Consider the following 72089-nt stretch of genomic DNA (forward strand, 5'->3'; position numbering starts at 1 on the left):
AAATTAGACTTGAGCTGCGTCTAATTACAGAGAGGGAGAAAGAAAGAAATGAGAGAAAGGCGATAAAGAAGGCTTTGGGTATGCTAAGGCATGATCTTAGGGGCACGTTGAAGGCAATACAAAGTTGAATCATCATTGGATAAGTTTCATTTCCCCTCTCCTTCCCCATTATGTAAATTTTTATGATTTTAGGGCAATGTGGGATTTGATTCATATTTCCTTAACTTTGACTAAACCTATTGTCTTAGTTAAGGTATTGGGAAATTAAATCAAGTTTCTAAACCTAGGTTTATGGATTGTGTAGTAATTTAGAATTGTTGGTTACGGTTGGGACAAACACTAAGAAAAATTAAGAGTTTTGAAACAATGTGAGTAAATGATTAGTGATATTAGTGTGTTTGGGTGTTAAATGAGATTAATGGAGTGTATTGAAAGAGTTGGTGTTGATAAAATGAGATTTTAGGTATGATAGGTTCTCAAAATTTAGTGATTTTGGGTTTAATTAGAGTAATAATTGACAGTTATTGCTTAATCATATAGATTAAGTATTGTTCGAGTGTTGCTACACATGTAGATTGTGTGGAGCAAATATTAGACCATGATAGCCCTTTTTGTGACAAAAGGGTTGAGGTAATGAAATAATTTACTCTATTTGATTAACTGCTTAACTATTTGTGAGTAAATATGTAATTTACATAAGTGTGTTTTGAAAGCATTGCATATTGCAAAAGAAATATTTTGTGCATTTGAAATGATTTAAAAATAATTTATTTGTGAAAGGTTCTTACATGAGTAATTTGTGGTTTTAATACAAGTATGGGATAATTATGAGAAGTAAGTGTGATCATAATAGGGGGTAGGAGTTTACCTATAGAAGGAAATAGTTAAAGTTCATATTGTTGGAAATTGTACTCTAGAGCCAATCATTATACTATACATATTGTTATTTAATGAATTTATTTTTTGTTATCATAACAATTGCATGTTCAATATGATGACTGTATCCTTACACAAACTGTAGTGATTGTTCTAAATGTCTCTAGTCGATCATCTATCAGGGATCATACATGAAACAAGACTAGTATGACTTTAATTAATTATAGAGATATTAATCAAAGTCATAAGCACTTGAAAGAGTATAAGGTACTAGACCAACCCGCTATGAGAAAGCTGCATGGTACAAGTTATAAGCTTATCTCTATAAGATAAGCTAAAATATGTCTAGATTCAATGAATGTAATATAGGGTGAATAAATTATATATATATATATATATATATTAATATTTATTTGATAAATATTTATATATATTTATATGAAATATAAAATTCAAAATACATCAAGATTTTAGACTACCAAATTTAGATGATACATCCTATAATAATAGAAATGTAGAATCAAGTAGAATATTAGAAGAACGAGGAGATACAAGAATGTTAGAACAAGATGAACATTTATCAAATTATGAAACAGATTTTGTAATATCAAATAAAATAGATTGTAATAATGTAACTTTTCAAGCTACATTTACTATACCAAAAAATAATGAATTTATACCAACACCATTAGCACAATATGAAAGTAAACAAATATCTAATTTAGAAATATGGTTAAATTTAGACTGTAATTTAGAGAATAATAAAATAATAGATGAATGGGCAAAAGCAACATTAATAGCATTAATATGAAAAAATGTAAATATATAAACTGCAATTATGTTAATAGAAGCAACTTTTATTAGAAATGTACAAAAATGGTGGATGAATAAATCTCATGAATTTAGAGAAAATTTTAGAAAACTAGATAGAACTTATGGAAATAGAAAGGAATATTATGCTATGATTATACAAAAATATGAAAGAGCTTTAGTAAATAAATTTGTAAGAATAACACCAGATATAAATGAAATAAGTAAAAAGAAAGATGCTATAAAATATTACATGAAATAGAATTATATTCATTAGAACCAGAATATTTAAATGCTTTTATATATGAATATAAAAAATATTATTATGAAATAGGATTAGAAGACTTAAAAGAAGAAAGGTTCTATTTAGATTTATTTTATAAAAAATTACCAAAATTATTATCAGACACAATATTAGAGGATTATTATAATACTTATTAAATAACTTCACAAGGAGAAGAAATAATAGATGATATAAGACAAGGTCCAATAAATATTTTAAATAAAGTAGATACCATGGAAAGAAGAGAATTATTTTTAAAAAAATATATAACTGATAAATGTAAAATTGTATGGAGAAATATGAAATATTATAAAACTAATAAAATAATATTAAGATGTGGAGAAATAATAAAAGGACACAAATGGGGATGTAAACTAGAAAAATATGAAAGAAAAAGAAAGAAAAGAAAATTAAAAATAAAATTTAGAAAATATCCAAAAGATAAATGTTATAAAAAATATAGTAAATATAAACCAAGAAAATTCTTTAAAAGAAAAGGAAAAAGGAGAACAAATTATAATAAAAAACCTAAGAAATGTAAATGTTATAATTGTGGAGAATTAGGATATATATCACCAAATTGTCCAAGTAAAAAAGATAAGAAAATTATGAAAATAATGGAAGAAGCGTATAAAGAAAATTTAGAACCTATAGGATATGATGAAGAATTATCTGAAATAGAAAATAAATTAAATAATTTAGATACAGAAATTTTTAAATTAAAAATAATTAGTGAAACTGAAACTAAAAGTAATGAATCTGAAGAAGAAGAAATGAGTTATATATATATATATGATGAATAGGTTAGAAGATGAACCTGAGAGTAATAATCAAAATAAATATGAAGAAGTTGTAAGTACAGAAGAAGGAATAGTTTAAAAAAGAATAACTTTTAATCAAAAACAATATGAGAAAATAAGAGACTCAAAGTTAAACTTAAAATCTAAAGAATTAAAAAATGAAAGTTTATGAATAAAGTAGGAAAATTTGTAAAATCTAAAAAACAAGAAAAAAATATGCATGTGTAGTATTAGAAAAGAAACACCTTATAGAATCAACATTAACAGAAGGAGTGTTAAGAATACCATTAATAAGTAAAGCATTAATAGACGCTAAAATTAATAAATTATCATTTAAAGATGAAGTAACAGAAATATATATTGCTGGAGTACAATTATTAGTAAAAGCTTATTTTCAAGGAGGAAGAAACTCACCAATAGAATTATTAATAACTGATGGAAAAATAATAAGCAGTGTTGAAGATAGTATTTTAGAAATATTAACTAAAAATCTAATATATCAAAAATTAAAATTTATAGTAAATACTAACTTTTGTATTTCAAGAGTAGATAAAAATATGAATAAAACCTTGTTAATATATTATAAATTAGGAGAAATAAAATTATTACCAGGATTAAGAACAATAAGCATAACTGCAATGATAGGACTAGTATTTACAAATGAACATAAAATTTATAAAAGAAATAAATAAATTTAACACTTGACAAATATTTCATGCATGTATTACAAAAAATTGAATTAGATCCTACTAGAATAACAATATCTGAACAATTAAAATTAGAATTAGATAATACAATAGGATATTATGAAAATAAAAATAATTCAAGAAGACTAATAACCGATGATAATATAGGACAAAGAGCATTAAGAATAAGTACACCAATATTAAATATAAATATAAATTAACCTCATACTAGAAGAAGTTTTAGTTTTGAACCAAGACCCTCTACTAGTACAAGTCCAATAAGAGGAATGTATAGACAAGAAAGATTGTTAAAATCTAGAACTGAAAGACCAATAACTTCAAACTTAGAATCATTAAGACTTGAAACACCAATAGAAAATGATAATTGCATATTAATAGAAGCTAAACAAGAAGCAAATTGGATAGAAGTAATGTCTTTAGTAGACCCAAGAGAACAAAAAAGTACAATACAAATAAATTTGACAAATAATAATTTAAAAGTAACAAATGAAGGAAATAGAATAATTTCATCTATAAGGATAAATAATAGAGATGTTATCACTATAAAATTTTGGGTAATAGACAATAATAATGATCAATGTAAAATAATTTTAGGAAATGATTTCTTAGAACAAGTAAAATCATGGAGAATACAAAAAAAAAAGAATTATGATAAATATTAATCATCAAATAATAGTAATCCAAAAGATAAAATTAATACGACAAAGCTATATTATATATTGATAAAATTTAATTATCAAAAATATAGATCTAAAATATCATGCTTTAGTGGATACAGGAGCTAATATATCAGTAGCAAAAGCAAATGTATTACCAGATGAATTATGGAAAAAGAAAAATAAAATATTATCAATGTAAGGAGTAGGACAGGAAATTAATTGTATAGAATTAGAAGTAAGAGATATTATGGTACAAATAGGAGAATATGAATTGAAAATTAGAAAATTAAATCAATATAATGATAATTCATGTGATGTGATATTAGGAATAGATTTTATTGAACAATATTATCCTTTACATATGTTTGAGAAAGCAATAATATTAACAACATCTTGTAAACACCAAGCATGGGGAGTACGAGTAACTAAACCTTACAGTAGAAGAGATGAAAAATTTCAAAAGAAAACAGAAGAATATGAAGTGCAATTTCTACCAAATAAAAACCTTTATATAATAATGAAGTTATAAATTCAATAAAAATGTTAAATACTACAAAAAAAATTAAAATAATTGAACAAAGATTATTAGAAAATTATAGTGATAATCCTTTAGTTCATTGAGAAAAATCTAAACCATTAGCAAAAAATAGAATTAAGAGATTATAGTAAAAAAATAAATTGTAAACCTTACCCATGGACAAAAAATGATAAAAAAGAATTCATAATACATATTAATGAAATGAAACAATATGATTTAATAAGAGAAAGCAGATCTGAATATTCATCACCTGCTATGATTGTAGTAAAACATAGTGAAGAAAAAAGAGGAAAATCAAGATTAGTCATAAACTGTAAAAAATTAAATGAATTAGCAATAAGAAATAAATATCCAATCCTAAAAATAGATTTGTTGTTTAATTTAATAAGAGGAAAAAATATATTCAGTAAGTTTGACTGTGGTCATCAGGATTTTCAGGCAACAACCTATCAGCCTACCAGGCCTGCACATACACCCGCCGTACGGGTAATATGACACCAACAGGGGCAGAAACCCTCACTTTGCCTTCAACCTTCATGAAGTAAAGTTCCCTTAGGTGCGATGCCTCATTATGGAGTGGTCCACAGGCTTGCATATATATATATATATTATATTATATTATATAATATATATATATTTTCAAAACATATATGTATATATATATATATATTCATATATATATATATATATAAAATATAATATGTATATGTAATATATATTATATTATGTTATGTTATGTTAGTTTTAAATTTAATTTTTTATGATAGATTAAATTTAATAACTAACATGATAGAAGAGAATATCATGTCAGTTTTATAATTTAAATTTGTAAGATAAATTTGAATTAAATGTGATATCATGAATTAAATTTATGAGATAAATTTAATTAAATTTTCGTGGGCTTTTAAGTGAAAGACAAAAACCCTAATCATTATACTATATATAGATAGGGACTTCCTTTATGAAGGATGAGAGAGTTAGAAAAGTTCTAATGGTAAAAATGCTTTGAGAGCCATGAAATATTCTATAGAAAGAAAAAAATAATGTTCAAAGAAGAATGAACACTAGGAGCATTAACACACTATTTGAATTAGAGAGCTTTCCGTGTGAATATCAATAGAAGGAGCAGATCTATGTTATCAACTCCTTAGATCTAAACTCTTAAAGAGAACGTGCCCCAAGTTTAAAGAATTAAAAGGTAACTCTTCTATCCACCTTGATTTAAATGAGTTCGTTCGGCCTACATCAAGATAGGGACTTTAAAATTTTAATCTTTCAATGTACATCCCTATCCAACAGTGGTACCAAAGCTAGGTCAAATTTTCATTTAAGTTGGGTTTTGGTTGATTACGTTCTTAAATCTTCATGTGATGAACTTCTTTAGATGAACATTGCTTTAAGATTTTTGAAATTAATATGTGATATTTTTAAAATTTATATATATTTTTCATGTGATGTTTTCAAAACATATATATATATAAGCTCATTTTATATATATTTGAATTTATATGAATTTAAATAAATTAATATGATTAATATTTAGCTATGTGATGTGTGTCCCCAATATGACTAATGTTCGTCCATATGATATGCATTCTCAATGTCATTATTTTTCATTCGTGTTCTCATATGGTTTAGGTTGGATTGTCAATATCATTTATGAATCCAAAGGTTTGAGGAAGCAACTTATTCAAAGAGAATAAGCTTTTCTAAAGCTTCGAGGGACGCTGCCCCCTGTACCCCCTGCACCCCCCCAAGGGGCTAACTCTACATAACGCAACCTAATTCACAATTTATAGCCTTTCATTATATATGAATTGTTTATTTGTTGTGTTTTTCTTTGCCCTAAAGTTGTTTGGGTATGGTGACACATATAGCTCTAGTTTTACAAGGGTTGTAAATTTTAAATATGGCCTGCGTGTCATACCTTTCCCTATAAACTATGAATGTACATTCTCTTCTTATCTCAATCCTCTCGTATGTATAAATGAAGTTTCTTGATATAATTTATCTTCTTAGAGAGGTGCTCTCATTGGCTTGAGATGGACATAGGTTAGGTGAGCCATATTGTGTCAAGTTTGATTATGTTTTTGATTAGATCATAATATGCATGATTTTGTATGAGATACAATTGCTTTTACTTTATACAATTATTAAATTTATAAATCAAACCCTTTAATCAAAATCTTAAGTCATAATGCCGTCAATTAATGAATACTTGTCAAAATCTAGATTACTCAAATGTAGGATCCACCAAAGTGGATACATTTGGGTTATCTTGGTAAGACAAGCGTGAGTAATAGTGCTACTCACAAAGATTTATTATTGTCTAACTTAATTGAGATTATCAAAATAGTTTTAGATCTCAAGGTATTAGATGGGATTGAACATGCCAGATCATATGATGATTGAATCCCATAAAGAGCTACGAATTACATGTGATGTAATTGGTAAATGAGTTACCTACCTAAATAACGTAATTTTAAGCATCATGTCAAAGCGGACTTAAATTTAAGTGAAATATGGGTCTTAGCCCACTAATCAAATTTGAGGGTTGTTAGTTTTAGTAGGAGATATAAAATTAACTTTGTATATTTTATTGTAGAATCATGTCGACTAGTAACACTACTACACTATCGTTGCGATCAGTCCTTGAAAAGGACAAACTCAATAGGACGAACTTTCTTGACTAGTTTAGGAACTTGAGAATTATTCTCAAGTAGGAAAGAAAGGCTTATGTTCTGGATGAACCCATTCCTGAGGAGCCTACAGCCAATACTCCAAGAGCTCTAAGGGATGCTTACACAGAGCACACCAATCACTCAGTGAACGTAGGATGCCTAATGCTAGCTACTATGGTTCTAGAACTTCAAAGAGATTTGGAACACAAGGAGGCTTATGAGATGATTGTACATCTTAAGGAAATATTATAGCAACAGGCAAGGCAAGAGAGATATGAGACCACAAAGGCCTTACACTCCTGCAAGATGGCTAAGGGTACATTAGTTAGTATTCATGTTTTAAAAATAAAGAGTTATATTAATCACCTTGAGAGGCTCGAATTTCCCCTAAGCCAGGAGTTACCTACAGATTTAATCTTGAACTCACTCCTAGGACCAGTTTATTATGAACTATAACATGAATGACATAGAGAAATCTATTTCTGAACTACATGGGATGCTTAAAACTGTTGAGAAAAACATTAAGAAAAAGCCTAGCACTTTTTTGATGGTTCAGAAAGGAAAGAGTATGAAAAAAAAGGCAAAGGCATGGGTAAGGGAAAGGGTAAGGCTCATATAGTAAGACTAAAGAGTCAAACAAGCTCGAAACCAAGCCTCCAGCCAAGAAGGCAAAGCCTCCAATGGAAGAAGTTTGTTTCTTTTACAATGAACCGGGTCATTGAAAGAGAAACTGCAAGCTTTACCTGAAACATCTAAAAAAAGAAGAAGGATAGCGGGGCTATTCCTTCAGGTATTTATATTACAGATATTCACCTTTCTACTTCTTTTGCATGGATATGAGATATTGCATGTGGTTCTCACATTTATACAAATGCGCTGGGTTTTAGAGATAGTAAAAAGTTTATGAAGGGTGAAGTGGACAGATGAGTTGGAAACTGTAACATCCTGAAATTTTATGACTCGAATTTATAAAAAATATATATAAATAAAATATGTATAATTAAATTAAATTAAAATTAAGAATAGAATGATAAAGGTCCTGAGTTCAAATTTTACTAAGCAAAAGTTAGGTTTTATTTTATTTTTAACTATAGAAAAATTATCAAAGTTGACCTAGGCTTTTGTGCTATAATTAAGAAATGTTGGGCCCTTCTTTGTAATTTTTTCCAAAGTTTTTAGATCAATTTTTAATAGCCATTTCACGTAGAATTGAAACAAAGAAAGCCAAGAAACAAATAAAGAAAATGAGAGAGTGAGAGGAAGAAGAGAGGAGGAAGAGAGGGAGTTAGGCTTGGATCTAGGAGGCTTTACGACTATTGTGAGCTTAGCTACACAATAGATAAACTTTCTACTTCAATCTTCTTCCTTCCCTCTTAGTTTTCTTCAATTTTTAGAAGAGAAAATCTCTAAAATTTAATCCAAAATGCTTTATTCTTGTAAGCTTTAGTTTCCTCGGGTCTTCGAGAGGTTGTTTTGAGTTTCTATATGATGCCCTAATGTTTTGAGTAAGCATTTAGATGAAAAATGAAGCTTTAGGGCAAAAGTCAAACCTTAAGAAGTTGGGTTTTGCTCCTCAATGGTTTAAGCCTATTGATTTAGTTATAATTTTTCTATTTGAGCCCAATAAGATTTAAATTAAGGTTTAGTTTTCATTATTAGGGCTAATGGTGAAAGTTAGAGACACTAAGTGAAGGTTTTTAATTGATTAAAAATTATATGAATTGAAAATTGGCCTAATGATGGCTAATAAATGGTTTTGGTGGTTAAGTGATACTATGTGAATGATTGGTTTAATATATAGACCATTAGGATGGGTTATGGCTCATTGATCCAAGTAGTGTGGTATGAGTTATACTCTTCATTAATGCTATTTGCCATGAAAAGTGATATAGATCACTCATATGTTGTAGAGAATTGTTGGTGGAACTTACTGAGAAGTTAAGGAACAAGCCAAGTCCTATTTTGTACAAGAGGACCCCTTTTGGTACTAAAGGGTTGAGGTAACAGAGAAATTTATATTTCTTATTACTTTGTTTAGCTATTTTTGAATAAATATTACTAGCTATGATGCATTACATGTTTTAAAAGATTAAATGTGTTTTATAAGGGGTTATAGGGTACTACTTTGATTATAATACAAATATGTTTTCTAATTATTTAACAACAATGTTTTTGTGAAAACGAGATATGTTTGAATGTATTGTAATCATAAAGAATAGAAGTTACACTTAAGAAAGTGTAACTAAATTAGATACCTTAGATAGGCTAAGGAACCGTTTAAGAAAAATTTATAAATGTTGTCGCACCCAGAAAAAAAGTTACACTTAGGACGGCACGTGAGTGGAGGTCCCGACCTTCGTGGCGGGAATCGGAAAAAACGAGGAGTCGCCACCAAGATTTTGAGGTAAATCTCGGGAAACCGTTTAAAAGGAGAATAAGGGTGGTTAGCGAAATCAAAGAATGGGTTTGGGAGTCAATTGAGTGTGGGGAAGGTGTTAGGCACCTCACAACACCTGTTCGTCAGAACAGTTACCTAAAGTTTACTGTGCTCTATTAATATGGTTTCATAATTATTTTAATTATCCCTTTTATATTCATGTGTTTGATAAAAATGATAAGAATTAGATGAGAAATATTTATTTATTTACGAGGGAGAACTTGACTCAGAATTTGACTCTGAGGCCTACGTACCCTGTGATGGGGATTAAAGCCCACGTAGTTCGGGCTTGAAAGTTTGTTGGTGAAAATATTTTTTTTTTGAAGAGAAATTAATTAGAAATAATTCACTATTTTGCAAATAAAATAATTTCTAAAATTTTGATATGTGTGTTTTAAATTGCAAAAAGTAATTTAATTTTAATTATTTTTCCAATTTTTAAATTTTGAGTTAAAGAAAATAAAAGGGTTTAAAATTTTTTTGTTATATTTTATGATTGGAAATTTAATTGCAGTACCTGCAAAACCTTATTGATTCATACAGTAATGCAATTACTCTAAATATCTGCGGAGATTTTGAAATCTCACATAATAGAAGAGTTTGGAAATTTAATTTATTTATTTATATTCTTAAGTATATTTTTAAGTGTTAATAATAATTTTTAGCGTGTATATACATGTTTTGAAGAATTTTAATCATCATACCTGCAAGGCCTTATTGGCTTATACGGTAATATGATTATCTTAAATATCTACAGAGATTCTGAAATCTCACACGATAAAGGAATTAAATTTAAATACATTTTTAATGTGATCATTTTAATATATAATTTATATATATTAAAAACTTAATCATTATATCTGTAGAGTCTTATTGACTCATATGATAATATGATGATCTTAGGAGTCTACGGAGACTCAAATCTCACATAACTAAAAGATATAATCGGTAAATGTGGTTACAATTTAAATGCATTAATTTGGTTAATTAATTTTTAAATTGTGTATTATATGATTATTTGCAAAAATCATTTATTTATTATAAAAATTGAAAATCACTATATTTGTGAGGATTTATTATCCCACACGATGATGTGATTAATTTAAGTCTCTATGAAGATTCTTGAAATCTCACATGAGACTTAAATAATTTATTAATTTGGATTATAAAAGAAGGGTTAATTTTAATATAAATATTTTGCTCTCATATCTGCGAAACTTTATTGATTTACATGATATGAGATCATTTTATATGCCTGCAGAAATTCTTAAAATTTCTCACGACAAATAAGTAACAAATAAATATATACTCTCTTATTTTTTGTTGGATTTCAATTATGAAGTTCAAAGTACCAAAAAATGAAACTCTCTTCTAGCAATATAATGAGCATACAAATAAAGAAGGAATATTATAAACAAACAAAGGCCTTTGTTGGTATAAGGGTCAAAGCCATGCCGCCGCCGCCCATTTATATCCCCTTTCATACTACAACATATTTAAAATTCAATTCCAAAATTTAGCCTAATGATCACACAAAACATTTTTTTTATCATTTGAGGAAAAGCTATAATGAGAATATGCCTATAATTATTCCAAAATTTAGCAACCAAAATCTGCACAATAGTGTAGATAACAAAACATTTACCGTTTTGAATCAGAAGAACTCTGTCTCTCTGTCTCTTCCTGGTTTCCTTCCTTCTCTCGGTTTCTATGTTTTTTAAAAGGCTTGGGCTATCCTCCTTCTTTCTCAAACATCTATATTTCTTCTCCCTCAGTTTTTAATTTTTCTTCTGCTTATAGATGACAGTCTCTGTTTTTTGTTTCGGGCTCTCTCTTCACCGTTCGTCTCCTCAGCTTGCTAGAATAGCTCCTTCTCTTTCAGTCTCTATTTCACGTCCTTCAGTCCTCTCCTTCTCAATTTCTCTCCTTTTCTCTAGCCAGAACAGCTCCTTCTCCCTCTCAGCTCCTTCTCCCTCTCAGCTTCTCCTTCTCTTTCAATTGAATGATTGGGATAATTTGAGAGAGATTTTCTTTTTCAAGATTTTACCTTTGTTTTTTTATTTTGTTAAATTATTATATATTTTTAAATATAATCCTAAAAAAGGATTAAATTTTATTTTTATTTTTATATTTTTTAGTTATTTTAGAAGAAATAAGATCCTAACCCACAAAAGATTATCTAAGTTAAAAAGGAATTAAACCTATTAATTAAAGATTTTTTTTGTTGAAAATATAGTCCTAAAAAGGATTAAATTTTATTTTTTTATTTTTATATTTTTTAGTCGAGTTTATTTTTATTTTTTAAAAAAAATGCCCAGACAAAATACAGTGTTCACAAATGTTATACTACCTTAGAGTGTTGAAATAGTCAATACTCAAGAAAGGTAGACAAGAGTAAAAGGCATGACCTCAGTGGAAGTTCACCAATGAGAAGGTGTGGGCTTGTAATATTCTATGGGACACTGTTAGTGCTCAATGTTGCCTTACGTATTGTGGGCTCAGTGTACTAAAGTAGTTAGTGTATTGAGTGTTCGACACCTCTCAGTGAGGGAGGGAATCCAACGTATAAAGTGTGAGGTTGACTGCCTAGGCCAAGGTAGCCCTCACATGGAGAGTAAGTCAGGCTGGCTCTGGGAGGGAGTTAGCTTTGACTACTCAGGATTCACGTCGAAGGGGTATAAGCTATTCAGTAGATGAGATCATGCCTTAAATTATGTTTTGTGCCTGTGGAGGTACAAGTGGGTATAGGGTTTACCTATAAGTTAAAGAGTGCTAGGGGGCATTTTGTTAGTCATGAAAAGCCATAACGGCCAATGTCATGCATTCATGAATTTTAAATGGCTAAATTATATACTATGTTGAATTTATTATTCGTTTATTCGATTATAGCTTACTTTGTAATAATCAATGTAGATTTCTTTGTTACTGAGACTATGGTTGTCTCATCCCTTTCTTTTCAATATTTCTAGGTCCAGGTGAAGGAACCAGTGGAGGATGGGGAAAGGAGCAAAGCTAGGGGTTATTTGTGAATTGTAAAGAACTGCAACCCCTTTCTTTTGAGCAAATCTATTGTAATGTATTTAGGATTAAGGTGCCAATAGGATGTGATTATGTAAATATGTGTATGAATATGTGTGGGTTGTATGGTTTGTATATGAATTTTTGTCTGCTTGTAGACTTACAGCTAAGGAACTTGGTTATGGTGTGTGGTTTTGATGGATTTATTTAGTAGACCAAGTTTCTAGTACAAGAAGATATTTATTTTGATGTGTGTGTATGTGTGTGATTTTACAAGCAAATGCAAAGTGGTTGCATTGTAAATAATGTGCTATGGGCAAACATACACTTTGGATACAGAGAGTGGGTGCATGGGTCTCACGGAGATTTTTGAGCCAAGTGAAAATATTTAGCTTGTGTATTCATATGTGTATATGATATTTAAAATGGTTTTTAGCCACTCTTATGTGATTTGTGAATTTTAAGGACTTAGGATCTACTTTGAGAAATGGCACCCGAGTGGTTAAATTTTGGTATACAGGTTTCACTATCATTTAAATGTTCTATCAAGTATTTTTAGTCCTATTTGACGTGTCCAAAGTGTTCCCACATATTTGTGACCATTAGAGTGAGATTTGAACAATTTTGAAAATGATTTTTTATCAAAAAATTACACTTTTGCATCTAAATGTCTAAATCTTAATCTGACCATTAGATTTCTCTAAAATTTGGGTCACAAGTAAAACTTTTTATAAGCTTCGTGTGGGCTTTAGAATCACATCTATCGAACACTAGACAGAGAAACGACACATTCTGAAATTTGGTCTAAAGGAGTTGTCATGACAGTAAAAGTGCTATTATGATAGCAACAGTGTTAATGTTGCAACAAACACGAATTTCAATATATCTATTGGATCTTTTCAAAATTTGGTATGTTAATAGTACTCTTTAAAAGTGACAAGTGGACTTTAGAATCGCTCCGATCGGTGGTTAGATGATGAAATGGTGCACTCCAAAAGTTATTTTGGAGATGCTATTATGACAATTAAAAAGCTGTTATGATAGCAAAAATGACCAAACTTGTAACATATGTAATTTTTAATCCAACCTTTAGATCTTTTTGAAACTTAGTGTACTACTAGTAATCATTAAAAATGACGTGTAAACTTTAAAATCACTTATATCGGAGGTCAAATGGCAGAACAGCGCCTCTTGGAAGTTAGCCCAGGAGGGCTGTTATGACAGCAATTTAATGCTATCATGATAGCATCTTTTTATCTCACTTTCGTCCAACTTGCTTCCGTGCGCTATAGGTAGAACCTATAAATTTTTTTTAAAGGTTTTAAATGTTTATTTTGAGATGGTGTATCTGTTTAGTGATTTGAATGATTTATTTCCTAAGTTGGTTAGAGGATCAACTTCTTAACCACACTTAGTTTATTTAAATTATGTGATTTTTGAATAACATTCGAGATGAGTGTTAAAAAAACAGAGTAAGAGTTGCTACGTTAGCTGTAGGCACTTATGAATTACTTTTTCCCAGTGAGCTTTTGTTAGTTTTGAACAATTGCTATTATGTTCTTACTTTGAGTAGCAACATTGCTTCTCTTTCTTATTTAGATAAGGAAGATTTTACTTTCGTTACTAGGAATGATAAATATTCTATTTATCAAAGTGACATTTTTTATACTAATGATGATTTGCATTTTGGTCATTATCTTTTAAATTTGGAACATCCTAGTAATGAAAACATCTATAACATAACTACTAAAAGGATCAAATCGAACGATTTGAATCCAACCTACCTATGGCATTGTCGTCTCGACCATATAATGAGAAATGCATTTCTAAGCTCCATCAAGATGGACTTCTTAACTCGTTTGATTTTGAATCTTATAACACTTGTGAATCTTGTTTATTAGGAAAGATGACAAAAACACCTTTTACTAGGCATAATGAAAGGTCTAATGACTTATTAGGACTCATATATATAGATGTATGTGGACTAATGAGTACAACTGCTAGAGAGGGTTATCTGTACTTCATTACCTTTATTAATGACTACAGTAGATATGGATACATTTACCTAATAAAACACAAATCTGAATCTTTTGAAATAACCAAAATATTCTAAAATGAAGAACAAAACCAACTTAATAAGACTATTAAAACTCTTTGATCTGATCGAGGAGGTGAATATTTAAGCCAAGAATTCATTGATCATCTTAGAAGTTGTGGGATAGTCTCACAATTAACTCCTCTAGCAACACCATAATGGAATGATGTTTTTAAGTAGAGAAATCGGACATTATTAGATATGGTTTGATTTATGATGAGTCTTCCACCATCCTTTTGGGGCCATGCACTAGAAACAGCTGCGTTTACACTAAATCGTGTTCCATCTAAGCCAATTGAGAAGACACCATATGAGGTATGGATTGGAAAGAAACATAGCTTGTCTTTTCTCAAGATTTGGGGAAGTGAGATTTATGTTAAGAAACAAGCCTTAGACAAGTTAGCACCCAAATCCACAAAGTCCTTTTTTGTAGGGTATCCTAAAAAAATAAAAGGATACTATGTCTACAATCCTACCGATAACAAAGTGTTTGTAATTTAAAATGGTATGTTTCTAGAAAGACAATTTATCTCTAAAAGAACTAGTGGGAGCAAGATACATCTTAAAGAAATTCAAGAACCACAAAATAGCACAAAGTCACAGATAGAAAATTGAGAAGACTTATAAGAAGTAAATGAGCCTACTCAAATAATACGAGGCCCATAAAGGTCTAATAGGACACAACATTATCCTCAGAGATATGGATTTCTGATTAATGAATGTCATGATGTGTTGCTCATTGAACACAATGAATCAACTACCTACCAAGAAGCCATAGTAGGACCAAATTCTAAGAAATGGCTAAATGTCATGAAGTCTGAAATGTAATGCGTGTATGATAATAAGGTATGGACCTTAATCGATCTGCCTAAAGGAATAAAAACCATCAAGTATAGGTGGATTTTTAAGAAGAAAACTTATTTAGATGGCATAGTAAATGTCTTCAAGGCACGATTGGTTGCAAAAGGATTCACCCAAACTCATGGTGTAAACTATGATGAAACCTTTTCACCAGTTGCAATGGACAAATCAATCAAAATCCTCCTTGCCATTACAGCATATTATGACTATGAAATATGGCAGATGAATATTAAAATAGTGTTCCTTAATGGACATCTACTTAAGGAAGTGTATATGACACAACTTGAAGGTTTTGTGCATCCAAAGGACTCTAGAAAGGTGTGCAAGCTTCAAAGATCCATTTATGGATTGAAGCGAGCATCTCAGAGATGGAATCAACATTTTGATGAAGTAATCAAAGAGTTTAAATTTATTCAAAACATTGATGAACCTTGTGTTTATAAAAGGGTTAATGGCAACACAGTTATATTTCTAATACTATATGTAGATGATATCCTACTCATTGGGAATAACATTCCTACCTTGCATAATGTCAAATCTTGGTTAGGAAAATCTTTCTCTATGAAGGACTTAGGTAAAGCCACTTACATCCTTAGGATTAAGATCTATAGAGATAAATCCAAAAGCTGATGGGCCTAAGTTAGAGCACATACATAGACAAGATACTGCATAGGTTTAGTATGCAAGATTCAAAGAGGGGTTTCATCCCCATGTCTCATGGCATTTATCTCAACAAAGACCAGTGTCCTAGTACACAAAATCAATGAGATTGTATGAGTAAGGTTCCATATGCCTCAGCAATTGGATCTATCATGTATGCCATACTATGCACTCAACTAGATGTTTCATTTACTTTAAGTATGACCAGCAGATACCAAGTAGATCCAAGAGAAGATCATTGGACTACTGTCAAGAATATCCTAAATACTTAAGAAGAATTAAGGATTTGTTCTTGGTATATGGCAGATTGGATGACTAGCTTGTTGTAATAGGTTACACAGATGCAAGCTTCCAAACTAATTAGGATGACCTTAAATCACAATCAGGATATGTGTTTACCTTAAATGGTAGGGCAGTGAGCTAGAAAAGCTCAAAGCAGAGCACAACGGCTAATTCGACAACGAAAGATGAGCATATAACAGCATCAGATGCAGCTAAGGAAGTCATTTGGATCAAGAAGTTCATTATTGAACTAGGAGTGGCGCCGAGCATCTCAAATCCAATAAACTTGTTCTGTGACCATAGCAGTGTAATTGCACAGAGCAAGGAGCCAAGGTCACACCAAAAGACCAAGCATATACTTAGGCGTTTCCACCTTATTAGAGAGATCAATGATACAGGTGATATAAAAATATGCAAAGTAGCAGGAGAAGATAATGCTTCTGATCCTCTTGCAAAGCCTCTTGCACAGGCAAAGCATGAGCGTCATGTCAGGACAATGGAAATTAGATAAATTAATGATTATATCTGGTGCAAGTGGGAGGATGTTGGAAATTGTGCCCTAGAGCCAATCATTACACTATGCACATTGTTATTTAATGAACTTCTCTTTTGTTATCATAACAATTACATGTTCAATATGATAACTGTATCCTTGGACAAACTATAGTGATTGTCATAAATGTCCCTAGCCTGTTATCTATGAGGGATCATAGATGAAACAAGACTAGTATGAATTTGATTAATTATAGAGATACAAATCAAAGGCATAAGCACTTAAAAGAGTACAAGGTGCTGGATTGACCTGTTATGAAAAAGCTGCATGGTACAAGTCATAGGCTTATCTCATATGTAACTATATCACTAAGCCTTTTGACCTAGGATCATCATGGATTCCTATATGATGACTACTGAACTTTGACCTAGTCAAAAGTCACCTTTGATCTGGTGATCAAAAAGGCTATGATTGAGTTTAGTGATATTCATGCAGAGGAATATGAGTGGTTAAGATGGAATTTATCCCTCACATTAAGTTAGAGATATTATTAGGCCCTTTGATGAGTAAGACTAAAAAAATGTATGGCCATACTACAATGGAAAGGGTTTTTCCATTGCTACTGTCAGTCCACTCAAAAATTGAGAAAGTAACAGTCAGGTAAAGGAGAATGACAATTCCATGTCTCATACTTGACTGAAATATTGCATGACAAAAGGGATGGATATAGTTGCATGATAGGTTACATTGGATCATCGATTCCCATGTGAATTGGGTAGTTGCAATGTCTTGTTAGAAGCCACTTGTGACTTGTAGGCTAATAGCGTAATTAGCATATTGCCAATTTTATATGGGCCTATAGGGTCGTATACAAGAATAGCCTAACTTGAGTAATAATGTCTAAGTTCATTGAATCTGAAATATGTCTAGATTCAATGAATGTAATATAGGGTGAATGAATTATATATATATATTTGAATACTTATTTGATAAATATTTATATATATATACATATTTATATGAAATATAAAATTCAAAATATAATTATATATATATATATTTTTTTTCAAAATATATATATATATATATTCATATGTGTGTGTGTATATGATATATATATATATATATGATATATGTATATGATATATAAAATTATATTTTTAATTTTATATTTCATATAAATATATGTATAAATATTTATCAAATAAATATTCAAATATATATATATATAATTCATTCACCCTATATTATATTCATTGAATTTAGACATATTTTAGATTCGATGAACTTAGACATTATAGCTCGAGTTGGGCTGTTCTTGTGTTTGACCTTGTAGGCCCATATGAAATTGGCAGTAGGCTAATTACGCTAGTAGTCTACAAGTCATAAGTAGCCTCTAGCAAGATATTGCAACTACCCAATTCATATGGGGATTGATGATTTGATATAACCTATCATGCAACCGTATCATATTCCTTTTATCACACAATATTTCAGTCAAGTATGAGATATGAAATTGTCATTCTCGTTTACCTGACCGTTACTTTCTCAATCTCTAAGTGGACTGACAGTAGCAATGGAAAAACCCTTTCCATTATAGTATGGTCATACATTTTCTCAATCTTACTCATTGAGGGGCCCAGTAATATCTCTCACTTAATGTAAGGGATAAATTTTATCTTGACCACTCATAATCTTCTACATGAATATTACTAAACTCAATCATAACCTTTATGATCACCTAGTCAAAGGAGACTTTTGATTAGGTCAAAGTTCACTGGTCATCATGTAGGAATCCATGATGATCTCAGGTCAAAGGGCTAAGTGATATATTTACATATGAGATAAGCTTATGACTTATGCCATGCAGCTTTCCCATAGTAGAGTGTCTATGACTTTGATTTATATTTCTATAATTAATTAAAGTTATACTAGTCTTGTTTCATCTATGATCCCTCATTGATGACTGACCAGGGACATTTAAGAGAATCACTATAGTTTTTTCAAGGATACAGTTATCATATTGAACATACAATTGTTATGATAACAAAAGAGAAGTTCATTAAACAACAATATGCATAGTACAATGATTGGCTCTAGGGCACAATTTTCAATAAATATGATATGTGTTTATTGCCATGATAGAATTTTAGACATGGTATGAGACTGACGTGAGGCCAAATGGTCTGGTTTCCTTGTTTGTCGTATTATGTTAAAGGCAAATTTATATATGCTTCCAATAAGTGATACAATTTGATTATATAGGTTGAACTCAATGCTGTTAGTTAGTAGTTAAAATCACATACCATACCATGCACATTTACTTATAAATAGTTAATCTAATCAATAGATAGAATAAATTATTAGGTTACCTTAACAAAAGGGTTATCCATAGTGTAACATTTGCTTTAATAGTCTCGGCAACTAGTAGAAGCACCAAATTTCTTAAATCTACAATTTCAAGCACTATATGTTAGTTTCTCATACCTGACATAGGCATTCATTAGCCAAATTAAATTAATTTAGTTATTTAACCATCCAATTCTCTACCATTAAGCTAGTCAAAGCTTCTACAGCCCCACCTTATCTTAATTTAGCATATACAACATTGAAACATGCTTAATTTCAACTCACACAATTTCAAAACTCTAAAACTAACTTAGGATTCATCTAAAACCCAAGCTCCAACACTTCAAGATTTAATTTAACACTTCTTTAACACAAAAAAGCTTAAATCAAACACCATAACCACATACAAGACCTAGAGTTTGAGTATAATCCTCTTCCAACTCAGAACCCAACCACCCTTTCTTTAAAATCCAAGAAAGCCAAGGTAGATAGGTAGAGAAGATTGTTAGGAATCATATGATTAGAAGTCCAAACAAGCCTCTAATGTTGTGAAAATTCAAGCCCTAACAGAAGATCTCTCCTTCTACTTTATGCCCTAATTTTTTCCCAAACTTTCCTCTATTTATTTGATCATTTTTAGGCCTTTATGTTAAGTTTGCCATGCTGATAGAATACATTTGTTACTCACTTTTATTTTTCAATTAGGACCTTTTTATTAATGATTTATCACTTTAAAGTGCACACATTGCATTAAATTTAGAATTTTGCCTAAGTTTCTAGGTTTAATGCATTAAATTTAGAACTTGATTATTTTAATAAATTCTCCCTTCTAATTATGAATTTAATTTTGGACATTAATTGGATTTTATTATGTCACATGCAATTTAATTGAATTATATGATTTATGTGACATGGGTGGCATATGACTTGTACATTAATTAGACAAATGAAGTCAAAAGTCTATGGAGTCAAAGGTTGATGGTTTGGATGTGTAAGGGCTTCTATTTTATGTTTTAGATTAGCTAAAAATATGGATGATACATGAGAAATTATACACATACATTGGAATCATCTACCAACCAATAGGAGATTGCCACCTTACAAGTGTGACAAGGCTCCCATTTCCTTTTTATTTTCTTTTTTTTATTTTTTAATTAGCATTCAGCTAATAGGAAACAAGATATGCACGTCCATTTAGCCCCAATTGGAGATCCAACACTCATCTCATTCATCTTCCACATTTTCTCTCTCTTGTTCATAGTGTTCTTCATTTTCTCTCTTTTGTTCTTTATTTTCCAGCACCAAACATCTATGAAACTCACACCATTCTTCTCCTCTCTTCATTTTTGTTCCATCCCTTCCTATTTCATAAGATTTTAAGCTCATTTTCTTCATCCTAAGTTCCATGAATTTCGGTCAACAAGCTTCCAACTTAGGGCTCTTGAAGATTATGAAGATTGGCTAAGTTTCTTCATAGAATCCTAGAGAGATGAAGATAGAGGATGAGTCTTGAGCTTTAATATGGCTAAGTTCTTTTGTTTTCTATCCTCTTCTCTTTTTACTAGATGATTAGATTCCTTAATCTAGGGTTTAATCACCTTGGCTTGTAAATTTTAATTTGAATTTGATGTTGATGTAAAGAGAAGATTATTGTTTCATTTAATTTCTTCTTTAGGCTACCATGACTGATTCGGCCACTTCATGTTGAGTACATAATCTTGTTTTTTATTTAGTGAATTACATGTGTTGATATTGCATAATCTTGTAGTGTTAATGCTTGTATTGTTGAGTGGTTTGACATAATCTTGTGGTTATTTACATTATTATTTTGACCATTGCTATTGAAAAGAGATTTTGAGTGAATCACTTGGCTAATTGTTACACCAATTGGTTAATTGAACTAGAGACTTTAATCTAAGACCTAGGAAAGTTAGTTAATTAGGTTAATTGGCTTAAGATAATTTATTTAAGTTATGATAGCTTTAGTCAATAGGAAAGGGAAGCTAAACTTAGCTGAACCATGAGAAAATAATGAGTTCAAAATCAAATAATCTCTAGGGTTCTACTCTTGTGAAAAGAAAACTTCATTTTACTCACTTTAATTACCGTTTTAATTACTTGCACATTAGGTAATTAGTATAGATAATTAGATAACTAAATTCTCACAACTTTGGGTAATTTATTTCACTAGATGACTTTTAATTAGACTAAAATCACTTATTAGGAGATGACCTAGGGTTGGCCTTATATTGTATTAAGGTTAGCTTTAGTTTAATTTTAAAGATAAGCCACTAATCCCTATCACATGCGTCACAGCATATGGTGCACATGCCATAGCATGTGGTACAATAAGCAAAATTCCATTTTTTTCTCCCTCATTTCGACCTGATTCAACCCAACTTCCATCCTATCCTTATCTTAAGGCCATTTAAGATAAAAAAAAAGTCAATTAGCAACTCAAAAACATGATTAAATTAATTAAACACTTAATTTTCTAATTACCTCTTTAATTAACAATTAACTTCCTTATTTAAATCTCAAGATGTTATAAATATTGTCCTATTAGATGTGATTGATTCCCTGTATGAGGCTAAGGACATAAGTTTATGGTTTGGGATGCTTGGATGTGGTGAAATAATATAAAGTTGTCATTTTGCATCTTGATGTTCAATTTTGAAAAGAAATATCATATTAAAGTAAAATTTGTGTCATTAGTTATATTATAAAATAAAATCCATGTGAGCGCTTAAAGCACTCCAATCAGATATCATATATGAAAATGGCACATGTTTGAAGTAGAACTATAAAAGTTGTCATGAGTATGTGCACCATAATTCATGAGTCACATGCTGTGGTGCATGGTACAAAGACGTGAAATTTTCCTCTTTATGCCACATGATGCGGCATTTATGCCTGCTTGGGAAAAAATGACCTTTTTGCCCCTGATTCACTTTGTAATATGATTTTTCATTTCTTTTTGCTTCTATTGTACATCATTACTCACAATTTGGAGTTTAAATATACTTTCTAAAGGTTTTTAGGATCCTAACTATTTTTGAAAATTTATATTCTATATTTTGAACCCTTGATGTTTATGGTAATTATAGGAGTTCAATGGATCTTAATCAACTTTAGGTGTTAAGTACAGTGGTTTATTGGTAATGCCAAGGTAGATGTTACAGTCTGCATGAGACTAGTGCATTGCCTTTGAGTTTTCAAGAATCTCTCTCCCCTCCTGCACTCTACTTCTTGAGTATTGACTTTTCTCCCTCTGCATTATTTCTATTGTTCTATTCCCTGTTTATTTTTATAGAAGGATTCATTTAACCATGAGGAGTTGTTGTTAAATGTGCCATAATAGCTCTTAAGAACCATGTCATTGGGTATAACTGAAATCAAATTCTACTTTGCTACTGCTAACATATTTAAGTAGATTGTAATAGATATTTTCTTTAAAAAAAAATAAAAAGACTCATATATTGTATAGTTCCTATTATTTTTAATATTGCCTTTTAAACTCTAAAACCCATAGTTTTTCTTAAAAAGCTTTTAAGCCTTCTTTACTTTTGAAGTGTGGGAAACCTTTGATAAGAAGAACAATAATTGATTTTAAGATTAAAATTAAAATTGGGTACAAAATGAAAAAAAAATGTTAAAAAAATTGAATTAAGTATGACCTATTCGAATTACCAACTCTACTCTCCTTATTATTTGGAATCCCTAACATTTTGGGATACTCATCCCTATCTCCTTCCTATTCTTATGCAATGTTTAGTAGTTGAAAAACTAGGTTTCAAGGAAAAAAGGAGAGATGAAGCTAATGTTTTTTTATAAGTATATTTTTCATTTTTTCTACAAAATATTTTTTCTTATATAATGTATTTCCTTATTGTTTAACGTAACCTGAAAGCTATGGACCATCTTCTTTTACTGTGTCGCTAGGTAGAGTTCATTTTCATGTTTTGAAGCTATTACTAGTGTAAAAATCCTCATCTAAACCAGTCAAAATTAGTCATCTAAATAAGTTTTACAACCGATTTAGATAAGACTTGTAACACCCTAATTTTCTAATCTGGTAACTAGTTGCTAATTAGGATTAAATTAGTAATTAGTAAATGATTAAAATTGTGGATGAAAGTATGACATTCTGACTCATTCGGATGTTGAATGAATAGATATAGGTGGAAGAACTACATTTTGAAGTAAAGTATGTACGTGCGATAAGGATTTTTCTCACTGTGCCATGCACCATGGTGCATGGCATAAAAATGACCTAATAAGTCATGGTTGGCTCCTGAAAATAGAGGAGAGAAAGAAGGAAAGAACAAAAGGAGAGGAAAAGGAAGCAATCCTCTATTAGGGCATCAAATATTAAGGCATTAGAAGGCATTTTCAACTAATAGCTTATTGAGTAAACTTTGTACAGTCCTTAGCTTTGATTTTACTATAATTTCTCTTAGTATAAGTTAAAGAGAAATTGAATCGAGAAAATTTAAGAGATTAATTTCTTATTATATAGTAATGAAAAGGTTCTCAAGAGTTCAATTAAGACTTTAAAGCCTTAAATCAATGGTAAGAAGGGGTGGAAATTGTGAAAAAGTGAAATATGTTTTAAATAATTATTGCTACTGTTAAAACATATTAATGTGTGATCATGAAATAAATACTAATTATTCATGTACAAAAGTAATTGATATAAATAAATTTAAGCCGTGCATGTATGATATATAGAACAGTACATAAGCATTTATTAATAATAATATAGCAATTATAGAAATAACTAATTATAACTTATTATACTAAATGAGAAAATAAATAATTATTATTTAAAACTAAAACTATAGGTACAAGTAATTTTAAATGAATAACTATAATTATATTTTATAAAAAGAAATACAAACTAACTAAGAGTGCGCGCGCGCGCGCGTGTTCTAGGAAGCATAAACTATAACTAAGATCCCTAGCATGTGAGTGGGATCACTATGTGTAATTTCTCCCTTTTTCTTATTCTTTTTGCTTTATCACACAGCTCATATATATATATATATATATATATTATAAGAAGCATAAATTACATTTAGAGCCCCTAATATAAGGGTGAGGTACTTATGTGTAATTTTCTCTTTACTTTTATGTCATTTTCTTTTCACTCATTCCCCACACAACAGAGAGCAAAAATAAAATTATATATATAATTCTAGTATAAAGATATGTGTGATTGTGTGACTAAAATACATACGAGAACATCAGGATAATTAGTAGCAAATATCTAAAAGAATTTTAATATAGACAAAGAAATGGTATTAGCTAAAGATAAATATATTATCTCAATATAATTAAAAGGCAGAAATGATATTTAAGGAAAAATCTTACTATATTTTCTCTTTTCTCTTTTCTTCTCTTTCTTTTTTCTTTTTTTCTTCCCAAATCTTCCACTTTATTGTTTTCTTTTCCCCTCCTCACAGGTTGCTATTTATAGGCAAAAAAAGGAGTGATAATCAAGCTCAAAATGAATGGACTTGATAAAGTTACATTTGTTAGAAATTGTGCTTAGGGTCAATCATTGTACAATAAGCATTGTTATTTAATGAATTTCTCTTTTATTATCATACTAATTGCATGTTCACTATGATAACTGTATTCTTGGACAAACTATAGTGATTATCCTAAATGTCCTTAGTTGATCATCTATAAGGGATCATAAATGAAATAAAACTAGTATGACTTTGATTAACTATAGATATAAATTAAAGTCATAGGTACTTTGAAAGAGTACAAGGTGCTGGACCGACCTACGATGAGAAAATTACATGATATAAGTCATAAGCTTATCTCATATGTAACCATATCATTAAGCCCTTTAACCTCGAATCATCATTGATTCCTATATGATGACTATTAAACTTTGACTTAGTCAAAATTCACCTTTGATCAGGTGATTATAAAGATTATGATTGAGTTTTGTACTATTCATGTAGAGAAATATGAGTAATCAAAATGAAACTTGTCCCTTACATTAATTGAGAGATATTACTAGGCTCCTTAATGAGTAAAACTGAGAAAATATATGGCCATATTACAATAAAAAGGGTTTTTCCATTGCTATATCAGTCCACTCAAAAATCAAAAAAGTAATGGTCAAGTAAAAGAGAATGACAGTTCCATGTCTAACACTTGACCGAAATATCATGTGATAAAAGGGATGTGATATAATTATATTATAAGTTCCATTAAATCATCGATCCCTATATAAATTGGGTAGTTGTAATGTCTTGCTAAAAGCCACTTATGACTTGTGAGCTAATAGCATAATTAGCTTACTACCAACTTCATATGGGCCTACAGGGTCACACACAAGAACAGCCCAACTCAAGTTATAGTGTCCAAGTTTATTGAATTTGGAATATATCTAGATTCAATGAATATAATATAGGGTCAACGAATTTTATATATATATATATATTTGAATATTTATTTAATAAATATTTATATATATATTTATATGAAATATAAAACTCAAAATATAATTATATATTTGGAATATATATATATATGTGTGTGTGTGTGTGTATATTTTTTTGTGTGTGTGTGTGTGCATATTGTAAAGTCCTCGAGTCTGAACTATAAAGTCCTATCTTAACCTATGCTTTACCATTCCACACTACACAATCAATAAATCCACATCAAAATAATAGCACTTTTATTTATTTTAAAAATCATGGGATCCCATCTTCTCAAAACATATGTTGAAATAAGAGGGCTAACGGAAGTGGAAATATAATCAAAAGACTCAAAAAGCACAACTTCTTAACCCTAAAAAAGGGGCCATATGCTGTAATGTGCAACATGTATGCTATGGCATGTGGCATAGAATCACATCCTATGTTTTTGACTATGTCATGCGCCAGGGCGAGCACATTATGCATCGCAGTATACCTGTCTGAATTTCTGTTGTCATTTTGATAGCAAAATGATGAACTTTCGGCATGCACCATTTTCACACTCGATGTCTGATTGGAGTAATTCAAGCGCCCACATGAAGCTTACGATGCATACTAGCTAATGGAATAAGTTTAGACTCAATCTGATGATCCAATCTAAAATTAAACATCTGAGTGTAAAAAGTCACTTTTTCTTTCAAAAACTTACATTTTAAGTGCTCAATTCTCATTTCATGTCCTATTAGACCACTTCGGGCCTTGAAGTAAGTTCAAAAGGACCACATATACCTAATTAACATCATAATACACATATATCACATTAATAGCCCATTTTGGCCTCTTAAAGCCACATTACATATTTGTGATCTTATATGAGGAAAACACATATATAACACATAATCACATATATAACTAGACTTGTTCCACTTTCAACCCTCCAACTCTTACATGTAAGGCTTTGCCTTATTATATGGTCAAGAATCACAAATGTATTCGACTCTTCCAAATAGGGCTCTGCCTTACCATTTGTATCAGGTTCACACCATTTGTGTCAAGGTCTCATCTCATAACACAACACACATTCAATTCACATAATCAATCATAATCAACACATATATACTAGTGGAATAAATTACAATATCATACACTTGCTTGTCACGCATTTAGGCCTACCCATATACCCTACATTGGGGCACCCTCGATATAATGCAATATCATACACACACACACACACAAAAGCAAGATTCACATCATAATTTACTCTCTCAAGTTCACATACATTTATGCATCATAGTTAGAAACTCAAATTCTATCAACATTTTATACATTCATTTTTACCCAAAAGTAGTCATACCACTACCAATTGAGGTTGTTCTTTCCTTGCTTCCTTTCCCCTGCCTTCTCAAGCTCTCTTCACCTATATTCAAAAGTAATGGAGTGAGACATACGTCCCAGCAACTTAGAGGTAACCCTAATTATCGATTAGTAAGCAAAATCATAAAAAAGTGATAAAGTAGGATGAGTAATGATAAAAACAATAACATATACATATACATGAATTCATTCTCATCAATTTTATTATGCTTATGCAATGCATTCTTGGTTCCCCAATATATTTTCACAGTACTGTTACTCTATCAGTGCACAATATAATGCATGTAGTTATATTAAAATAATTGCAAATAATTTCACAAATAAACAAGTAAAAGGGGTTACTTCAATTACCTTTAACCCTTACTACTAAGGGTTATCAATCACACTAAGCTCCTAAGAGCACAGATTCTCACGAGCAACTTAATAAATGCTCAATCTACATAATACAATGCCCTTCAGTCAATTTCTAACACATTTTATAGGCATTGATTCGGTGAAACTAAATCCCTTAACACACAAAATAGTTTAATTGAACCATTTTCAATTCACTTATCTATTATTCATAATCATTAGCCCTATAGGCTACTTACACAACCACAACAACTTCCTCACATATTCATTTTAGTAATTTCTCACTATTAACCTAACTTTTAGGCCATTTTGAGTCTAAATGCTCAAAGTTCAATCATTCAACTTCATACTAGTCACAAAACCTTAGTTCTATATTCAATATCCCATTTTTAGATTACAACACCTTAAAATCTCATGATTCAATTTCTTAATTGATGAAATTCAATGAAAAAGGGGTAGAATTAAAGCTTGGGATTGGTTGATATTTACCAAGTAAATTATCAATCAAAGCAGACTCCTAAGCTCCGACTATGGCTTGCTCTAGCAAAGATGGATTCCTCTTTCCTTTCAAACATATCTCCAACTATCTCCCTTCTAATTTCACAAGCTAATCACATTAGCTTTAAGTTTTTTGGATGATGAGTAGTGGCATATGCAGCTTCTGTTATGGTGCGTGGATAGTAAAAAAATTCTCACTTGTGCTCGCGCGTTCTATCTCGGATTGTCTCTCTACCCTTTAATCCTATCAATGCAACACCCAAGCAACACAAAATATTAACTCAGCATTCAAATCACAATTAATTCTCTAATTACTAATTTACCCTTGATTAGCAACTAGTTCCTCTAATTGAAATTTAGGATGTTACACATATGATATATAAAATTCAAAATATAATATAATATATATATTTTCAAAATATATGTAATAAAATATGTATATCTGATACAATTAATCCTAGACAATAATGGCATGTTCTGATTTGGATTCATATTCTTTTCCTCCTTTTCATTCAAGCTTAATCTTTTATCCTGTCATGTTTTCATTGGTTATTACTGCTTGGATGTGCTGTATTATTTACTTGCAGGAGAAAAAGGTCCATGTTTTTGAAAAAACCAATACTAATGTTGGTTCTTATTTCAATGTTAAAGATCACACTGATTAACTTCTTATTATTTTAGTATTAGGCATTGTGATTTGTTTCTAGTTTTAATTGGCTAGTTGACTTCTTTTTGTTAAGCCTATAAATATAGTTGACTACACTTTGTTACAGGTTCTAATTTTTGTGCCTCCTATGCAACTTCTTTTTGGTTGTTAAGTTGCATGAGCGAAGAATCTCATTTTGCCTTTTTGACAGTGAGGACACTATTCAATTTAAGTTTAGGGGTGATAGTATTATTTAGGCTAATTTGACATGAACTTCAATTTTGAAACTTAGATATTTACTATTCCACTTTTCTAAAATTTTAGATTGAGAAATTATTTATTAAACTGAATGTGTGATCCAATGATAGAATGTTGCTTAAACTGTATGCTTTATAGGAAGTTGTGATCAATATTTTGGCATGCTTGATTTGCAGTGTTAAGGCTTGTTTTTTCACAATATGTGAAATTTTCTTCTGCACTTTTGAATCAGATAATAATTTGAATGCCTTTGCTAAGGAATTTTGTAGCAAGCTGATGTGTATTTTTTTCCTCAATTGAGAGACTCTACAACCTATCTTGGAATCTCTTGAGGCAGTTTAACTACTTTGCGTGATATTAAAATATGACTTAGGTATTCTTTCAAATGCATTTGAGCCTTTCAAGCTTACCTATTGCATTATTACTGCTTGAACCCCTTTTGAGCCTTGAATTGAAAACCATGTGAATTTTCTTTTTAAAACCCATATTAGACCCTAACTTCTACAACTTAAAAATAATCATGAACTATCTTACTCTTAAGATAAGTGATAAATTATTTTAGTGGTGAAGATTGGTTTAGTTGTTAAAGGAGGTGTTGTTATTGTAAATTTAGGTGAGGAATGGAAATGAAGTTTGAAATTCTACTAATTATGCTCCAAAAGAAAAGTATAAAAAATAGAAATATACATGAAAAAAAATGCAATGAAAAAAAAAGTTTCACTGTCAATAAATTTGGAGTACAAGAAATGATTTTTGAAATAAGTTTGAGGGAAGTTACTCGGCTAGTGAGGATGGAATAATTTGTTTTTCATTGTCATTTATCTTAAGCCCTTTGAATTCCATTTATCATTTTCTTTCAATTAGCCCAAAACCTTTGGCCACTCTACAAGCTTACAAAGTCCCATTGATTTTGGATTATGTGAAGTGATTTTTTATTAGAGAGAGAGGAAGAGTTTAGATATATAAAGTCTTAATATTGAGCTTGTTTCATGCATGTTTAGTTGTTACATCTTGACTTGATAGTTGCAAGAAAATCATTCTCTAGTCTCACACACACACATTTCTAAATTGTTGAAAAGCATGATCTTAAATTGTAAATTGAGAATTTCTTTATATTCTACTACTATCCTCTTTGACATACATCTTAAGCAACTAGTGAGGATATTTTCATGCATGTGTAATAGATGGATAATTGGTTAATCTAACTATTTTATTATTTGTTTTACTCAAAAATGAGTAAAAGTCTAAGTTTGGGGGTGTATTAACCTCTAATCCATTTTAGCTCAATTGTATCTATTTTTATTGCCCAAATTAAAAAAATATGCATTTAGTTTTGGGTTTGTATTCTTGGCTTTGATTTGATATTTTTAGCCTAATTTTGTGTTATTTTGGTTGAAGACTTGATTAGAAGCAATTCTAGAGCTTTGTGGATGATTTTGAAAGGTTTTTGGATGAAGAAATCAAGCACAAAGTGAATAATTTTTATTAGTTACAAAAACAGTATAAAACTACCAAAGTCGTTTTAAAGTTGTGACTTTCATTCATGACTTTCACTACTATCAGAAAACGCTGCATTTTATTAAATCTGAAATTGGTTGGGTAGGAAACTTATATTCAAAGAGCTCAATCCAGAAGTCATTCTTCTCACTTTTAGATACATTTGGAGCTTAGGTGTGTTAGGGTTTGGGCATTGAAAGCGCTTGAAGCAAAGGAATGGAGTTTTGAAGACATTTAGAGCTCCTTTTCTTTAGTTTTTCTATTCCTCTTCCTTTTTCTTCTTGTAATATTGTAATGGTTATGAATATCTTGTGTATTTGTAGCTTTTTGATGTTTATGAATAGCTAAACTCTTTGCTCTAGGATTATTTTGAACCCTTATATGGATTAACATTAAGTTTCTCCTCTCTTTTTGTGATTAATGATATATATATATATATATATATATTTTACTCTTTCCTTAATACTTCTAAGTGATTGGCCGCCATTTAGATGTTGGGTTCACTTAATTGATACTTGAGAGGGTTAGGTTAAGTGTAGAACTTGAGTAAAATTATGCAAGAAATTGATATTTGCATGTTGAATAGATGGTCTTGCTAGTAAGATAGAGATATACTTGCTAGCCTTGCATAGCCACATTAGGGTTGGTGTTTGAAATTGAGTTTTATTAATTGTAACAAGAGATTGAGCAATTAATTTAACTAAACACTTGTTCATGACTTGAGAGAGCATGTCCAAGTATTTTTGGAACCCTAGGTTAGCATTTGTTTTCATTAAAAGCATTTATGAGAGGAGGTAATTTTAGTGTTATGAAATACAAGGAGAATAAATAATTCTAAGTCCCAATTTGTGGTTGAAGTTTGTGAATCAATTACTTTTTCTTAATTTCTAGTGTTAACTTAATTTGCAAAATCATTTTCGCCTAACTATGTGTGGCTTAACTTGATTGAATTTACTTAGTCTTTTGTTTGATTATTGTTTTTGAAAAAAATTCTTGAGGGAACGATACTTTACTTTTATTATATTACTTGCTACGACCTATATACTTGTAATAAGCAACATCTATCCAACTATGATCCATGTTTAATTTGACCTCTTCAAACACGAAAGAGTTCATGGATTATTACTAAATCCATTAGAATAGAGCCAAATAACAAGTTCTTAAAAAAAATAGAAAGCAAGCTCTTTCGAGAAAATTATTCTTTAGAGTTGGCTTTCGTCCTATCTAATAAGTAAAAGGGAAGCCAACTCTATATCTTTAGCCTTTTTCATATAAAGAAATGGGCCAAAGAATATGTTTTTTAAAAAAAATTCGACAAAATCTCCTCTAAAAGTTGGACTTCCTAATAATCTTACAATTGAAAATAAAATAACACAATTTAACAAATCATATTCTAGCCAACAATAATACCTAACCTAAGCTAACAATCCAAATACAAACTTCTAACCAAATAATAATTTTTAAAATTTTTTTGATAAAGTCTTCCCTAAAAGTTTGATTTTCTAATAATTTTACAATTGAAAATATAATAACATAGTTTAAGAAATCACATTCTAATGAACAAAAATCCCTAACCTAAACTAACAATCCAAATACAAACTTAGGGCCAATAGTAAGTTTTAAAAAAATTTGGGCAGAGTTTTCCCCAAAAGTTGGACTCCCAATAATATTACAAGGAGAAAATAATATTATTTAAGTAAAACAAAGTCACATACAATGCCTAATGGCCTCAGGCCTCCTCTACTAGCACTCCATCAGCATACAAAAAATAAACCAATCATGTAATCACAATAATTTAATTCACAATAATTTAATATTAAAAATAGGAAGAATGAATGCCAAATTGGATCTCAAAACTATAAAATTAATCAAGAACATTCTAAAAGCTGGACTTGCCACATCACTAGCAATAACATCATATATTCACATTTATTTAGCATTAATTCGTATGAGGAATTTGGACAAAAAAAAATTGTATGAGGAAAAATAACATCATATACTATGTGTAAGAGGCTAATAATATTTTTTATTGCTTAGAAGTACCATTTGTTGAGAACTATATCTTGCCTTTAATTTGCTTAAAACTATGAATTAAAGCATTGTTTGGCATGAAAAAATAGTTCAGCTAGGTTTTAATTTTTATGATAATGACAATATAGTATTAGACTAACTCTTAGGTCCACTACACATACTAGCTACTGGTAATTAATTTGGCATGTATTGAATTAAAAATTTGATTTATTAAAGTTATCATATAAGAAATATCCTTTTTCATAAAGAACAAATCATCCCACTTGAGTTTAGAGTAGAACAAAATTTCATTTCACAATTCACACACAATTAAGCTAACAAACTTAACTCCATAAGTTCAACATGAAGGGATATGATGAAGAACAATTCTAAGAGGCATTTTAACAAACACCTCATATGCGCAACTCAAACACAATGAGCTAAACCCAATATCAAGCTCTATTTTTTTCAATTTAAAACCAGTATCAAGCTCACGATCACATAATCAGATTCAAGGATAGAAGCTCGTGAAAATTAATCAACTAATTGAAGCTCAAAGCCATAGATGTAATGAAACTCAGATATTGGAATTGTATATGCTTCATGGGAATTAAGCAACATACTTGGGTTGAAGCACAGCCTAATGTGAAAGATTGAAGCAAGAGAAACAAAACAAGAAGCTTTGTGAAGGCGACGAAGCTTAGTGATTGTGCGAAACCTAGATTGAAGCTAAGAATGGAGAACACGAACCCAAAGAATGAACAAATCACAAAAGAACAAGCATTTTAGGGCACAAGCATAGCTTTCTAGTTCGAATCTGATCTAGAAATCTAGGATTGAAATTTTTGACTCTGATCATGGGTGATTTTGGGTTTAAGAGTTTGAATTTCAAGGGGTTTGTGCGATGAAAGAATGACAGAGATGCTGATTTTAGAGATACAAAACAATACATAAACCAATTGTTAATTAAAAGTGGTTTAAATATGTTAAAAAGTAATTTTTTTAAATATATCTAAACTGGTTATATGTGAAAAAAGTAATTTTCAAAAATTATAATATATATCTAAATCATTTACTTATAATAACTGGTTTAAATGTTATTTCATAATAAAAAATTTTAAAATTTAATTAATATCTAAACCAGTTATAATTTGTAACTGGTTTAAATATTACTTTAACCTTTTACTTATTTACAACAATGCCACCATCTCTTTTTTTTGAACCGTTTGCGCGTGACCCAGTTTAAATACATGAGTTTAAAAAACATATTCTGCTATAGTGTATATCTCTAATAAAAGAAGGCAAGGTAGCCTTGGGTTTGAATTTGTTGCAAATCATTATTGAAATTATTGTACAAGATCTTTGTGGATACTATTAACTCCTACTCAATTAGTTTAGAGCAAAAATTATAGGGCTCATTTAGTTTCTAAAAATGATAGAATATAATGAATAAAAGAATTAGAACAAAAATAAAAATATAATGAATAAAATAAATTAGAATATAAATGAACTAAATTATTTTTTCATTGATGGTCAGAGAGAGAGAGAGAGAGAGAGAGAGAGAGAGTGTGTGTGTGTGTGTGTGTGTGTGTGTTAAAATCTAATACCATATGAATTTTATGAATTATAATTTTTAATCTTATAAACTAAATTATCATTCCCTTCTCATGAATATGGTTGACCAATCTTTCTTTTTTGTAATTTGATCTTTTTATTTTTGCTTTTATTTCTCTATTAATTCAATACATTCTCATCTTTTTTAGCACCCAAACTGCCTATTGCCTTATATGTATGTAAGTTTCATGAAATGTTTCTTTGCCTGGAAATGATTTTTTTTTTGGTGGGCTAAAGAGTTGTAATGATTTTTTAGTTGCCCATCTTGCATGGATTATTTAAAAGGAAAAATGAAAATAAAACTTCTCTAAATTATGTCAATGATAATGTAGTCACTCAAAATGTTATAATTCCATTGAAGTTTATAGGTATTTTTGTGTCAATACATTTTAAATTGAAAAAGCTTATTTTACCTTTATTGACAAGTTGTAATTTATTATTCAATTTTTACAATTTTTTAAATAAAAGTTATCATTCTTTGAATAAAAGTTATGATTAAAATTTGTTTTTCAGTAACAAAAATTGCACTTGATAAATTGTGATTTCTCATTCAACTATTATAATTCATAGAATAAAAATTATTATTTCTTAATCAAAAATTATGATTGAAACTTATTTTTCAATAATAAAAATTACATTTAACAAGTTATAATTTCTTGTTTAACTCCTGTAATTTATATAATAAAAGCTATTATTCCTTAAGTAAAAGTTATAATTGAGGCTTTTTATTTTTAATAATAGTAAAATAGTTTTTTTACTTTAAAATTTATTAACATAAAAGTTCCTAAAAACTTTAATAAAATTATAACATTTTGAGTAATTAAATTATTATTTATGTAATTAAGATTATTTATATAATTAAGAAAAGTTTTATTATCACTTTCCTTATTTAAAAATAGATTGACCATTTGACATGAAAAATAATCCCAACTCTTGGAAGGAGTACTTTTCATCGACCAACCGCAAAGGTTGATGACTGCAATGGGAACAAATCGACCCCAAAACATCTACTGGTCCCAATTCCGCCACCGCTTTGTTGCCATCCAAATCCTATTCCATAGGGTTGTCTTTTATAAAAGACATGGAAAAGGAATCAAACGTACTCACATTCGCAAAACACTGTCCCACTAACATATTCTCCTATCTTCAATCGCATGACAAAAATCCTTGATTTCTTATCGATGTTGAATAAAATGATTATTCCTTTTTTTTTGACACAGAAATGATTTTTTAATAGGAAAATAATAGAAAAATTCTCATAAAATATGAAAATGATAATAAAATTTTATAAAATGTGATAATTCTTTTCAAATGTCTTGGTAACTTTATGACATTAATAATTTATGTGAAATGATTAAAACATTTTCAGTTTAAAATTAAAAAGTAACAACTCTAGCTCAATATATATATATTAATGACTGCTTTAGTTTAAGCAATGATTAAAACAGAACAAACAATTATAACTTTTCTTGTATTATTTTTTAATTTATTAAAATTTAAGTATTGTAAATATTCATAACTATTTTAATTTAAATAATAATTATTTTTCTTCTGACAATGACTATAAAACAAGTAATTACAAATTTTCATGTGCAAATTTTTTATTTATTGAAATCCAAGTATTATAAATATTTATAACTACTTTAGTTTAAATAATAATTATTTCTTCTCTTCTATCAATGACTAGAAATGAACAAAAAATTACAATTTTTTTATACAAAAAATTTTATTCATCGAAATCCAAGTAACATAAATATTTATGACTATTTTAATTTAAGTAATGATTTTTTTTATTTTTAATAATAACTAAAACACAACAAATAATTACTATTTTACTTTAATTTTAGGTTTTTGTGTTATTTCACTAAAATTATTGATGTCATAAAAATCCCGAAGAACTGAAGAAGAGTTATAACATGTTTCAAGACTTTTTATTTATTTGCATATTTCAGAATATTTTTCTATTTAGTTTCCCCTTTTACATAAAATATATAAAATAATATATATATATATATATATCTATACCTATACCTATACCTATATCTATATCTATATCTATATAACTTTGTGAGATAGCTTTAGATTACCATGGCTTCTAACCGAACCCCTTTTGAAGAACTAATGACCGTGAATGAAGTAATTCTAAAGCATATCTAAGAATGGATGAAACCTTTAAAATTTCATTGGAAGAAAAACCAAAAAAAAAATTCTTGAAATTTGTAAATAATAATTTGATATCATAAAAATATGATAATTATTTTTTAGTTTCTAGAGACTTGTCTATTAATTAGTTTTAATGTGAAAAAACTTTGTTACCTTTCTAGAAAATAAAAAGAAAGATACCTATCAAAATATGTAATTTTCTATTATATTCTAATCACTTGCATATATGTCATTTCCTTAAAAAAAAAGGAAAATTATTTAGAAGTCTCATATAAGGATTTTAATTACTTTAAAGTCTCACAAAATGTACAAATTACTGCCAAGTTTCTAATCTTGTGCAATATTAACTTAGTAAAAGAAAATAATAACTTAATATTAAACTCATATCCAAGTTATCATTTTTCTTTGCAAAATTATAATTGCATAAGATTTGAGATTTAAAAATATTTTGTACATTTTATGGTACTTTTTGATAATTATAATCCTTATCAAGGACCTTGAAGTGATTTTTTAAAAACAAACAAACAAAATGTCTGACAAGTTTCTCAAGACTAGAAAATAATCATCATATTTTACAGTGTTTAATTGTCTTTTACATTGATTTTCTCAATTTTCTATAAGGTAAAAGAGTAAATTAGCCCTTAAATTATATCTCTTTGAGCCTATGAAATTCTAAATTCATTTTTGGCACAATATTTCTTTTCAACTAATTTTGTAAACAATGCAATCTAATTCTTAATGTTAATAAAAGTTTACTTTAATTGTTAGTTGAATAAAAAATGACTGAAAAGGATTTGAAAATTACAAAATATGATCAATATATAGTTTATGATAAGAAACATAGTTGTTATTGCATGATTAAATTGAACTTATTAATAATAAAGACATTACTATTTTTTTTTTGGGACAGAATGAAGACATTAATACTTTTGTTGTATAGTCTTTCCCTTGTTATCAAAGAAAAGAAGTTATTAGAAGAAATGCAGCTGTTATTACATGACTAAACTGAAGTTATGACTATTAATATCTAAACTGAATTTATTAATTTTTAAGATAAAGCTATCAAAAATGGAAGTATACTTGTTTCATAATTAAACTAACAATTACACTTTCTATATTAACAACTTTACTTAAAAAAACTCTATTAGGTAAGTTTTTTAAATTTAAATATTTCTAAAATTCTTTTCATATTTTGTTTTAAAAAAATAAAAAATGGAAACATCTTAAAAATATTCTCACTTCCGTTTTTTATTTTTAAAGTAAATTACATTTGATTATAAAAAAATAACTTCAGTTATTACCAATCACCGTTATATATTACAATTATTAATCACTTGTGGTTAGGATCAATCAATTTTGCAATTATAAAATTATTTTTAACTTAATGTAATCAAATAAATTCATTTTATTTTATTTTAAATTCAGATGTATAACTTAGATTGTAATTAGAATTTTTATTTATAACTATTTAAATCAATATTTATAATTAATTTTTTTAAATTTTTTATTAAGATTAAACTGTTATTAATTCAATCTTTCAGTACCTGACTGTTATTCTTCCTACCAACAAACTACAATTAGTTTTTAGATTACGACAAAATTCTGTTTGAAATTTAAATTTTAGTATATTTCAAAGATTTCTGTTTTTTTTTGGGCCAATACTTAACTTCAAAGATTTGAACCAATATTTATGAAATTTATGAGGTATGTCTAAGTAAGAGAGAGAAAAAAAATACTTTTTTCAATATTAATAAAATGAATGGGAAAAAAAGGGTTAATAAAATGGACTCTGTTTTTGTTTAAAAAAAGAGAGAAAAATTAATAAATTTCATAGGTAATTTTACCCCAAAAAAGGAAAGAAGAAAAAAGATCATAGCATTTATTCACTTATCACGTATGTGTTAGCTCCAAAACCTGATGTCCATTGCTAGAGCTATCAATTAAGGCCAACCCGACCCTAAAAGGCTGGCCTTTGAAGGGCCAGGGCCAGGGCCTAAACGGGTTGGCCCTAATAAGCTCAATTGTATGTTAGGATTTCATTTTATAAGACCCGGCCCTAGTCCTCAGGGCTAAAGGGCTGGCCCTCAGGGTCTCGGTCCTATTTTTTTAAAATTATTTTTTCATTTTAAAATTATAAAAAATATATTTATAATTATAAAAAAGTTATTATACATAAAATTAAGTTTAAGAAAATAAATTTAAATTAATTTACACCATAACAATAAAGAAAACTAAAACATTTAGGTCTAATATCAAATAGCAACATCAAAGTGAATACTAATAAAAATTAAACTTAGCTAATATTATCAGCTAAATCTTAATAAATAAAAGATGGATGGATGAATGTATTTAATATGTTCATTTCTTTGAGATATATATTTAATATTTTATTTTTTCATATTATAATTTTTTTAAAAAAAATAATAAAAGGGCTTAAAAGGGCCAGCCCTGGCCTTAAAGGGCTGGCTCTTTTATTTTTGGGCTTAAAAGGGCCCCCTTTTAAGCCCGAATTGTCATTTTTCTTTCCAAAACTGCGGCTTGGCCCTAGTTATTTTCGGGCTTAAAAGGGCTGGCCCGACAGGCTCCGCCTTAAATGACATCTCTCTCCATTGTCAATTTTATCAGATGTCCCAGAACGGACACCTGATACCCATTGCCATTATCGAACACGTAATTCATAAATCTTTTCATCGTAGTTGATTGAATGGAATTAATAACTCACAAATAAAAGTGTTTAAAATCAATCTAAACTAATCACACTGAATCAAATTGATGTCATCATAAATAATATTTAATTTAATTTTTCTTTTATTAAAATCAATAAATTTGGTTTAGTTCAAGCTTTTATTTTATTTTTAAAAGTTTAAACTAAACTGAACCAACTTTTATTATATTTATTATATATATTTTTATAAATTTGTTAAATTTTTTTATTTTTTAATTTAGTTATTTGTAAATAACGAATAAAAATAATTTACAAATAATTAAATATTATTTATAATTATTTAAAATATTTTTTAATTTTATAATCAAGTGTTTTAAGGATAATACATTACTTTTTAATAATTAAATAATCTAATTAATTGTTAAAAATATTTTTTTTTGTGCTCAAGAGAGCTTTTCATTACAAATGCTCCTTCTATTAAAAATATAAAATATTTTTAATCTTTTAAAATATAATTATTATCTTTTTTTTTAAAGTGTCCTTATTAATGAATGACTTTATATTTACTGTAAGGTGTTTAATAAAAATAAATATAAAAAATAATGTTAGTTTAAAAGTATGTAACTACTCTATTGAAGGATAAAATTTAATTAAAAATATCTTATATTTTTAAATAAAAGGAGTAATAATCAATAGTTATGAATATGAATATATATTGATAATTATAAAAAAAATATTTTATTTCAAAAGTTCACCAAACCTAGAACCAATTTTTTCAAAAACCAAACCAAACTGATTAAAGAAAAGAATCTAATGGGTCCAAACTATGGTGAATCGGTTGATTTGGTAAACCAAACCGAAACTCTAAGCAGTAAGGCTGCTCGGTTAAATATTTTATTTAAAAAGTTCACCAAACCTAGAACCAATTTCTTCAAAAACCAAACCAAACTATTAAAGAAAAGAATCTAATGGGTCCAAATCGGTTAATTTGGTAAACCAAACCGAAACTCTAAGCAGTAAGGCTGTTCATAGGCTTGGTTTGGTTTAGTTTTGGCCAAAAACCAAAACGAATTGAACCATTCAGTTTACTCATAACTAGGACCTGATCGGTTTTTAAGGAGCTCGGTTTAGTTCGGTTTAATTTTCGATTTGGTTTGGTTTGGTTAAGGTCTAGATCAGGTTTCAATGCACTTATTTAATTTTTTTCCCCTTTTTTACCTTTTCATAATGGTGTTATATATTAAAATTAAATCTAATTCTTTTTGGCTCCTTTTTTCATAAGTAGAGGTATAAAAATATAATAAGATTTCAATGTAATAACAATAATTAATCATAAAAATTGATATGAGTTTTTAACATTAAAATTATTTAAAATTATGCATTTCCATTCAAGTCATTTGAAAATGTTTATCCATGTATCTATATTTCAATAAATAATAAAAAATTTATTATACAGAATTTAAAACAAAATGCTTCTTATAGATAAATTGAATACTGAGGCTTCTAAGTTATAAATAATTAAATGATGATCATAACATAATTATTATAATTATTTAATATTATGCATTTTCATTCAAATTCTTTAAAAATATTTATCTATTACTATAAAAAATTGAAAATAAAATGCTTCTTATGAATAAATGGTTATATATTTTATAAATAAATAAATAATATTTTTCAATTAAGTTTGGCTTGGTTTGATTCAGTTTTTAATACTTAAAATTAAATTTAAATCAAACCAATTAATTTTTATATTATAAAAATTAAAACAGACTTGATTATTATTTAATTTTAATTGATTTTTTTAAGTTTGGGTTGCTTCATGTCGATTCTTTCAATTTGGATTGGTTTTGACGTCCTGACTACTGTTGTCATTTCCCAAATCAACTGTGCCGTCATTAGCCCTGAGTTTTGTTTTGTTGTTGTTAGGATGGGTTGAGAGTATGGGTTTGGGCTCTAGTGTTCTTTAGTTGGCGCCAGCGGAGCGATATTTTTAGAATTCTTGTATCGATCCCTATTGTTCTATCTCTCATTCTGAAGTTTGTTAGGTTTGTAATTCTTATCTCTCTTTTCATTACTTGATTCTTATTATTGGTGATTTTGGTACCCCCTTTTCCTCTTTGTGTTTAACTGAAAGGAAAAAGGATTACTGAATTCTTTCACTTTTGCTCAATTTTTTTCTCTGTTTATTTTTCTTGTATGGTGATTGATTTGAATTATTGGTTGAAGGGTTGAAGATGAGTATTTGTACATCAGGTACGGCTTGATATTCAATTCCCTTTTATTGCTTTCGCTAGGTTTTCTTTTGTCGGAGTGTCAGCCACTCCTACTGTCAATTCTGGATCTTGTGAGCTATTTGCTTCTAATTTTATGTATCGTTTTCCCCCCTGTTTTCTTATCGAGCCTAGGTCAGTTTTCTGATGTGGATTTATGGGAAATATTTGATAGAGAAGCACTTGAACGAGGAGATTATACATTAGGGGAAATATAACGGGAACTTCATAAAGAATTCTCAGGAAGGTGGGACGCTGTTATGAGTTTTAGAGAACAGGGCCTACGGATTTGAGAAAACAAGACGCCATTTGCACAATTTTTGATCCACTAGAAATATCTATCGAGGATAAAAGAGTTCTGACAATTTTGAATTACTGTCTGTTTCCTCCAGCCTTTTTATCTTTTAACTGCATAACATCCTTTCTTTTTTAATATATCCCCTTGATATTTCTCGAAAATGTCACATTCTTGTTTTATCAATGTGGATAATCCTTCTAAAGTAATCTGAAATTTTTTCAACCAGTCAGAATTGTTTTTGAATTGGTTGATCTATTTATTGAAATATGTTGACCAGGTTATATATTTCCAATCTCCAACGAGGGACATTATTTTGCAATTATTTGTGAATAAGTTATACATGCTAGAGTGTAAGGCTGTATGCCATTTATATTTACTTTTGTTACAGAATTTATTATTTTTAATCTGTCAATTATTTGTTCATAAAATGGTCGCTTGATTTTCATGGCATCTTCTCTTGATGCTTTTGGTTCTTTTTTTAATTTGTCCTTTTCATTATCTTTTCCTAAAAAATTTATGCATGGAAAATTTAGTTAAAGTGTCTACTCTTTACAAAAGAGTTATTTTGCTTAAACTCTTGACAGCAACCAGCCGCAGATACTCTGCTGCATGTAGGTGCCTCTCCTCTTGGATCTTTAATCCCACTAAAAGCAAGCTCTTTCGCTCACTTTCTAGAATTTCTTCCAAGTGTTTCTCCTCCTCACCTCTAACTCATGGTCATGCCTCTGCCTACAAGAGTACCATGAACCTGTTGAGCAGACTTAGGTTTGGGAGCACAAGGGCTCCTGAGAATTTGGACTCTTCAATAGCTCAATATCCAGATGATGATGAATGTGCACCAGGCCAGCAGTTTGCACAGTTCGGTGCTGGCTGCTTTTGGGGTGTTGAGTTGGCCTTTCAGAGGGTGCCTGGTGTGACTAATACAGAAGTTGGTTACAGCCAGGGATTCATACATAATCCAAGTTATGAGGATGTCTGTTCTGGGACCACAAATCACTCAGAGGTTGTTAGGGTCCAATATGATCTCAAAGAATGTAGGTATGACACTTTGCTTGATGTCTTCTGGGTGAGGCATGATCCTACAATGTTGTATCGGCAGGTATGCACAGAGCTCTTGGTTTATGTTAAGAAAATCATGTTTGATGAAATTGGTTTGGTAACATATATTCTTTATTTTCCAAGAATTTAAATTACAACATATTATATAAAACAGGTTCTTTTTTGGTTACAAGTGAGGCATTGATGGACCCACAAATTGTGGGACCAAGATGTCAATGAGTTATGGCAAGAAAATGAAGATAAAAGAAAATATGGAAGGGGCAATGATTGTGCTAACAGTTAGTGTGATGGCCAGAGGAAGAGAGATGGAATTGCCAATTGGGTGCTACGATGAATTGTTGCACAGGATGTAATGGGATAAGTGGGGAGGGAGAAAGGGGGGGGGGAGGGGGGAGTACTGCTAAAGAGAGGTTTTTTAAAGTGATTGTTTTTGAGGGAGAGACTCTAGGCTCTGAAAGGTAGGGAACTAGTGAGTTTGTACATGTAAGTTTTCTGTTACTTTCTCCTATTTTCTTTGTAAGTTTTCTGGTTAGACCTACACTTGGCCAGATTTTCGTTGGTTTTAGTTGATATTTGAGCTTGAGCTGCCCAGGCATCCATTTCTTTTTGGTAAACATGTCAATTTATTAATTAGAAATGGAAAATACAAAGGTTACTCCCAAATTTTTGCTGGTCTTAAGTCTGGACGTAAATGTCTATTGTCTGCTGAATTAAATGTTTAGTTGTGACTTATGTCTCATTTAGAACTGATTAAGTTTTCTTCAAAACTTAAAACAGTTCTAGATAAATGAAACCCCCTGAAGCTACAAGTGAGGCATCTATATTTCTTATGTCTGGACTTAAATGTCTATTGTCTGGTGACTTAAACGTCTTAATTGTAGCTTTTGGTTTATTTAGAGCTGTTTAAATTTTGTTCAATTTTATATTGTGTTTTCCCCTCTACAATAGACTTGTGTTAGGTGATATTACTCGTTTCTATTTGTAGCATTTGAGGGTTTCATTTTGGTTAATAGATCATTTCTGATTGAAATATCTTCTTGTGTTGTTTTATAATAACACTTTATGTTCTGATTTTCATGTACATGGCAGAAACTTTTGGGAGAACATTCTTTGTGTTTAGTTCTTTCACTACTTACTTTTCTAGCTCTTTTTTATCCTACCAATTGCATTGGGGGGATGTTTTCATTATATTCAACAATTCTTTTGCTTGAGAATACAGATATGTAATATTGAATATGTCAAATGACTATGAATCTTGACCTTCTGTTGCTCTTGGCCAGGATTTGTTATGATTACTTAGATTATAGTTAGGGTGGGAAAAAAATAGAGAGTTTACTGAATCACTAGAAAATGATTGAAAGCGAACCATTTAATTATTCTGAGCTTTAGTTTTTGTGAAGTTCAGCTGATGCCTCGTGTCTCTAGCCCTCTGTTTCTCTTAGTGCATGTTTAGTATACAGAAAAGTGTTTTCTAGAAAGAAAATGTGATAAGTGCAGCTCTCATTTCTTTTCTAGAAAGTACTTTTCTACCTACCAAACATTGCATTAGTTCCCCTGTGATTGAAGGTGTCTATTTTTTGCAATTCTATAGTTCATCCCAACTGCTTACTTCGTTTTTGGTTTTTTTAGGGCTTTGAATTACTGGCCAAAATTGGATCTCAAATTTATTTATGATATACGAAACCACATACACATGACTGATAAATTACGGTAGCGCGGTTTTGTTAATTCTAAATATGACACTGCCTCCCAATATAAAGTCCAACTCAGCGCATCTTATCCCCTGCTTAGTACAGGTAATGGCCCAAACCTATGAAGTTTGAGATTGGCTCAAGCGTAGGGCCTCTATGATGAGCCTATTACATACATGGAGAACCCCGTTCCTCAAATACTGCTTTTGCTGTTCCTATTTTTGTGGGCTCCTCTTGCTTCTCTTCCTCTCTCTGTTCCTCTAACCTGGGCATGTATGGGTGTTGAAATCGACTATCTGGTGACAATTGTAATCTTTACATAGTTCAGTGTAGCTACAGAAAACATGATTCCTTTCCTGACACTTAGCCCACCTAGCAGTTGTAAGTACCCATGGACACAGACACAGGCATGGTAACATGACAAAATTTGAAGTGTTCATATGTAATTTAAATTGTTAAATCATCACTAACCAAAGTTGATGTGAATGATAGAGGCTCTCGTCACTATCATTGAAGCCTGTAATACATGTGTGATGGAGACTCAGTTGCTTCTTTGAAGTGCCTGTACTTCACAGTTTAATATTAACAGTATGTTTTTTCACGTGACAGGGAAATGATGTGGGAACTCAGTACAGATCTGGAATCTACTATTATACAGAAGAACAAGAGAAGGCAGCTAGAGAGTCTCTGGAACAGCGGCAGAAGCGGTTGAGCCGGAAGATCGTTACAGAGATACTTCCGGCCAAGAAGTTTTATCGTGCAGAAGAATATCATCAGCAGTACCTGGAGAAAGGTGGGAGATTTGGTTGCAAGCAATCTGCTGCTAAGGGGTGCAATGATCCAATCCGATGTTATGGCTAAGATTATGAGGTTTTTGGGGGGCGAGAGAGAGAGAGAGAGAGAGAGCATCAGAGCATAAGAATGACCAGTTTTGGCTCCCTTAATGTGATGATTTGAATCTGAATGTCGTTGCTTCTCTCTTTGTTCTCCTGTTTGCCTTTGATATTGTACAGTAGATCTGTTTGGTATATCGTTACTTGTGTTGAGCCATATGAATCTTGTACATGATTTTCTATATCGGGTGTGTAAAAATTTTCCAAGCCACTTTTCCCCGCACAAAATTATCATAAATAACAAATATCACTTTAAAAAAATTGTTGTATATGAACTTCCATCTTGCAAGTACTATATCAGTCGTAAATAATTGAAATGGTTTCATATTTTATTGTGTTTAAGCATAAGCTTAGGATAGCAAAGATGAGGAGGTTAAGATGGATGTATGAGCATACATATACAGATAAAATTTAAAATGAGTATATATGAAAAAAAGTGAGTAACAATTATTGGAGAAAAATGATATAAAATTATTTAAAATGATTTAAACATGTAGAACAAAAATTGAAGGAGGTACTAGTGAGGTGAGTGAATGTATAATTTTAGTCTTGTTAATAGGGGTTATGGAAGGTCAGAGAGAATACTGATAGGAGTTGTTGATTCAAATCTCAGTTAATAACATTCTTAAAAATTTGGTAAATGATATAGTATGATAGTGTTGTACAATTTCTATAGTCAATTTCATCTAGTAAAATGAGGTTTATTATTTTTCTTCTTGTATATTTATTGTATTTGAGATTTTATATCTCGAATTATTATCAAAAACGCATATATCAATAAAAAATGGCATTGCTTTTTCTTAGTTAATCAAGGTGTATTGTTCTATTTTTTTTTTTAATAGCCTTATGATCATTTTTATTGCAACTAGCCAAAGAAAAAAAAGTATTTGACCCAAAATAAAAGGCATGATAAAAAAACTAGATTATTTTCTTAAATTCAACTTGACTATAACTTTATTTGATAATCAAATGGTAACATTATATTAAAAATAATTTCATGTAATCTCACCCACATTTTCTGATCTTTTCAACTTTTCTTCACTACATTAGTTGATTTATTCTGAAAAAAATTGAAAGATACTTACATTATTTGTTACATCTATGCTAGTTCATTTTCGAAACAATGTTGAATACACAGTTCCTAGTGTAAACTGAAACCAATAGCTTTAGTTTTTTTTTTTTTAAACACTTTTCAATATCTTTGATGTCATATATTTTTTCATTCTATATAATTGAAATGCTTTCACGTTTATTGTGTTTATTTATGATTTTTCTTCTTCTTGAAACATGATTGAAAACATATATCAATTAAAAAAATAACTATAACATTGTTTTCTTTTTCTATTTAATTAAGATGTATTGTTTCTTATTATTTTAATAGTTTTGCGTTCATTTTTTATTGCAATGCAACAAAAGTAAAAAAAAAAAAAGGAATCATACAAATCAAATTGTTATAATACTTGACTATAACAACCTTAGTTGATAATCAAATTGTTATAATACTCGCAATATTTGGAATATTTGTGTTAGTTTATTCTAAAATGCTGTTCAAAACATAGTCCTTAAGGAAAAATGAAAACTAGTAGCTTTTTTTATTTATTTATTTTTACTCTTTTCAATATCTTTGATGTCATCTATAGTTTCATGGTATGTAATTAAAATGATTTTCATGTGTATCGTGTTTGTTTGAGATTTTTTTCTTTTTGAAACATTACTGAAAGCACATATATCAATAAAAAAAAAACGCTTGCATTGTTTTCTTTTTCTATTTAATTAAGGTGTCCTGTTCTTTACTTCTCTTCATCTTAATTGTTTTGCGTTAATTTTTATTGCACCTAAAAAAAATGCATCACAAAAAATAAACTATTTCTTTCTTTCCGGTTCAACTTGACTGTAACTTTATTTGATAACCAAACTGTAAGAATATTTAAAAAAATAATTTAATATAATCCCACTAACATTTTCTACTACTTTCAACTTCTTTCACTACATTCATTGGTTTATTGTTTTTTAAAAAATATAAAAGATAGTCACGTTATTTGTTATGTTTGTGTCAGTTAATTCTGAAATATGGTTGAAAATATAGTTCTCAAGATAAACTGAAACCAATAACGTTATTTTATTTTCACTTTTTCTAATGTTTTTTATACTATCTATTATTTCATTCAATGTAAGTGAAATGGTTTCACGCGTTTATTATCTTTGTTTAAGATTTTTCTTATTCTTTGAAATATAAGTGAATCGGAGTATAGGCGACTGTGCGAAGTGAATCGGAGGAGAGGCGACGGCATGACGGGAATCGGAGGAAAGAGGTGATGGAGCAATGCAAGTTAAAGGTGAGAGGCGAGCATTTGATAAACAAAGATGTCCTAATCGACGTGGTGGTGGATTGGAGAGATTAGCGCTTCGTTTGCTGAGCGAATGGTAGAATGGGTGTGTGGTGCGAATAAGTGACCTAAGCGTGCAACAATGTCATATTAGACTAATTAAATTATTATTAATCTTAACTTATTATTATAATATTTAATAAATTAATTATAATTATATTTAAATAAATTTATAGAATTAGATTTGACCAAGTGATTAAGGCGTCGAATTTCTTATCCAGTACAATTCAAAAAAATAATTTAATTTTTTAATTTTGGAGGATCAGTTTTTAATCAAGCTGGATAGTATCGGACCGTCTCGGATCAGACAAGAATGAAGGACTTATGTACAGCCCTATTGAAAAGTACGCATGTATCAAATAAAAAAAATTATTATGATTTTTCTATTTAATTAATGTGTGTTGTTCTTATATATATATATATATATATATATATAAACAAAGCAACACCAAAGACCGCGCCCTCCTTATAGCCCGTGACCAAGACCCGTCAAGTCGGAGAGTATTCTCAAATTCTTTTATTTTATTAGTTCTACTGCGTCTATTTTTGTTGCAACTCAATTAAAAAAGTAAGAAGAAAGACATGATTAAAAACTAGATGTTTGGATCAAAAAAGCTTTTCGGCCGAACCAGTTAATAAAGGGCCTAAAATGAAAAATTATACGGACAAGCCCAACTAATAAGTTCCTAAAGGGCTAGACTCTCAAAGCATAAGTAGTTCACAGTGAGTGGCAACCAGGCCCTTGCCATATACGCGCCTTCCTAAGAAGCTCGGAGCACTCACTAAAACATGTTCCCTTGTCATGGAGTGCTTGATTCTTGTAGAACGTGCAAGTGGTTATGGCTCCATTTAGGCTAGCAAATTTCAAATTTACATATGGAGCAACTGCCTAATCATATAAAAAGGTAGAATACACATAGCGAGAGTTCTCTATTCAACTCATGAAAAAAAATTACCAATACAACAGACTCTCAATCAAACCAAAATTCTTGCCTTGTGCGATCCTCACTTCTAATATAGGCTTTCTATATTTATTACCTTGCTTCTCACTTCGTTCATTAGAACTTTTGTATCACTTAGACTATATTCACTCCCTATTAGTGAATGGTTACTTCCTTGCAATCATTATCATATTCTAGGACTCTTAAAAGTTTAGACACTCCAAGGAAATTATAGTAAAGGACCTTGAGAATCTACAATCACTGATTCAAAGATACATTGAGAACAAAGCTCCTTTGGCATGCTTGGTTTACACAAGGAGTACAATGCTCCAAAATCAAGCCAACAATCTTATTTTAGCATTCTTAATGGGACTGGTTTGCCAAAGCCATGCCCAAGACACACACCTGATCTGATTCATTGACACCATTACATCTTGATGAGCCCTTATTTGGAAAGCGGTGACCAAGACACACTTGATCTTGTTTGTCATAACCAAGACGCTAAGATTTAGAAAGTGGTGTTGTGGGTGCAGTATGCAAACCTACTTCATCATGTCCCAAGGATGAAAGAGGGAGAAAGGATTCCCAACATTTAATTCATTAATACCATTAGATCTTGATGAGCCCTTATCCACTTGTGTGCAAAGCCATCAACTACAGAAAAGGATTTCTAAATAGGCCATAAAGAGCCTTTAGAAAAAATTGAGTGGCAAGCTAAACAAATAAAAAAGACTTTTAAGGACTTTGCCTGATGCTATGAATAAGACTCAAAGGAGAGCTGATAAAGAAGCTATTTTCCCCACTCAACAGATATAGAAAGTGGAAGAAGAGGATAGAGCCTAAACTGCTAAAACAAAAGAGTGGGACAAAAGACTTTTAAGATTTACTAACATTTACAACATTTTCAACATATACACACCTAAATCTGAGCCCTTGATTTATTTCGCTACATAAATATACAATTGGGCAAAGATTTCACAAAATCACTATTCAAAGTAGGCATACAACCATATGACAACTTATCCACACATAAATACCCAAGAATTCAGTTCATTACACTATCCTCTAAGTTCACATGGCTTCAACAACTCTAAACAGGCCTAGACTCTTTTCCTTTGCCCTAATCATTGCTCTATCTTGTAAAAATATAACCACGGGGGTAAGATAAAAATCTCAGTAATAAAATAACTCACTTATATTGACTATCACATGCACTTATATAAAAGTAAAGCATAATATAATATACCATTTAATATAATATATCACATATTTCATTTCAAATATCACTCATATCAAACATTTCATCACTTTTACACTTGTTTCACCACTTTTCTCCACTTTTACAGCATATAGCAATATATAGCATTATGTAGCATGATTACTACCGACTGAATCTCTAAATCAACTTGATACGAAATCATAGGCTCGCTTTAGACCAATATACACACTTATTGGCCCTGAGCTCACCCTTAATGGTAGAATCCCAGCCAAAGGTGTTTTATCTCACTTTTGGACTATGGTTTCTTCCAATACATACAATGGAGTGTCAATGACTCCAACATTATGTCACACAAATACTAAGGAGTCCTAAATCTCTAACACCATACCTCAATAGGCACTAAAGAGATCTTTTTCAACACCACACCTTGAAAGGCACTAAGGAGGTATAATTCTCCAACACTGTACCCCGTCAAGTACTAAGGAGAATATGCCATATAGTTTTATCACCACCTCTCTACTCGAGTGAACTCCCACTTCTATGATTATGCTTTTCGAACCATTTATAAGTTCTCAATCACTACTTTATGTATTTTCTCACACACAATATGTAACATTTGCCCCAAGTGTTATTCAAAAATCACATAATTTAAATAAACTAAGTGTGGTTAAGGAGTTGATTTTAAAACTAACTTAGAAAAAAAATCATTTAAATCACTAAACAAATACACCATCACAAAATAAACATTTAAAACCTTTAGAAAAATTCATAGGTTCTACCTATAGTGCACGAAAGTGTAACATCCCGAAAATTTTAAGACCCAAGTTTAATTTAAAATAAAATATCTATAATTAAATTAAAATTAAGAATAATTTGATAGAGGTTAAAAGTTAAAATTTTACTCAGCAAAAGTTTGGTTTTATTTAATTTTTAACTATGAAAAAAATTACCAATAGGCTTTGATATTATAATAAGAAATGTTGGCCCTGTCTTGTAATTTTTTCCAAAATGTTAGATAAGCTTTTTAAAGAGAAACACACACAGAAACAAAAAAGGAAAGAAGGAAAAGAAACGCACGAATGAAGAGAAGAGGAGATAGTGGAGAGAGGGGAAAGAGAAAGAAGTTAGAGCTTAAATTTGGGAGGCTTTGCGACCGTTGCGAACTCAGTTACATGATAGGTAAACTTTCTAGTTCAATTCTCTTCCTTCCCTCTTGGTTTTATTAAATTTTTGGAAGATGAAATTTTTAAATTTTGATCCCAAAGGCTTTTTTCTTATAAGCTTTGATTTTCTTGGGTTCTAGAGAGGTTGTTTTGAGTTTCTATATGGTAGTCTAATGTTTTGAGTGGGTAATTGGATGAAAAAGGGAGTTTTAGGAAAAAATCAAACCCCAAGGGATTGGGTTTTTCTCTTTAATGATTTAAACCTATTGATTGGGTTATAATTATGCTATTTGAAGCCAATAAAATTTAAATTAAGCTTTGATTTTCATTATAAGGGTTAATTATGAAAGTCGGTAACACTAAGTGGAGGTTTTTGGTTGATTAAAAATTGTACGGTTTGAAAATTAGCCTAATGGTGGCTAATAAATGATTTTGATAGTTAAGTGGTAATATGAGAATAGTTGGTTTAATATTTGGATCATTGAGATGGATTATGGCTCATTGACCCAAGTTGTGTGGTATGAGTTATAGTATTCTTTTATGCTATTTGCCATGAAAAGTGATGTGGATCGCTTATGTGCTGTAGGGAATAGTTGGTGGAACTTATTGAGAAGTTAAAGAACAAGCCAAGTTTTATTTTGTATAAGGGGAGCCCTTTTGGTACCAAAGGGTTGAGGTAACAGGGGAATTTATATTTTTTATTACTTTGTTTAGCTATTTTTGAGTAGATAATATTATCTAGCATGCATTACATGTTTTAAACAATTGAATATAAATAAAATATGTTTTAGAAGGGTTTATAGGGTATTGCTTTAATAGTAATGCATCTATGTTTACTATCTATTTAATAATGATGTTGCTTATGAAAATAAGATTATTAGCATGCATTGTGATCATAAAAAAAAAATAAAGAGTTGTACTTAGGGAAGTGCTACTAGGTTTGGTACCTTAAATAGGCTAAGGAACCACTTAAGGGATGAATTATGAGTGTTATACTACCTTGAGTGTCAAAGTGGTTAATACTTAAGAAAGGTGGAAAAAGGTAAGAGGCATGATCTTAATGGAAGTTCACCAATGGAGAGATGTGGTCTTGTGATATTCTATGGTTCACTATCAATACTCAGTGTTACCCATCGTATTGTGGGCTTAGTACATTAAAGTGGTTAGTGGATTGAGTGTTCGACCCCTCTAAGCAAGAGAGGGAATCCGGCATATAAAGTGAGGTTGAGTGCCTAGGTCAAGGTAGCCCTCACATGGAGAGTAAGTTGAGCTGGCTCTAGGAGGGAGTTAGCTTTGACTGCTTAGGATTCACGTTGAAGGAGCATAGGCAGTTTGGTGGATCAGATCATGCCTTGGTTTATATGTTATACCTGTGGAGGTACAGTGGGTACAAGGTTTACCTACAAGCTAAAGAGTGTCAGGGGGTATTTTGTTGGTTAGGAAAGGCTATATCGGCGTATCTCATGCATTCAAGTATTTTAATTGATTAAATATATGTTATTTTGAATCTATTATTTATTTACTTGACTATGGCTTTCCTTGTAATAAGGAATATCGATTTCTCTGTTACTGAGATTGTGGTTGTCTCACCCCTTTCTTTACAATATTTACAGGTGCAATACTTACCCCGAGTGTTATCCAAGAATTACATAATTCAAATAAACTAAGTGTGGTTAAGGAGTTGATCCTCTAACCAACTTAAGACATAAATCATTTAAAATCTTAAAAAAAAAATTTATAGGTTCTACCTATAGCGCACAAAAGCAAGCTAGACGAAAGTAGAATAAAAAGATATTGTCATGACAGCATTAAATTGTTGTCATGACAGCCCTCCTAGGCCAACTTCTGGGAGGCGTCGTTCTGTCATTCGACGTCCGATCGAAGTGATTTTAAAGCTCACACGTCAAATTCAAAGGGTACCATAAGTGTACTAAATTTCAAAAAGATCTAATAGTCAGATTCAAAATTAGACATGTTAAAAGATTGGCTATTTTTGCTGTTATGACAGCAGCTAAAAAGCTGTCATGACAGCACCTCCGGACTAACTTCCGGAGTGCACCATTTCATCATCCGTCCTCCGATCGGAGCAATTCTAAAGCTCACATGTCACTTTTAAATAGTACTATTAGCATACCAAATTTTGGAAAGATCCAACAGACGGATTGAATTTCGTGCATGTTGCAACATTATTAATTATTGCTGTCATGACAGCAAAAGTGCTGTCATGACAGCTCCTCTAGACCAACTTTCGGAGTGCGCCATTTCTCCGTCCGATATCCGATCAATGTGATTCCAAAGCCCACACAAAGCTTATAAAAGGTTTTACTTGTGACCCAAATTTTAGAGAAATTTAATGGTCAGATTAAGATTTGAATACTTGGATGTAAAAGTGCAGTTTTTTGATAAAAACCATTTTCAAAATTGTCCAAATCTTATCCTAATGGTCACAAACTTGTGAGAACATTTTGGACACGTCAAATAGGACTAAAAACACCTGATAGAACATTTAAATGATAAAAAAATCCTTTATACCAAAGTTTGACCATTCGGGTGTCATTTCTCAAAATGGACCTTAAACCCCCAAAATGCACAAATTATACAAGAGTGGCCAAAAACTATTCTGAATATCATATACATATATGAATACACACACTAAATATTTTCACTTGGCTCAAAGATCTCTGTGACACCCACGCACCCACTCTCTCTATCCAAGGTATATGTTTGTCGATAGCACATCATTTGCAATGTAACCACTTTGCATTTGCTTGTGAAATCACATATATACCAAAATAAATATTAGTTTGGTGGAAACTTGGTCTACTAAATAAATCCATCAAAATCACACACCATAGCCAAGTTTTTTAGCCACAAGTCTACAAGCAAACAAAAATTAATACAGAAGCCATACAATCCACACATAATCACGCACATATACATATCATATCCTATTGGCACCCTAATCCTAAATACATTACAATTGATTTGCTCAAAAGAAAGGGGTTACAGTTCTTTATAATTCACAAACAACCCCTAGCTCTACTCCTTTCCCCATCCTCCACTGGTTCCTTCGCCTGGACCTAGAAATATTGAAAAGAAAGGGGTGAGACAACCACAGTCTCAGTAACAAAGAAATCTACATTGATTATTACAAAGTAAGCCATAATCGAATAAATGAATAATAAATTTAACATAGTATATAATTTAGCCATTTAAAATGCATGAATGCATGACGTAGGCCGGTATGGCCTTTCATGACCAACAGAATGGCCCTTGGCACTCTTTAACTCGTAGGTAAACCTTATACCTACTTATACCTCCACAGGCACAAAACATAATCTAAGGCATGATTTAATCCACCGAACCGCCTATGTCCCTTCGACGTGAATCGTGAGCAGTCAAAGCTTACTCCCTCCCAGAGCTAGCCCGACTTACTCTCCATGTGAGGGCTACCTTGGCCTAGGCACTCAACCTCACACTTCATATGTCGGATTCCCTCCCCCATTGAGAGGCGTTGAACACTCAATACACTAACCACTTTAGTGCACTGAGCCCACAATATGTAAGGCAACACTGAGTACTGGCAGTGTGCCATAGAATATCAAAAGTCCACACCTTCTCATTGGTGAACTCCTACCGAGATCATGCCTTTTATTTGTGTCTACCTTTCCCTAGTATTGACCACTTCAACACTCTAAGGTAGTATAACATTTATAAATCTCTCTTAAATGGTTCCTTAGCCTATCTAGGGTACTTTACTTAGTTACACTTCCTTAAGTGCAACTTCTATTCCTTATGATTAAAATACATGTAAACAAATCTCGTTTCCATAAAAACATTGTTGTTAAATAATTAGAAAATATATTTACACTATAATCAAAGTAGTACCCCATAACCCCTTATAAAGCACATTTAATCTTTTAAAACATGTAATGCATGATAGCTAGTAATATTTATTCAAAAATAGCTAAAACAAAGTAATAAAAAATATAAATTTCCCTGTTACCTCAACTCTTTAGTACCAAAAGGGTTCCTCTTGTACAAAATAGAGCTCGGCTTGTTCCTTAACTTCCGAACAAATTCCACCAACAATTTCTACAACATATAAGTGATCCACATCACTTATTATGTCAAATAGCATTAATGAATAATGACTCATACCACACAACTTGGGTCAATGAGTCATAATCCATCCTAATGGTCCATATATTAAACCAACCAATTATATAGTATCATTTAACCACCAAAATCATTTATTAGCCATCACTAGGCTAATTTTCAATTTATATAATTTTTAATCAATTAAAAACCTTTATTTAGTGTCACCAACTTTCACCATTAGCCCTTATAATGAAAACCAAACCTTAATTTAAATCTTATGGGGCTTAAATAGCAAAATTATAATTAAATCAACAGGCTTAGACCATTGAGGAGCAAAACCCAATCTCTCAAGATTTAATTTGTGCCCAAAACACCTCTTTTCATCCAATTATCCACTCAAAATATTAGATCACTATATAAAAACTCAAAACATCTTCCCTAGGATTCAAAGAAAAAAAAACTTACAAGAATAAAGCTTTTAGGATCAAAATCCAGAAATTCCCTCTTCTAAAGTTTGAAGAAAATCAAGAGGAAGGGAAAAGGATTGAAGTAGAGAGTTTACCTATTGTGTAGCCGAGCTCACAACGGCTGCAAAGTCTCCTAGATTCGAGCCTAACTCTCTCTCTTTCTCCTTTCTTCTTCCTCTCTCTCTCTCTCTCTCTCTCACGCATTTCCTTTCTTTTTCTTGTTTCATTTCTTCATTTCTATGTCTGGTTTGTGTTTAAAAAATTTGATATAAGACTTTAGAGAAAATTACAAGAAAGGGCCCAATATTTTTTATTATAGCACAAAAGCCCGGGTCAACTTTGGTAATCTTTTCTATAGTTAAAAATCAAATAAAACCAAATTTTTACTGAGAAAAATTTAAAATTTAGACCTCTATCAAATTATTCTAAATTTTAATTTAATTATTAATATTTTATTTTATTTTTTTAAAATAAATTCGAGTCTTAAAATTTTTGGGATGTTACAACAGGTCTAAGCAAAGGATCCAATAGTGGATAGGAAAAATAGCCAAGTTAGGGGTTTGCTTGTGGATTGTAAAGATCTACAACTCCTTTCTTTTGAGCAAGTATAGTGTAATGCATTTAGGATTAGGATGCCAGTAAGATGTGACTATACAGATATGTGAATATGTATGGATTGTATGCTTGTGTATGAATTTTTGCTACTTGTAAACTTATATTTAGGAAACTTGGTTATGGTGTGTGGTTTTGATGGATTAATTTCATGGACCAAGTTTTCACTACAAGCAAATATTTGTTTTGGTGTGTGTATATATATATAAATATGTGTGATTCTACCAGTAATTGCAAAGTGGTTGCATTACAAATTGTATACTAAAAGCAAACATGTATCTTGCATAGAGAGAGTGGGTGTGTGGGCCCCATAGGGTGCTCTAAGCCAAGTGAAAATGTTTAGAATGTGTATTTATATAAATACATGGTATTTGGATTGATTTTTAATCACTTTTGTATGATTTGTGTATTTTGGGGGTTTAAGGTATATTTTGGAAAATGACACTTGGATGGTCAAATTTTGATGTATGGGGGTTTTTCATCATTTAAATGTTTTATTAGGTACTCTTAGTCCTATTTGACGTGTCTAAAGTATTTTCACAAGTTTGTGACCCTTAGGATGAGATTTAGACAAATTTAAAAATGGTTTTTACCAAAAAGCTGCACTTTTACATCTGGGTGTTCAAATTTTAATCTGACTATTGGAGTTTCCTAAAATTTAGGTCACAATTAAAAATTTTAATAATCTTCATGTGGACTTTGGAATTACCTCGATCGGATGTTGAACGAGGAAATGACGATCTCCGAAAATTTGTTTGGAGATGCTGTCATGACAGTAATGACAGCAACAATTGCTGAAGTTTGGATGCGCATGAATTTTGATCCGACCATTGGATCTTTTTGAAATTTGGTAGATATATAGTACTCTTTGAATGTGACGTGTAGACTATGAAATCACTCCGATCGGCGGTTGGATGATAAAATGGTGTACTCTGAAAGTTAGTCTGAATGTGCTATCATGATAGCAAAAACGCCAAACTTTTAACGTGTCCAAATTTTAATCCTTCCGTTGGATCTTTGTGAAATTTGAAAAACTATTATTACTCATTAAAAGTGACATATGAGCTTTAAAATTATTTCGATCAAAGACTGGACAAAGTGTATATGTTTAGTGATTTAAATGATTTATTTTCTAAGTTAGTTTTAGGATCAACTCCTTAACCACACTTAGTTTATTTGAATTGTGTAATTTTTCGATAACACTCGGGGAAAGTGTTACAGAAAGCATGCTAAGCAAAAGTAGGGTAAGAAGATGCTATTATGATGGCATTAAATTGCTGCCATGACAGCCCTCCCGGGCCAACTTTTGGGAGGTGTTGTTCTTTCGTTTGACATCCGATCGCAGTGGTTTTAAAGCTCATATGTCATTTTTAAAGATTACTAGTGGTGTAAAAAATTTTAAAAAGATCTAATGGTCGGATTAAAATTTAGACACATTATAAGTTTGTCATTTTTGTTTTCATGACAGCACATTTAGACTAACTTTTGGAGTTCACCATTTCATCATTTGACCTCCAAATTGAGCAATTCCAGAGCCCACATGTCATATTCAAAGAGTACTACAATACTAAATTTTAAAAATATTCAATGGTTGAATCAAAATTCGTGCACATCCCAACCTCAGTAATGGTTGCTATCATGCTATCATGACAGCATTAAATAGTTATTATGACAGCACATTCGAACTAAGTTTCAGAGTATATCGTTTCTTCATACGATGTCCGATCAAGGTAATTCCAAAACCCACACAGAGATTATAAAAATTTTTACTTGTGACCTAAATTTCAGGAAAATCCAATGGTTGGATTGAAATTTAGACACCTAGATGCAAAAGTACAGCTTTTTAGTAAAAACCATTTTCAAAATTCTCTAAATCTCATCCTAATGGTCACAAATCTATAAGAATACTTTGGACATATCAAATAGGACTAAGAGTACCTGATAGAACATTTAAATGATGGAAAAACCCTTTATATTAAAATTTGACTACTCGGATGCCATTTTCCAAAATAGACCTTAAGCTCCTAAAATTTACAAATCACACAAGAGTGGTCAAACCATTCCAAATACCATATACACATATAAATACACATGATAAAAATTTTCACCTAGCTCAGAGATCCCCATGGGGCCCACACACCCACTCTCTATATCCAAAGTGTGTGTTTGCCCATAGCACACCATTTATATTGTAACTACTTTACATTTGCTTGTATAATCAATATATACCAAAAATGAATATTTGCTTATAGTGAAAACTTAGTCTACCAAATAAATCTATCAAAATCACACATTATAACCAAGTTTCCTAGTCATAAGTCTACAAACAGACAAAAATTTATAAAAAGCTATACAATCCACATATATTCACACACACACATATAAAATCATATTCTACTGGCATCCTAATTCTAAATACATTACAATAGATTTGCTTAAAAGAAAGGGATTGCAGTTCTTTACAATCTACAAATAACCCCTAACTTTGCTCCTTTCTGCGTCCACTATTGGATTCTTTACTTGGACATGGAAATATTGAAAAGAAAGGGGTTAAGACAACTATAGTCTCAGTAACGGAGAAATCTACATTTATTATTACAAAGTAAGCTATAGTCAAATAAATAAATAATAAATTAAACATAACATATAATTTAATCATTTAAAATATATGGACGAATGACATAGGCAGGTATAACCTTTCCTGATTGATAGAAGGCCCCCTGGTACTCTTTAGCTTACAGGTAAATCTTATACCTACTTGTACCTCCACAAGCATAAAATATAATCTAAGGTATGATCGAATTCATCTAATTGCTTGTGCTCCTTCGATGTGAATCTTGAGTAGTTGAAGCTAACTCCTTCCTAGAGCTAACCCGACTTACTCTCTATGTGATGGTTACCTTAGCTTAGGCACTCAATGTCACATTTCATATGTTGGATTCCCTCGCCCAATGAGAAGTGTCGAACACTCAATCCACTAACTACTTTAGTACACTGAGCCCACAATACGAAAGGCAACACTGAGTATTAGCAGTGTGCTATAGAATATTATAAGTCCACACCTCCTCATTGGTGAACTCCTACCGAGATCATACCTTTCACTCTTATCTACCTTTCTCGAGTATTGACCACTTCAACACTATAAGGTAGTATAATAAATATCACTCCTCCCTTAGGCGGTTCCTTAGCCTATCTCAGGTAGCAAACCCAATTACAGTTCCTTAAGTGTAACTTTTATTCTCTATAATTACAATGCATATAAACAACCTTATTTCTATAAAAATATTATTATTAAAGAAATAGAAAGCATATATATACTATTATTCAAGTAGTACCCCATAAGTCTTTATAAAATACAATTAATTGCATTTAATCATTTAAAACATATAATACATGATAGCTAATAATATTTATTTAAAAATAGCTAAATAAAGTAATAAGAAATATAAATTTTCTTATTACCTCAACCCTTTTATACCAAAAAGATTTTCCCTTGTACAAAATGAAACTTGGCTTGCTCTTTATCCTTTAATTAAGTTCCACCAATAATTTCCTATAATACATAAGTGATCCATATCACTTTTCATGGCAAATAGCATTAATGAAGATTATAACTCATACCACACAACTTGAGTCAATGAGCCATAGTCCATCCTAATGGTTCATGTATTAAACCAACCATTCACATAATATCACTTAACCACCAAAACCATATATTAGCCATTATTAGGCCAATTTTTAAACCATATAATTTTTTATCAATCAGAAACCTTCACTTGGTATTACCAACTTTCACAATTAGCCATTATAATGAAAACTAAAGCTTAATTTAAATCTTATTAGATTCAAATAGCACAATTATAACTAAATAAATAGGCTTAAACCATTGAAAAATGAAATCCAATCTCTTAAGGTTTGAATTTGTGCCCCAAAAACACCTCTTTTCATCCATTTGCTTACTCAAAACATTATAGTACTATATAGAAACTCAAAACAACCTCCCAAGGACTCAAAGAAACTAAAGATTATAAGAACAAAGCCTTTAGGATTAAAATTCAAAATTTACCTCTTCTAAAAACTCAAGAAAACTAAAAGGAAAGGAAGAGGATTGAAGTAGGGAGCTTACCTACTGTGTAACTGAGCTTGTAATGGCCGCAAAGCCTTTTGTATCTGAGCCCTAGCTCCCTCTCTTCCTTTTCTCTTCTCTCTTGGTCTTGTGCGTTTTCTTGCTGATTTACTCTGTTTCTACGTTCTTTTCCCCTTTTAAAACTGAACAAAACAATTTAGGAAAAATTACAAGGAAGGGCCTAATATTTTTTATTATAGTACAAAAGCCTCAGGCAACTTTGATAATTTGTTTCATAATTAAAAATAAAATAAAAATAAACTCTTTCTTAGAAAAATTCAAACTCTCAACCTTTATTAAATTATTCTTAATTTTAATTTAATTATAAATATTTTATTTTAAACTAAATCTAAGTATTTAAATTTTCAGGATGTTACACAATATATATATTTACACACCATATAAAATCATATTTTCAATACTTTTACTCAATCAAAAGCTATTTCATGCAAGATTCACAAAATTTCATAAATCATGCTTAATCAAAAATTATTTCATGTATTACATAACATACTCACACACAGTTATAACACCTAGTCAAACAAAAGAAGTTATTTAGTTATTTGAACTCTTCTATCATTAGAAAAGTTAACTGTGGATTTCAACTATCACTGTAGCTTATCACAAGCTTTCTTTTTTTAACTCACCCGCTCAATATGCTAATTTGAACACATTTGGCACAATTTAGTTATTTGGTCCAATTTGACCAAAAATATATTTTCACTACTTATAGCTATATTCAGCTGTAAATTTTTTTTCATTTATCCATTCTAAGTCTATTACTACTTGATTATTACTTTACATCATCTCAACTGGTCTCATTTAAGTTAAATTTTTTTCCCTAAAAACCTATTGATTTAGGGCCGAATTAAGCCTACGGGTTTAAAGCTCTATCATTTAGCTTTAAACCAGTTATAAAGCTCTAATTTAACTCCCAAGAATCTTTTTATTACTATTGAAAAAGAATTAAATCCTTAAAATTTCACCAATTTAATTTCTCTATAACTTATATTTAGAGAAATTTGTATAGAATGAAAGGTAAAGGTTACATGTAGCTTACCCACTAAGTAACTTATCAGAAACACCTTTTAATGACTTGAAATAGCTTGCCTTAGCTGACCTTCCCTTCTTCTCCTCTCCTTTCATTTTTTTTTCATATTTTTCCTTCTAAAAATCACCCAAAATTCACTATTTAAGGGGTCATTTTTTAGTCCATGTGCTGCAGTGCATGTAGCACAAGCCGCGGTGTGTGGCATAGTGACAAAAATTCTCACCACATGCATTTGTTGCAACCTGAAATGCAATCCTCTCACTCGTATGTGTTCATTTAACATCCCAACAAATCAAACTATCAAGTAATCATCCAATCTGTAATCTCACACTAATTACCACTTTACCTCAATTAACAGCTAATCATAGGATTAAAAAATTTAGGATGTTATAATAGATGATCATACTAGTGTGTAAAAAATGTGTGAAAGTGGTTTATATGAGAAAGTTATGACTTAAGCCATGTTATGATAAATATATTCTATACTTTGGTTTTTATTACTTTGACATGGTTGTTTGTGTGAATGGACATGTATGAATTATATTAGTTATTAAAATTTTATCTCACCCGTGGTTATTTGTGTTTTTCAAGTTCTGGCAGTTGTAGTGTGAAAGGGATGGAACTGGGTTGAGAATAGGAATTTATCAATAAAGCCTTGTAATAATTGGTTAATAAACTTGTATATAAGTAGTGGTTATGAGTATAAGTTGCCATAGAAAACAATACTTGTACATAACATGTGGATGTATATATGTGTGTGTGATTTTGAAATTCTAGCCCATTGAACTGTGTATATATGTGGATATGATAAAAGGATAGTGTGGGCTAGTAGATAAATGATAATGTGTGTGGAAGTGACAAATATGGGATATGTGTGTGAAATCGGCCTTGTGTAAGAATGAAATTGAAGAAAAGGGAATTCACTTAAGTTTTGTGAAAAGGGCAATTTACAGGTCAATTATGTGTATGCTTGTATTATTATGTACATAATTAGTTAATCAAGTGTCTATTATCCATTTGGATATGATCAAGGCCCTAAGAGTGGCTAATGACTTATGGTTTCGATTGGTGATGCTCAAGCAGTAAATTTTGGCATAAAATTGTTAAAATGAAACTTGGGTGTCCAATGAATAACAAATTGAAACAAAACAAGTGTCATTGGTTAGATTTTAAAAATAGGCTTCATGTGAGAACCATCCCAATTGAACATCGGATGCAAAATCGGTGTACTTTCAAAGTTCATATCAGATTTTAAAATTTGATAGTAGATTTTGATGCGTGCACCACGACGCATGTGTCTATGAAGGACCACATGCAATAGTGCATGACACAGAGAGTGACGCTGAGGTCTTTATACCACATATTGTGGTGCATGTAGTACAATTCGCGGTGCATGGTCTTTGTTTTAACTTGATTTGGTTGAATTGCACATGTTTTGCTTGTTGATCTTGAGGTGCCATTGTACAATGCTTTTGCTATGCATTATTTTCAAAAGTTTTATACTGAGATCCCAATGTTTTCAAAAAGGTTTTATTTTAATTAGTAGATTTCATAGAGGATTGTATGGTAATGTCATTTGGGGTATTATAATTTATGTTTTGATTGAAAAAGAAGCGAGTTGAGAAATGGGTGTTTATTTTTTGATTGAGAAATAATTTAATTATGAAATCAGTGCTATTAATTATATGTAGGAGAAAGCTCTCTATAGACACCTAAATTTCCTCAATTAGGCGTTGAATGAAGAAATAAGGCATGTTGGAAGTTCACCCCAAAAGCTATCATTTAATAGTTCTATTACTATAAAAAATGTGTAATATGCCATGGTGCATGGTATAGAGAGGAGCGTGCCATGGCTCACATATCACATTCAATGGTATACCTCTGCATTTTGATGTAATAGGCTATTTTCTCAATTGAAATGCAAGTGCTTTTTAACAAAACTATATCTCATACTTACATAAACTTATTTTACTCTTATTTGTGATTTATAATTGTATCTTGGAGTATTTTGAAATTTGAAAATTTGGGGTCTCTTTTATGAAATTTTACAAATTTGGCATTCCTCTTAGGTTATCCCATGATTATCTTGGTTATTAGTGATACTTGTGGATTAGTAAGGGAGACCATACATGTATAGCATGCTAATGATGACTTCAATTTTCTTCCTCTTGAAGCTCACTCTTATCTTTATTATGGATAACCTTTAATGATATAATATAAACATAATATTTATATAATATAAACATAATGGTTAGTCTGAGTATTGATATGCATGAGAGTAAATATAAAAGTTGTAATGTCATGCATATGAAAGTTTTATACTTTGTAAATATCCAAGTTATGAAAATAATACTTTGAACGCCCTTAGATATAAAATCACTTTAAGATAAAGAAAAATATGATAGTATAGAACAATGTTGATACACATAAATCATTTTTACAAATCTTGAGTAATATAGAACATTATAGATAAAAATATTTTAAAGTACTTATTCCATAATTATAGTTAACTACTATATATATGAAAACAATTAGGCATGAATATAGTTAACTAATAAAATTTGTTATCATCAAAACTTAAGCTAAATATAATGTCATAAGCCATCATGCCACCATAACTTTATAAAAAAATAATTTCATGTATCCCACCCACTTGTTTTGCCACTTTCAACTTCTTTAACTACATTGATTTTTTTTATTTGAAAAAGGGTAAAAGAATAATATACCCCCTAAACTATGGGGCTGATGGTTATGAGATAATACAATTATATTTATTAATGAGTGGTTCCCAACATCTTCATCATCATCATGATAAGTGGTTCATGCATGAATGAATAGTTTGAGGTGAATGCCCATTACAAAAGCTAATTCATGCATACATGACAAGTGGTTCATGCATGAATGAGTAGTTCCACGTGAATGACTTATCAAGTATTGGTCTTCACATAGGAAACAAGTATTAGTCATAATTCTTTGGAGAAGATGCTGTTTGTACCGTAAAAGAAAGTTGAAAATGGGGTGTGAATTGTGGTGGAACAAATCACAACGGTAACTTCGATTCACACATTTTCCTCTAAATTTGTCTATAATTATTTAGAGATGTATTCAAAGAAAAAAAATACATGGCGTCACTAAAAGTAGCATTGTTAAATACTTAGAAATGTATTTTTGTTATCCATATCTAAATTGAGATGGATTTCATGCATCTCAACATTAAATTTTCTCATTTATGATTTTAATTTACAACTTAAGGAAAGAAAGGGAAGAAGCTTGACTATCATATTTGATGGCCAAACAAACCTCAACCTCAATGCATTTTAAAGGAAGGTAGAGATAGTAAAAATGATGACTTTTGGAGAAAGGAGTATCCTCCTTCCACTTTAGTTTGGAAAATTCATGATGTTACTTATATTGCAAAGGGGAAGAGGAAAATGTGTGAATTGAAGTTACCTCTTTCATCTACTTTGCTTAAATCCAACGCCATGTTCAACTTCCTTTGCCAGAGACTTTGACCCACTACAACTACCATCTTCTCTAAAGAATGTAGACCAATACTTGCTTTCAATATGAAGATTAACACTTCACGAATTTATCTAAGTAGTAAAAGACATATTTTAAGCTATTTGAAAATAAATTTATCATATTTAGTGCAAGGATGATATCTAAATAGTAATGGTCATTCATCTTAAACTATTCATTTATGCGTTAACCAATTATCATGATGAAGATGATGTTGGGAAGCATTAATTAATAACTATAATCATATTATCTCATAACCATCCATAAAAATCAATCATTATCTTTACTTAATCCGTCTTTTCACAATTTAGGTAAATATATTACATTGTCTCAATAAGCCATTAAGATCATAAAGTTTGTCTTTCCTTTTTTTCTAATGGATGTCCTTAGAATATGGCTTTTTAAATATAATTATAATCTAAAAATCTTTCAAATTACCAAAAACAATTAATATGTATATATTTTTTAATTATTTTAGAAGGCTTCTAGATAGATGAATATAAGAGCCCAACACTTTGAATCTGAAATAGATGAATAACAAGTGAGCTTCAAATAGCACAGAAATGAGATCGAAAAATGAAGCACAAATCTTCATAGTTGTCATGGTATAAGCTGCTAATACCGGTATAACAAGAACTCATGTGAAGAAGTGCTATGTTACTATAAAAAGGATTTGAAACAAATCAAATACTTATCCTAATAATAAGCTCAAAAAGCTTAAATGGTTTAATTATTACCTATGTAAGGGGAAATGATACAGATTCCCTATCTCTTTTGGAATTTGACATCTATGAACAATACCAACTACTTTTATGTGTAAATTTACCCTTTAACCCTATATTATATAATGTATAATATATAAGAGAATTGATGGGGTGAAGGATCTAATGATGCTGCTATTTCATGGTGATTCACAAGTCTTAGGACAAGGAAGTCACTAAGAGATGATTTCCTTGCCCTAGAGATTGATGAATCATCATGAAATAGCTACATCATTAGATCCTTCACCTTGTCAATTCATTTCACTTCTCTTTCTCATGTACTTTTATTTCACATGCATTACATTATATAATATATAATAAGGTTAAAGGGAAAATCTATACATTAGATAGTCTGTTAGGGGTACCAAGTATCATAAAGTGAAGTAAGGTACAAAAGTACCCCAAACATTAACTTAATGAGTGAAGAGTTATGATCATTAGAAGCTGACCCATATTGTTTTAAATGCTTATACCGAAACAATGTTTATACCAATGTAGCTCTTCTTATTTCCTTATCTTATTCACTTGTACCCATATAAGTTTCTTATATCGATACAAACCTTCCTTATACCAATATAAAGCTTCAACTAAAATACCTTTAAAAAATAAATATTACATTATAACAATATTATAATATAACATAATATTTTTATAATGTAATATTTATTTATCTAAAGATCTTGAAGTTGAAAAAACAGCATTAATTAGTTGTAAAAGATCCACCACTCAATTTGATTTGGGTAAATATTTTGATCTTCAACTTTTATGAATTGAAATTTCTAAAATGAAAGAAAAATAAAATTACATACTAGTGTGTTGGCTGCATAGTGAGTTTAGAATAAATCTTGATGTTGTTGATGAAGAACATCTCAACCCATACATCAAGACATGCTAGAAAAACATCTAAGGTTAAGGATCTCATGCCTTGACATATTGGTTGAGATATTCTCCATTTATAACATCATGACCTATTTCAAACTTATTATGTAGTCAAGACACTAGCATGTAATTTTTTTTTTCATTCTAGGATTATCAATTCATAAAACTCGAAGGACAAAATATTTACTCAAATAAAAATTGAGTGAAACATCTTTTACACCTACTATTCTTCTTTTAACTAGAAGACCTTTAAGAAGTAAAGATTACATTATAATAACATTACATATTATAATATAATACTATATAATATTATTATTATATTTTAACATAATCTTATTACCATATAGTATTTATTTCTTTAAAGGTCTTGTAGTTGAAAAAAGAATAGTAGTTGTAAAAAAATCTGCCTCTCAATTTTTATAATATAATCCTACATATTTCACCATAAGGTCGATCTTTACTTTCGATATCATCAACTTGGTCATTAGAATTGCAACTACCCTATTAACAAATACTGGTTTGCAAGGTCCAAACGACCAACACCAATAAGAACTTTGGCCAGAGATAATGCCCCTTCAAGAGAGTAATGTCACAAATTGCATAGCTTCTTGATTGCTTTTTTCTTTCTTCCTCCCCTTTTTACAATGTCAAATGTGGCTTTTGTTCTTTAGAAAAAAATGAAAGGATTTTTTTCAATGGTGTGAGGATCTTATTGATGAGAGCAATTTACATCATCCTCTGTTTATATATCCAACTTGTTATTGTCTCGGTGAAGTATGCAGGAGAGTCAAAGCAACAAATAGTTCCTGTAAGCTTATTCACTCATGATTGGCATGTGTTCCATAAATGCATAAGTGCTTCAAGATGAATGACCTCTTTCGAAATGAAGTAATATACTTCAAATTATATGGATCACTTGTTGTTTTGACTCTCCTACATACTTCTTTTTAAGGCAAGAACAAATTAGATATATATATGTATAGGAGGACACAAGTCACTCTCATCAACAGGATCTTCATACCATTAAACAAAGTCCTTACATTTTTTCCTTTAGACAAAAACCACATTTGAAATTGTAAAATTGGTAGGAAAAGATTAAAAAAAATTCAGACAATTGTGCAATTTGTAACATTATTCTCTTAAGGGGGTAGACATAGTATCTCTGGCTAAAATTCCTTTAACTATTGGCCGTTTGGACCTTGAAAACCAAGATTTCATGAGAGGGTAATTGCAACTCTAATGACCGACTTGATGGCATCAAAAGTAGAGATCAACCTAATGGTGAGGTCTTTGTATTAGTGTCCGGAGAAGCAACTCTAATGACTAACTTGATGGCATCAATTGAGAGTTAAGGTTCATATGCCTTAACATATTGGTTGAGATGTTCTCTATTTACAATATCAGGATCTATTTCAAACTTACTATGCAATTACAACACTATGATTTTATTTTTCTTTCATTTTAGGACTATTAATTCATAAAACTTAAAGAAAATATCTACTCAAATAAAAATTGAGTGGTAAATATTTTACAACTACCATTCTTCTTTTAACTAGAAGACTTTTAACAAGTAAATATTACATTATAATAATATTACAACATTATATTATAACATAATATTTTTATAATGTAATATTTATTTCTTTGAATGTCTTGCAATTGAAAACAAAACAAGAATTTTAAAAGATCTAGCAATCAATTTTTATTTGAGTAAATATATTGTCCTTCAAGCTTTATGAATTGACAATTTTGAATTGAAGGAAAAAGAAAATCACATATCATTGTCTTGGCTGTATAGCAAGTTTGAAATAAACCCTAATGCTGTAAATGGAGAACGTCTCAACCCATACGTTAAAGCATGTATCCATTTTCTATTAGAAAAACCTCTAGGGTTTAGAAAATTATATTTGTTTCATATAAAATCCATTTTGTTAAGATGCACAAGTCTATCTTCTAACGAAAGAAGTTTCACACCAAACGAATTTGTATATTAAGTATAAATAAAATATTGATTAAAAGTCAAAGCAAAATATCTCTAAAACTCTTAATTCAAAATCTAAGTATTAATAACATAATTAAACTCAAGCTAAGCCTTTTCAAAACCCAAGATAGATTTAAAAAAGGATTTAAGATAAATCAAATATTTATCCCAATAACAAATTTAAGCTTTGTGTAAGATGATAAAAAGGAACAGGCAGTTAGAGATTAAGCAAATAAATCAGTTACCCTTAATTGCCATTAAACACATTAAAATCCCTGCAAAAATAAAATCTTCTCTATTTTGTAATAATCAAAATTAGGGTTTAATAATAAAGATGTTCATACCCTAACAAAGGAGTTTTATACCTGAATAAGCAAGCTTATATCCAAATAAAGATAGCTATTTTAGAGTAAGGATGGCTGCACCCAAATAAGAGAGCCAGTTATACCCAAATAAAGGTAGCTATTCTAGAATAAAGATGCAAGGTGAAGCTTAAGGGAGTCAAAAGCTCGAGATCTCTAGTCTAATAGGGTTCAAAATTGTGAAGATGACTTGGTGAGAGCACGATGAAGAAAGCAAAATGCAAAGTAAAAGTAAGTGAGAGTTAAGGAAGTAGGGTGCATCTTTGATGGATATATCAACAAATATTTCAATCGTTAGCTTATGCATATACTTTTACAGTCAATGTTCACAATCTCAAATGGATATGGCATAGTTGCACTTGATAATTTAACGTTTGGGGTACTTTTACACTCCTTTCCACTTTATGATACTGGGTACTCCTAACCAACCACTTTATGTGTATATTTGCCCTTTAACCCTTTTTTATATTTTTTATTGGGTTAAGGGTCATTTTTTTATCCTTCAACTTTTATTCAAAAGTTTAGTAGGCAACTTCAACTCAAATATTTTATGATAATTGACTCATTTATTTTTAAATTTGTTGTTTAGGATTAAATTTTAATTTGAATTAGACATTATGATTTGACTTTTGAAAACTTATTTTGTTGATGATTGATGACTTGATACCATGATGGATATGTTTTGTGTTTATGGATGATTGATTTATGGCCTTCTAAAAGGTTATTTTTGCTTATGGAAGTATGGTGCTGTACATGGATCTTTATTTGATTTGTTTGAACTATATTTTATTTGAGTATGTTTGTTTCTTGTTCGAGTATACTTTGAGCCTAGAAATGGTTTAGTAGTGGCTATTATGAGCCCAATCTTTGATAAATTTTGGTCTAATAAAAAACTTCCAAGTGCCAAAAGCCCAAGATGCTTGATCCCTACCTAACCTTGCCTACCCAGCACCTTTAAGATCGAGCATCTTTCAGGTAATGCTAGGCTTTGGGTATGGCTTTTTTGTCAAAGACATTTAGGGCAGGGCATCAAGTTAGAAGTTTGCCTTACCTAACCCTACCCATGCACATCCCTCCCATAAAGAAGTAGACATAATACACTTATAGTTCTCAATTTCATGATCCCATAAAAGCTTTATTTATACTTGAAATATCAAGTGCACAAAGATATATAGATGCAATCATCTACTTGAATTTTTTCTATTATAATTTCTCGAACAAGCTACCAAACTATAATTTTCTAAGAGCTCATGCTTATGTAGCTAATAATTCCTAGATTTTTTTTGTCTAACATTAATTTTAATTTTAATTATTAAAATAGTATTAGCATGTTGCCTATTTTAAGATAAGGGCACAAGACTTTCAATTTAGTTCAGCTTATTTTGTATATATTTTCTTTATTTTATACTTAAAATTTGAGCAAACTAGAAATACCTCGCAAAAGAGAAATATATATACTTATGTTTTAGCTTTTATATCATTATTTAATTTAATTAAACTTAGTTTGACATTATAGTAAAACTAAAAAATATTAATTTAATTTTGTCCCTCATATTTAATTTGTTTTGTCAAAAATAGGTTGATTTTCATTAAAAATAAAAGCTCCAAACTTAATTATACTTAATGAATACAACCTTTGCTAAAAAATATAAGGCATTTTTTGAGAAATTGAATGCTAAAAAATATAAGATATTTTTAGTCTTTCGAGGTGTAATCATTGTCTTTTTTTCAAAAGTGTCTTTATTGATGAATGACTTTATATATATTATAGGGTGTTTAATAGAAGTAAATATAAAAAATAAAGTTAATTATAAAGTAGATAACTACTTTATTAAGGGGTGAGATTTGATTTAAAATGCTTTATAATTTTGAACAAAGGGAGTACTACTATCATAATTCAATTTAAAATTATGAAAATATCATTGTATCTCATAAGTGCATATATGTTTTTACCTCAATGAAATAATATTGAAAACTTTATAACTTAAAATTAAGTGTTGATAAGTATTTAGAAAATATAAATATATGAATAATTTTTATTTAATAACAATTCAAATTCTAAATATTAATTGAATATTATTTTGTAGTTATATTATTTTTAATTTTTCACTAAAATTAAGTGTTAATAAAGATTTAGAAAGTATAAATATATCAATAATTTTTATCTAATAAAAATTCAAATTCAAAATATTAATTGAATATTATTATATATTTAATCTTTTCACACCCGCGCAATTCTTTGAACCTAGTTCAATTAAGAATTGAATGCTTCCTAACCATAAACGTAAGCCAACCCAACCATTTTTACAATATACATACATACATACATATCATGCATCCCTACAGGACAAACAGAATATCATCAAAACATTTTTACAAAAATAAAAATAACAAATATCATCAAACATTACCCAAAGAAAAACTACAAAAACTCATTGTTACACAAACTGTTTCTATAGCTTTTTCATGCATGAACAGACCCATCAAAAGGAAAGATTCTCATACAAAGGTGGCAAAAAATCTAGAGTGCTCTCCATGAAATCCACCAAAGGCATCATATTGTCCAAATGGCAGTAATTCAAGAGAGGAACTTGACCAATTGGGGGAACTTGGGTAACTAAGGGGGACATTGGGAGAACTTGGGCAGCTGAGGCAACCATTGGGAGAAATTAGGTAGCTAATGGGGCTAGGGGGAATTTGGGCAATTAGGAGCAGTGGGATTACTTGGGGTAAAAGGTGAATAATACAGAAAGCATATGGGGGTTTTATGGCTAGAGGCTAGACTTTCACGATAAATTGTAGAAGGTCCTATTCTTTTCTTAAGTTTGGATCCTATGGCAGTCTCAATGTCAATACGCAGCCTCTTTCTCAAAAAAGAAAGAAATAAAATTCCTGATATAATTAGCAGGAGCCTTGCCAAATAACTAGTACAACCAATAACATCAAAGCATATGATGTTTGAGGAATTTGCCATACCTGAAAGATAAGAAAAATTGGAAAAATCAAGAGAAAGCTACAATATAGACTAAAGATATATAAACAGGCCATTTCATAGTCCCGACGAAAAGGAGGAGTGTCTACAATTTTTATTGTATATAGTTTAAGATACATTTTTGTTCAATAAATTATTATAAAAATTAAGGTGCGTATTGACACATATTTTGTATATAAATAGAACATATATCAATTGTTGTTGTTAAAATATTTATTTCAAAAGAGTACAATTCTTATAATAAAAAAT

General features: G+C 30.2%; 1 protein-coding gene across 6 annotated transcripts; it reads left to right on the forward strand.

Annotated features, from left to right (window-relative positions):
- Positions 1 to 40956: 40956 nt before the first annotated feature.
- Positions 40957 to 45486, forward strand: LOC129303010 (peptide methionine sulfoxide reductase-like). 6 transcript variants are annotated; one of them, XM_054941989.1, is made up of 5 exons: positions 40959 to 41113; positions 41295 to 41321; positions 41474 to 41715; positions 42221 to 42735; positions 44996 to 45486. In XM_054941989.1, the coding sequence occupies exons 4-5, from the start codon at positions 42379 to 42381 to the stop codon at positions 45245 to 45247; spliced, it is 609 nt and encodes a 202-aa protein (XP_054797964.1). In that variant the 5' UTR covers positions 40959 to 41113; positions 41295 to 41321; positions 41474 to 41715; positions 42221 to 42378; the 3' UTR covers positions 45248 to 45486. The 6 variants fall into 6 exon arrangements, with proteins under 6 accessions (XP_054797963.1, XP_054797964.1, XP_054797965.1 ...); XM_054941990.1 differs by having other exon boundaries at positions 41474 to 41585; XM_054941991.1 differs by having other exon boundaries at positions 41514 to 41715.
- Positions 45487 to 72089: the final 26603 nt, after the last annotated feature.

Source organism: Prosopis cineraria, unplaced genomic scaffold (assembly GCF_029017545.1).
Source record: "Prosopis cineraria cultivar Desert tree isolate PC_DT_omini unplaced genomic scaffold, ASM2901754v1 PC2, whole genome shotgun sequence".
Classification (NCBI taxonomy): domain Eukaryota; kingdom Viridiplantae; phylum Streptophyta; class Magnoliopsida; order Fabales; family Fabaceae; genus Prosopis; species Prosopis cineraria.

Bases quoted from the DNA above. Each gene is read 5' to 3' on its own strand.
- LOC129303010 (XM_054941987.1), top strand. From the start codon at position 42,097: ATGCTTTTGGTTCTTTTTTTAATTTGTCCTTTTCATTATCTTTTCCTA. The intron at 42,736-44,995 runs GTATGCACAGAG...TTCACGTGACAG, and splicing joins CTACAATGTTGTATCGGCAG to GGAAATGATGTGGGAACTCA.